This window comes from Spinacia oleracea, chromosome 3, assembly GCF_020520425.1.
Source record: "Spinacia oleracea cultivar Varoflay chromosome 3, BTI_SOV_V1, whole genome shotgun sequence".
Lineage (NCBI taxonomy): Eukaryota > Viridiplantae > Streptophyta > Magnoliopsida > Caryophyllales > Amaranthaceae > Spinacia > Spinacia oleracea.
This window is the reverse complement of record NC_079489.1, coordinates 97333236-97405324: the sequence shown is the minus strand read 5'-3', so window position 1 is coordinate 97405324 and position 72089 is coordinate 97333236. Positions and strand designations below refer to the sequence as shown.

At 39.5% G+C, this 72089-nt stretch overlaps 1 long non-coding RNA gene across 3 annotated transcripts; it reads left to right on the top strand.

The window, feature by feature from the left end:
* Positions 1-39410: 39410 nt before the first annotated feature.
* Positions 39411-42731, top strand: LOC110795930 (uncharacterized). 3 transcript variants are annotated; one of them, XR_008929602.1, is made up of 5 exons: positions 39411-39567; positions 40233-40317; positions 40616-40786; positions 41134-41201; positions 42271-42731. It is a non-coding gene; the product is annotated as an uncharacterized lncRNA (long non-coding RNA). The 3 variants fall into 3 exon arrangements; XR_008929603.1 differs by having other exon boundaries at positions 40616-40706; positions 42271-42729; XR_002535477.2 differs by lacking the exon at positions 40616-40786 and having other exon boundaries at positions 42271-42723.
* Positions 42732-72089: the final 29358 nt, after the last annotated feature.

Genomic DNA, 72089 nt, shown 5'->3' with positions numbered 1-72089 from the left:
GTGCAAGTTATATGAGCGAATCGCATAAAAATTAAAAATTTATATTCAAAATTAATGACAAATTAATAAATAATATTAATTTCATAATTTTAGGGCGAAAAAATCGAAAATTTATTATTTAATTGATTTCCGATTAACATGGATTCAAGTCTAGGTCATAAAAATTTAAAATTTAACATAAATTTACAATTTTTATGGTGGTTTTTAATCATAGGTTTCTAATTAAATTATAACTAATTATGAAAATCAAATTAATTCTAAATTATTCCAATTTTCAACAAATTAATCATAATTACAAATTAGATTGCATAATTAACAAGGCTAGGCATTCAAACTTGTTAAACATATACAGTAGGTCAATCAAAAATTCAAGATTTATCAACAAGAATCGCAAATATTTAATTTAACATCTTAAATTTACGAAATTTTGCATTCGAAAAACTAAAACCTCCGAAAAGTCATAGTTAGGCTTCGAATTCTGGATTCGGCCGAAAAAGATTATTTTTGTCAAAATTTTAGAATGCCTTTTACATGCGGAATTGACACAAAAATCACTCGATTTGGATGAGTAACGAAGAAACTGCCGAAAAACTGCGTACGTATAATTAAATAAACGCAATTTGCAATTAATTAACAATTACGAAAATTAATCACCCCTTTTAATTCTTGCAAATTTGTAATATTTAACCATGTTCATGCAATTTAGATTATGAAAATAATAAGAGGCTCGTGATACCACTGTTAGGTTATGATACATATGACAATTCATAAATCATGCGGAAAAACCATAAAGCGAGGAAAGCATATTATTTTTACATAATCATTTAGCATAGAATAGATGCATACATGTTGTAGCGTGCCTTCCCTAGCTGCGCCCGAACCGAACAAGAACAAGTCTTTAGGACTCCAAATGTCGTCCCTCCGTAGATAGTCCACAGTACGTCCGGATCCGCCTCAAGTTAGACCAACTAGAATCGCCCTTAAGGTTACAAGGAATTTCGGCTATGTGTTTGCAAGTGTATGGCTGATTTTTCTTTCAAAAACTTACCCTTTGAATACTTCAATCGTACCCATAAATTATGACCCTAGGCACTTATTTATAGGAGTATGGAAAAGGAATTGTAATCCTACTAGGATGTGGATTTGTTAATTAGAACTTTATTAGGACTCTAAATAACAAAGCAAATCTAACAGGATTAGGATTTTAATCTTCGCACGAATCCTAATAGGATTAGGATTTCCCGCACACGCATCGTACAAGCCGTGCACCCGCGCAGGCCTTGCGGCCCACGACAAGCGCACAACCCATGTGCGGTGCTGCGCGCGCGCGCGCCCTTGGCTGGGCCTGGCCTTGCGCTGGGCCTGATCGAGGCGTGCGTTGCTGCGTGCGGCTCGCTGGGCGATGGCCTGGCTTCGTGCTAGGCCTTCGTCTAGCGGGCCTCGTCCGATGCTAATTCGTACGATACGCTTCCGATTAAATTCCCGATTCCGGAATTCATTTCCGATACGAACAACATTTAATATTTCCGATTCCGGAATTAATTTCCGTTTCGAACAAATATTTAATATTTCCGTTTCCGGAATTATTTTCCGATTCCGATAATATTTCCGATTCTGACAATATTTCCGTTTCCGGCAATATTTCCGATTCCGGCAATATTTCCATTTCCGATAATATTTTCCGATACGTACCATGTTTCCGTTTCCGGCAACATCTACGACTTGGGTAATATTTATATTTCCGATACGATCCATATTTCCGTTTCCGGCAATATCATCGTTTCCGGAGTATTCATTTCTTGCTTGTGACGATCTCAGCTCCCACTGAAACCAAGATCCGTCGATTCCGAATATCCATATATAGAGTATTTAATACCATTAAATACTTGATCCGTTTACGTACTATTTGTGTGACCCTACGGGTTCAGTCAAGAGTAAGTTGTGGATTAATATCATTAATTCCACTTGAAATGAAGCGGCCTCTAGCTAGGCATTCAGCTCACTTGATCTCACTGAATTTATTAACTTGTTAATTAATACTGAACCGCATTTATTAGACTTAACATAGAATGCATACTTGGACCAAGGGCATTATTTCCTTCAAAAGGTGCAATATTTAAAGGCATTATTGAAATTGCAATATTGAAGTGCGTAATCGAAAGATGCGATATTGAAATAGTACTATTGAATTTGAGATCCGAACGCCAAACGACTTCTCAAGAATAAGTGCGTCCGACACGGATTCAAATCTAAAAATATCAACTTTAGATCAAGTTGCTCAACTCAAAGTGTCTAAGATTTTGAACATAGAAATTGAATTTGAAATATTGTATTTTGAACATTGAACTTGTATATTGAAATAAGGAGTCTTGAATCTCAAAGATTAGATCTTTTAATGTTGAAAAGATATCATCTTTGATATGCTCCGTGTATTGAAATAATTCTAGTTTAAGGAAGTGATTACAAACAACCATAAACATCATTGAATCTTGAAATTTGGAAACTTGAACTTGTATATTGAAAAATGGAGTCTTGAATCTCAAAGATTAGACCTTTTAACATTGAAAAGGCCTCACCTTTGATTACTCCATGCTTTGAAAATGATTCTAGTTTAAGGAAGTGATTACAAACAACCTTAAACATCATTGAATCTTGAAACTTTGTATTTGTATCATAGAAAGTGTTGCTTTTGTAAGAGTATGTGATTGTTCTAAGTGACACATTTAAGAATAAAAGTGCCAACTTTACTAATCATTTTGAAATAGAAATTATAGAAACATTGTAGATTAGGATTGGGATTCGGAAATACCTAGTTAGGTTTAGGCTAGAATTCCTCTTGGAGCTCCCAATTGCTTAGAAATTTAAGATTTATATGAAGTTTTTGAAGAGTTTGTGTTTTGGATTTTGAGATGCAATTTTTGTATTACAACGTTCTGATTGTGTACTGCCTCCGCTAAAATGCTGAAAATTAGGGGTTTAAATAGGAAAATGAAGGGCTAAACGCCAGCTGACGCCAGCGTCCAGCTCAGCAGCTACGCCAGGCGCTGCTGACGTGGCACAGAAGTTGTCAAACAAGGACGAAGATGCCGTCCTTGTGTTTGGCTTGTAGTGGGCGTACCTTTGTACGTTGTTTGGCACGTAGTTTTGCTTGGGGATTAAGGAAGCTTCCGACTAAAAACTAGCCGTTCCGGTTTTTGAATTCGGTTTTACGGGACGAGGCCCGGCTTGCTCGGTTTTGTGGGTCGGCGCCCGAATTTGGATTGCTTAGTGTCATTTTTACTGGAAAAGGCCTTGTAAAACCAATGGAGTGGTCCATTGGGTGAGATTGTACTTGGATTTTGAAATTGGTTTTGGAAATTGAATCTTGTACCGAGTTCCGGAATAGGAACGACCTCGGGGTTTGGACTTTGGCTCTTGGATTTTGGAATATATTCTAGAAATTGGGACTTCCGCACGGAGTTGTTCCAACCACCTAGCAAGTATAATGGTATCTTCATCATCCCAATGGGGAGACACGATTTAGTTGTTTACAGAAGCCCCCACTTTGACTTAGCGTCCGGTGAGGAAAGAGCAAGTCAAAGTTTTCGACTCGGGACGGAGAACGATCAAGATGTTCTGCAATCAAGACCATTATTTATACGCCGGTACCTGCACAAAACAGGCGTTAAAAAAAAAAGGACAGAGTCTACCTCCGCGTGGGTGTGAGACTCTGGTTTGTACTTGTACTGCTCTTCCGCCTTTGGTTTAGGACGGAGCTTGACATCGAAAATTTTGAATCTCGAATTTTTGAATCTTGAATTTTGAATTTTGAATACCCGGAATTGATCCGCTAGGGATGTGCTTCGCTGGGGAGAAGAGATTTTTATTGGCTCTTGAAATTTGAAATTTTGGCTGACTTTCCTGGAGCTGGGTCCGTTTGGAGTCGAACGCCTGAATTTTTGTATTTTTTGGACTTTGTATTCTTGAGATATTTATCTGTTGGTGTTTGGAGAAACAGGTATATACCCGTAATTTCGGAGGGTAGCATGATTTGATGTTTGATGTCTGGTGCAGAAAATCGTAGCAGCAAAGAACGTGCAATTAGCACAGAGGACCGTGCGCTGAAGATTCTGCGCATGCGGCAGCTCGGCGCCCAGCACAGGGCTCGACGTTTGGCGCGGGGTTGGGCTATAAAAGCCCCCTTTGCCGTGCCATTTGAAGAGCAAATAATTCCCTTCTCTTGCTTTTTTCTCTCTCAAAGGTTAAATACCCCCCCTTGATCTTGTTGTTCTTGCCTTGTCCATGTAAGTATTTCATGTTTTGCTTATGAAATAATCTCTAGGATTGCACGTAGCTTTGATTTTTGTACTTTTGAAATGCTTGTTGATATGATGCTTGTATGATAGTAGGCTTCTTGAATCTCGTAGAAAATTGTTTTATAGCCACTTGAACTTGAACTGTTGGAACTTATAGAATTTGAATTTCTGTAGAATCTCGAATTTCGAAAAAAAAAGTTGGAACTTGTAGAATTTTGAAATTTTCCTTGAACTTTGTACTTGGTATTTGTAGATAGTGGTCTCACTGGTGACCTTGTTGGGTCTCGCGGTAGAGTAGGCTAGGATGCCTAGATGTTGGTGTAGAACTTGCATTCCTGCTTCGGCAAGGATAACTTAGGCGTTGGTGTAGAATTTGGATACCTACTTCGGCATGGATAGCCTAGACGTTGGTGTAGAATTTGTATGCCTGCTTCGGCATGAATAGTGATAGAGGTATTTTCCGTCGTTGAATGAATACACCTTTATCAAACAAAATTTTTAAACACCTAACTAACCGCCTATATTGACTATAGCGGCAAGCATAGGGATCGTCCCAAGGAAACGAAGTGAAGTGAGTTCGATTGTTAAGCTAGTTTAGGACGGAGTTTGAATTGAATTATCGACTACAATTCTAAGCTATCAAACAAGTTTTTGCAAATAAAGGAAAGTGTTAGGGAATTGGGGATAGACTAGGGTAATCGGGGAAGGACAAAGGCTAATCACACAATTACGATGCAGTGACTTGACATATTGGGGAAAAGCTACTATTGACGAGCTCGCCAACTCTCGGATAGAGCGCGCTAAATCATCTAATCTAAGAAAATCTCTCGCATGATTTTAGGACTAGACGACTTGCAATTAAGACCTACTTTTCACATGCATCACAGAGACTCACAATCTCTTGCCAAATAAAGATGACACACTCCAATCCATTCTAATTAAACAAGGATTTGCAACTACTAATTCATTAGTCATGGAAATCCTATCTGAAGGAAATAATTCCCTTGGTCCAAGTATGCATTTAATGCTAAGTCTAATAAATGCGGTTCGGTATTAATTATACATGTTAATAATTTAGTGAGATCAAGTGAACTGTATGCCTAGCTAGAGGCCGCTTCAGTTCAAGTGGCCCGAATTAATAATATTAATCCACAACTTACTCTTGACCGAACCTGAAGGGTCACACAAATAGTACGTGAACGGATCAAGTATTTAATGGAATTAAATACTCCATTTATGAATATTCAGAATAGACGGATCTCGGTTCCAGTGGGAGCTGAAATCGTCAAAGGAAAATTATGGATACTCCGGAAACGATGATATTGCCGGAAACGGAAATATGGATCGTAATCGGAAATATAAATATTATCCAAGTCGTAGATGTTGTCGGAAACGGAAACATGGTACGTATCGGAAAGTATTATCGGAAATGGAAATATTGCCGGAATCGGAAATATTTCCGGAAACGGAAATATTGTTAATATCGGAAATATTATCGTAATCGGAAAATAATTCCGGAATCGGAAATATTAAATATTTGTTCGGAACGGAAATTAATTCCGGAATCGGAAATTTTAAATATTGTTCGAATCGGAAATGAATTCCGGAATCGGAAAATTAATCGGAAGCGCGTCGTACGAATTAAAGCATCGGAGGAGCTTGCTAGACGAAGGCCCAGCACGACGCCAGGCCCACGCCTAGCAAGCCCAGCGCGCAACACAACAAGCCAAAGGCAAGCCAGGCCCAGCGAAAGGCCAGCCCCAGCGCGCCATGGCTTAGAGCAATGCGGGCTGCGATGGGCTTCTCGCGCGCGCGGGCATGGCCTGCTCGCTTGTGGGCCATGCTCGTGTGCGTGTTGGAGTTTGTGCATACATCGAATCCTTAAGCTATTAGGATTAGATTAAAGATTAAATTTCCTAAGTTACTAGTTTTAAGTAAACTCTAATTCTAATAGAGTTAGAATTCTTGAATCCTAGTAGACTTCCAATTCCATATTCCTACTCTACAAATATTATGGCATTCACAAATTTATACACACAACATAATTTCAATTATTCACCTAGTTTTAAGGATTAAAACTAAGTCTAATATTAGCCAAAACATTCGAACATATTCATAGAACCTTAGGTGCAATTCTAGTTAATTAAATCTAAGGCGGATCCGAACGTGCTGTGGACTATCTACGGAGGGACGACGTTTGGAGTCCTAGACTTGTTCTTGCTCGGTTCGGGCGCACCTAGGGAGGGCATGCTACAAAGTGTATGTGTCCTAAATTATGCTAATTGTTATGTGGCAATTAATTTGGATGCCTGGCTTTATGGTTTTTCTGAAGGAAATAATTCCCTTGGTCCAAGTATGCATTTAATGTTAAGTCTAATAAATGCGGTTCAGTGTTAATTATACAAGTTAATAATTCAGTGAGATCAAGTGAACTATATGCCTAGCTAGAGGCCGCTTCAGTTCAAGTGGAATTAATGATATTAATCCACAGCTTACTCTTGACTGAACCCGTAGGGTCACACAAATAGTACGTAAACGGATCAAGTATTTAATGGAATTAAATACTCCATCTATGGATATTCGGAATCGACGGATCTTGGTTCCAGTGGGTGCTGAGATCGTCAAAGGCAAATTATGAATACTCCGGAAACGATGATATTGCCGGAAACAGAAATATGGATCGTATCGGAAATATAAATATTACCCAAGTCGTAGATGTTGCTGGAAACGGAAACATGGTACGTATCGGAAAATATTATCGGAAATGGAAATATTGCCGGAATCGGAAATATTGCCGGAAACGGAAATATTGTCAGAATCGGAAATATTATCGGAAACGGAAAATAATTCCGGAAACGGAAATATTAAATATTTGTTTGAAACGGAAATTAATTCCGGAATCGGAAATGTTAAATATTGTTCGTATCGGAAATGAATTCCGGAATCGGAAAATCAATCGGAAGCACGTCGTACGAATAATCATCGGACGAGCATGCTAGACGAACGCCCAGCGCGAAGCCAGGCCCACGGCCAGCAAGCCCAGCGCGCGGCACAGCAGCCCAAGGAGACGCCAGGCCCAGCGCGCCAAGGCTGCGAGCACATGGCAGCAAGCTCGTATGGGCTGCAAGGCCTGCTGCGGGCTTTGCGTGCGCGCGGGCATGGCCTGTTCGCATGTGGGCCATGCTCGTGTGCGTGTTGGAGTTTGTGCATACTTCGAATCCTTAAGTGATTAGGATTAGATTAATTTTCTGATTTACTAGTTTTAATGGAACTCTAATTCTTAAAGAATTAGGATTCTTAAAGTCCTAGTAGAATTCCAATACCATATTCCTACCCTATAAATAGGTGATCATAGTTCACAATTTATAACGAGTAATTCAAGTATTCATTCAAGTTTTAGGCTTAAAACTCAGATTTTTATTTGTCATAAAATCCGAAAAATACATAGTACCTTAGTGCAATTCTAGTTAATTAAATCTAAGGCAGATCCGAGCGTGCTGTGGACTATCTACGGAGGGACGACATTTGTAGTCCTAGACTCGTTCTTGTTCGGTTCGGGCGCAGCTAGGGAGGGCACGCTACAAAGAGTATGCATCCTAAATTATGCTAATTGTTATGTGGCAATTAATTTGGAATCCTGGCTTTTATGGTTTTTCCGCATGATTTATATTCAGTTATATGTATCAGAACCTAACAGTGGTATCACGAGCCTCTAATGAATTCCATAATAATTAGTTAGCATGGTTAAATTTTATAAATTTTCAAGGAATTAAAAGGGGTGATTAATTTCGTAATTGTAATTAATTGCAAATTTGCGATTATTTAATTATATGTTCGTAGGTTTTTTGGCAGTTTCTTCGTTTCTTAACGAAATGGAGTGATTTTTGTGTCAATTCTGTATGTAAAAGGCATTCTAAAATTTTGACAAAACACTATTTTTTCGGCCGAAACCAGAATTCCCAAATTCGAAGCCTAACTATGACTTTTCGGAGGTTTTAGTTTTTTGAACGCAAAATTTGTAATTTTTAAGATGTTAAATTAAATATTTGCGCTTCTTGTTGTTAAATCTTGAATTTTTGATTGACCTACTGTATATGTTTAACAAATTTATATGCCTAAGCTTGTTAATTATACAACCTAATTTGTAATTGTAATTAATTTGTTGAAATTCGAATAACTTAGAATTTGATTTGATTTTCATAATTAATTGACAATTTAATTAGGTATCCATGATTAAAAACCACCATAAAAATTGTTAATTTTTGATAAATTTTAAATTTTTATGACCTAGATTTGAATCTATAATAATCGGAAATTAATTGATTGATAAATTTTCGTTTTTTCGCCCTAAATTTCTGAAATTAATATAATTTATTAATTTGTCAATAAATTTGAATTAAAAGTTTTATTTTTTTATATAATTCGCTCATGAATTTTGCACGCACAAAGCAATGGAAGCTACGTGTTACCCTTAAGGGGTGTTGTATAGTGCGGGCATGCGACGACGAGCAAGGGAGCTCGTCGCCCATGCGGTACGAATGCAGCGAGCAACGAGCGTGGAGCGCGCGCAAGGGAGTGATGCCCGGGCGTGTGTGCTGCGCGCATGAGCGATGGGGGCAAGGCACAAGCCGAGCTAGCAGACGCGTGTTTTCAGCGATGGATGCTGCGCCACAACGCGCGCTGCCTCGCCCAGCGAGCTGACCAGACGCGTCGAGTGAGGCAGGCTGCGCGCATGCGTGGCTGGGCTGGCTGCGTTGCGTGTGGCCTGCTCGTGCATTGCTGTGCGATCAGTCGTTGGGGCGATGCTGCCTCGTGACTCTATGGGGCTTGGGCGCAAGCCCAAGTGCCTCGTCTTGCTACGATTGATGCGTTTTGAATTTAATTTTAAATTTTCAGTTCGGAAACGATTTTAATTGACTTTAAAATTCGTAATTTAAATTGTTTTCTCGGAATTTAATTTTGAATAATCTAATTATTATAAATTCTAATTTATACTAATTATTTTACTAAAATTAAAACCATGAATAAATTTAAATTTATTTATTTAATTCAACTGAAAATAAATTAAAGGATTCAATTAATAATTTATATGAGCTTTAAATTTTAATTAAAATTGTATGTTTCCGGTTAGACTAGGAAATACAATTTTATGTTTAAAATTAGTAAAGCATGTAAATTTATTGGTTTAAGTGGGAGCGTTTTAGTCATAAACTCTTGATTAGGTCTACATTCCTTTAAGGTTAAAACAACTTGATTAGAATTAATAAGGATTGAATAATTGTTAGATTATTGGAACCCTTGATTAATTGCTGCAAATGTTTATGTGATGCATAATATGTTCTACTAACCAGCTATGTGGGCCATTCATGATAATGAATGGCTGAATGGTATATATTGTATATGTACTGTTTTGCAGGTTATTGAAAGTGACTAGTATGGCCCAGATAGGATAGAAAATATGGTTTGCGTACCATTAATTTGAATGTAAAATTGGTCTAATGCACCAAAGTTTTTAATTTATATATGGTATGCGTACCATCAAATAGTTGTAATTAACTTAAATTATAGCTGATCCTATTTAAAGAAAATGGCGCCTCCAATGGTGAAATTCAAGACGGAATTTTCGATCCATTTTCAAGACGGAGTTTGAAGTTGAAGCTTGAAGATGAAGTCGAGCCATACTAGATCACATTTATATCTTATGCATGCTTTAAGTTATTTATTGCTTTAAATATGTCTTAATTATGCATGAGATTGTGGTTTGATTATGTTGCATGATTAAGGATTTTAGTTCACTTAAAATCTAACCAACATAGTAAGAGCCTTAAGTTCCAAACTTTAAAAATTGAGTTAAAAATGTTGCGATTAAACCAAAATTAGAACAAACTTTTCTGATTCGATGAACTGAACGAAGAACACCTGTTGCGTCGTGGACACCCACTGTCCTAAAAGACGATTCCGCGCTACCTCCCGGTGCAGTAGAATAGAATGCGGTCGCCCTCCAGGATTAGCGCAACTCCGACGTTGTGTGCACTCACAAAGCCGGATGGAGTCAGAATGTATGCCGAAAACCGAGAGCAAGATTTTTGCGAGAGAAAGAATGTGTTTTCGACTTTCTGGGAGTAGTGTTTGAATGATATTTGTTTGTGTGTTTTTAGGAATCCGAAATTCTGATTTAAGTAATCAGAATCAAAGCAAGGCAACAGACAGAAACGACTGAAATCAATGAGGATTGCAACAGCAAAAAACGGTCAGAAATAATCAATGTTGTAACTGACGCAATTAATGGTAATTAATCCAACGGTTACGTAATCAATACAGATTCCCGTAACAATGACTTAACCAAAACGGTCCAGTTACCAAAAAGAATAGGGTTGACCCACAAAACCCACCCCACGCCCGCGAACCGCATTCCCAAGAGCCCAAGGCCCATGGCCCACGGCCCACGGCCCTTGGCGTGCGCGCGCGTTTTTGTGATGTGTCCACCTATACCACTCTCACACTTTCTTAAACAAGAGTTACACCCATTCCCCAACTAAATAAACAAGGAGAATATGAAGATTTTTTTCCATGTGGGACTCTTTTATTTTCACTCTCTTTTACCTTTGAGTTTCCCAATGAGAATTTCCAACAAACCCCTACAGGTTCGAATATGCGAAAAGAAAGGAAAAAGAGAAGGATATTGGTTTTGGGCAAAACAAAACAATTGAATAGGTGCCAATGTCTTTCGACTTGAATTAACATTTAGTGACATTTAAGCTATGATCTCTTTCCTACCAAGTGACTTTCGTATTGAACTTGATAGGGAGTTAGAAACCCGTCACTTAAAGCACGCAACTGAATATGTATGACATTCTGACTCCGCGAATAATGTGACGCCATATACTGGCCATACGTCCGACCTGGATATGCTCATAGGTGCTCTAGAGAATAGCCCACATCGCAATTCTCATAGGAAGCGGCCACACTTCCACACCTACGTAGGTGAATCCCATCAAGTGTGAGCTCCATTCACACCACCAAACATATGGTATGGGTTCATTAAGAGCCGTATGCTCAACCTCTTTCCGATTGTAGCAAGCACATTATAACATCTAGGGGATGGACAAAAAATAAAATTTTGTGCTTCCGAATTATAACATAATGTCGTCCTTTGAACTCTGTGAGTAGGAGTTCATTATTTTACAATTCATTCAATGGGCTTCAGGCCCATCCCTTCCGATGTTTCCAAAACTAGTTTTCTACACAGGCCTTTAGTTAACGGATCCGCAATGTTCATTTCAGACTTTACATAGTCTATTGATATCACCCCACTTGACAGCAATTCTTTGACGGCCTTGTGCCTCAAACGAATGTGCCTTTTCTTCCCATTGTAGGCATGGTTGTTTGCCACAGCAATAGCCGCTTGCGAATCACAATGAAGTGCAACTAAAGGAGCTGACTTCCGCCACAGCGGAATATCTGCAAGCACATTTCTCAACCATTCTGCCTCATGACCTGCCAATTCAAGAGCAATAAACTCAGATTCCATAGTAGACATAGCAGTACAAGATTGTTTACAAGATTTCCAAGACACGGCTCCACCCCCTAGGATGAAAACATAACCACTGGTAGAGTTAATTTCATCATTGCCAGAAACCCAGTTCGCATCACAATAGCCTTCCAAAACTCCTGGAAACTTGGAGTAGTGCAAACTCCAATCCATGGTACCCTTAAGGTACCTAAGAAATCTCTTCAAAGCATCCCAATGTTCATGACTTGGGTTATGAGTGTACCTGCTCAATCTACTCACAGAATAAGCAATGTCAGGTCTAGTGTAGTTCATTAGAAACATGACACTGCCAATAATATTAGCATATTCAGATTGACTAGTAGGATCACCATTATTTTTCTTTAAGTGGATGCTTGGATCATAGGGAGTCCTAACTGGATCGACGTTAAAAGAGTTAAAAATTTTAAGTAATTTTTCAACATAGTGAGCTTGGCTAAGACAAATGTCATTTGGAGTTCTCTTGATTTTCACTCCTAAAATCACATCTGCCTCACCCATATCTTTCATTTAAAATTTAGAACTTAGAAAACTTTTTGTCTCATTTACTCGACCCAAGTTAGTCCCAAAAATTAACATATCATCCACATAAAGACAAATAATCACACAACCATCAGAATCATTCTTAGAGTAAACACAAGAATCACCTTCATTTACATGGAACCCATTACCTGCCATAGTCTTGTCAAATTTGTCATGCCACTGCTTTGGAGCTTGCTTAAGCCCATACAACGACTTGACTAATTCACAAACCTTATTCTCTTGACCAGGAACAACAAACCCTTCTAGTTGAACCATGTAAATTTCCTAATCTAAATCACCATTTAAAAATGCAGTTTTAACATCCATTTGATGCACAACAAGATCATGAATACAAGCAAGAGCAATCAAAGTTCTAATAGTACCAATTTTAGTGACAGGAGAGTAAGTAACAAAATAATAAATACCATGCCTTTGAGTGAAACCCCTTACCACAATTCTAGCCTTATACTTGTCAATGGATCCAGTGGATTTCAATTTTTTCCTAAAGATCCATTTACAAGTAATGGGCTTGCAACCCCTAGGCAAATCAACCAACTCCCAAGTATTGTTACTTAGGATTGAATGAAGTTCACTATCTATTGCCTCTTTCCAAAACACTGCAACAACAGATTTCATAGCCTCTTCATAGGTCCTAGGATCATCTTCCAAAATAAAGACATAAACAAAGTCATCATCAATCAAGTAAGGTTCAGTAAAGAAAGCAGTAATGAAATCATCACCATAACTGGTTTCCTTTCTTGCCCTCTAGCTCCTCCTTGGCTCCAATTCAGAATTCACATTAGAGGTGGGAGGAGCAGCAACATGGATACTGGAAGAAGTGCTAGAAGAAGGCACATCATTGATACAAGATATTTTCAAAGGAAATACAGTTTCAAAAAACTCGGCATCTCTTGCCTCAATGATGTTACAATTGTTAGCACCCTTAACAAGAAAACGATATGCAGCACTTTGGTAAGCATAACCAATAAAAATAAAATCAACAGTTTTAGGACCAATCTTGTCCCTTTTGAAGCTGGGTATAGCCACCTTTGCTAGACACCTCTACACTTTCAAGTAACATAGGTTAGGTGCACGGCCCTTCCATATTTCATATGGAGTCTTGTCTAGCTTCTTGTGAGGTACCCTGTTAAAAACATGACAAGCAAATAATATAGCTTCCCCCCACATGTTATAAAAAAACCCAGAACTAATAAGCATAGAATTCATCATGTTCTTCAATGTTCTGTTCTTCCTTTCAGCAATCCCGTTCTGCTCGGGTGTGTAGGGAGCCGTTGTCTCATGAATCATCCCATTCTGCTCACAAAATGCCTTAAGAGTGTTAGGGTCATACTCACCACCCCTATCACTCCTAAGTATCTTGATCTTCCTATCAAGTTGGTTCTCTACTTCGGCCTTGTATTTGAGGAACATTTCCTCAGCCTCATCTTTTGATCTGAGAAGATAAACCATGGTAAATCTTGAGCAGTCATCAACAAAAGTAATATAATACCTTTTACCACCCCTGCTCTCATAATTTTTAAAATCCCCCAAGTCACTATGAACAAGCTCTAGTACTTCAGTTTGTCTATCTATTAATTTAAATGGCTTCTTTGCAAACTTGGCCTCAACACATACTTCACATTTTGCAAAATCAGTTTTAGAAAAACTGGGAATCAAGGTAAGTTGTTTAAGCTTTTTAATTGAAGTAATGTTGAGATGACCCAACCTTGCATGCTATAAATCAATAGACTCAGCAATATAGACAAAAGAAGTACTAGCATTCTTATTCATAATTTCAAGTTTGACATCTAGAGTAAATAATCCCCCATTACAGAAACCCTTTCCCACAAATTCCCCATTGTGAGTAATAAAAAGCCTATCAGAATCAAATGAAAGCTTCAATCCAGCCTTCATTAGCAAGCTACCAGAAATCAAGTTCCTGCGCATTTCTGGAACATGCAACACATTGGTAAGAGTAATAAGTTTTCCAGAGGTAAGAGTGAGAACGATCTTCCCTTTGCCTTGAACAATTACAGAAGCTAAATTACCCATGACGACATTTTCACCATCAACTTTTTCGTAGGTAGTGAACATGTCTTTGTTGGTGCAGATGTGTCTCGCTGCTCCAGTATCAACGATCCATTCAACAACATTACCTGTCAAGTCAGCTTCTGAAACAACAGCAACAAAATGGTTAGGATCAGAAACTTCATTAGCTTCAGCAAGGTTGGCTTGGTTCTGATCCGGCTTCTTCTTGGATCTGCAATCCACAGACTTGTGACCAGTTTTCCCACATTCAAAACATTTCCCCTTGAACTTATACTTCATTGGTTTCCCTTGAGGCTTGAAAGGACTGCCCTTTCCCTTAAACTTTTCAGAATATGCATTAGGCTTAGGTTCTAGAAGGTTAGCCTTAGCGGAACCGGAAAACACAGATTGACCCTTATCCTTAATACGATTTTCCTCCTCAATTTTCAGGTGACCTACAAGCTCCTCTAAGGTAAGGTCCTTTATCTTATGCATTAACTGATTACGAAAATTTTTCCAAGAGGGTGGGAGTTTCTCAATTAAAACTATAGCAAGAGTAATATCACAAATACCTAAACCCTCGACAGCCATAGCAATGCAAATATTCTCATAAGCATGAATCTGATCAATAATTGGTTTATCATCTTGAACTTGAAAACCTAACCACTTACTGACACAATAAGGCTTAGTACCAACATCGATCATCAGTTCCATACTTCTTTTCTAATGCATCCCAAATATCCCTAGCATGACCAAACCCCATACAGATATCAAGCAATGCATTAGACATATGATGCATCAACATGCCCTTACATATCCTATCATCTTTAGCAAATTTCAACTCAAAAGCATGCAATTCAGTTTCATCATCAGGTTCGACAACATCATCAAGCACATAAGCAATCTCAATTTTTTCTAAATAGAATCACATCCTAACAGCCCAACGTTTATAATTCTTTCCATCAAGAGGTTCTAACTTAGTCATATCAGGAATCATGAATTTCGAAGTCAATGCCATAATAATCGTCTTTTAGATTGTTGCGATTAAACCAAAATTAGAACAAATTACTTATCTGATTCGATGAACTGAACGAAAAACACTTGTTGCGTCGTGGACACCCACTGTCCTAAAAGACGATTCCGCGCTACCTCCCGGTGCAGTAGAATAGAATGCGGTCGCCCTCCAGGATTAGCGCAACTCCGACGTTGTGTGCACTCACAAAGCCGGATGGAGTCAGAATGTATGCCGAAAACCGAGAGCAAGATTTTTGTGAGAGAAAGAATGTGTTTTTGACTTTCTGGGAAGTGTTTGAATGATATTTGTTTGTGTGTTTTTAGGAATCCGAAATTCTGATTTAAGTAATCAGAATCAAAGCAAGGCAACATACAGAAATGGCTTAAATCAATGAGGATTACAGCAGCAAAAAACGGTCAGAAATAATCAATGTTGTAACTGACGCAATTAATGGTAATTAATCCAACATTTACGTAATCAATACAGAATCCCGTAACAATGACTTAACCAAAACGGTCCAGTTACCAAAAAGAATAGGGTTGACCCACAAAACCCACCCACGCCCGCGAACCGCATTCCCAAGAGCCCAAGGCCCACGGCCCACGGCCGACCCGGGGCGCGCACGCGTGTGTGTGATGTGTCCACCCATACCACTCTCACACTTTCTTAAACAAGAGTTACACCCATTCCCCAATTAATAAACAAGGAGAATATGATAAGTTTTTTCCATGTGGGACTCTTTTATTTTCACTCTCTTTTACCTTTGAGTTTCCCAATGAGAATTTCCAACAAAAAGGTGCCATGCCAAAATAACACTTACTTAGATAACCTTTACATCAATCTTAGTAATAGTTTTCCGCCATAGCGAGGTGTTACTTATTGATTCCAAAGCGGTAAGGTACACAAATAATTGTGAGTACATGTTAGTTTTGGTGAAACTCAACGATATAAGTAAGGAGTCCTTTTATGTTGTGGCAAACGGAATAGGTTTACCTAATAAGTTCTTAGACGTACCTATCAACCAAAAGTAGTTTCTAGACTATTAGCAAAGGCTTTTCTTACCTAAAATATTTTAGAATTGAGTCTAAATACATAATGTGCTTAATTCTTAAATGATTTAAGGATCTTGGAATCATTTTATTCACACCTGCCGGAACAATAAATTAGAATAAAATTCTAATTAATAACTTGTTTAAATTGCATGATTGCTTTAATTTTCAAGTTATTACTCATGATAAATGTTTAGACTTTGCATGCTTCAATGTATGTTTTAATTATTGTTTATAATTAAATATATTGCACTACAGTAAATCCTTTTAGAAAGGTAACAGTAAATTTCCTCGATTGGTAGTGAGTCCAAGAACGATTCACGGAACTGAGAGAAAATGAGCAATTTAAAATGTACGTTTCTTTTAGCGACTTTTAAAATGAGCAATTTAAAATGTACGTTTCGAGTATCAAAGTCGAATGGCAAACCGATTGGTGCTTGTGAATTCAAAATACAATGTAGTTTTGAGATGATAAAGCATTGAGTTTAAACAATCATCTTTACCAATGGTTAACAACCTAATATCTTTGTCCATTTAATTCTGTAATGAGTCTAGTCCCTAGACATTCGAATAGATCGATGCTTAGAGAACTTTAGAAGCTTCTGGTAAGATCATCTAGTTGAAACAGAATATTCAACATAAATAAATGGTAAGAACCTTGTTGGAGTAACATTAAACATGTCTAACAAAGTACAAAAGTCAACACTAAATCTTAAGACTATAAGAAAGGGTACAAGAAATAGGAAAACAAGAAACAAGTGAAAGGAACTTACAGTTCCGTTTCTACCGATAAGTTTATGTTTAAAGAAAAAGTAACCTAGCAATCAAACTTCCTTGGTATCATATACCGGTTGAGGTTCTTACTTCGGTAACACTAATGACCTACAAGTAGAAAATGAAGCATGGCAGTGCTACATTAGTTGTAGGGTCATCTAGTTTGTTTTAAGTCCTTTCAAGGCTGGAACTTAATGGCTATTTTTTTCCATAATCAGCATACGTAAATTTCTGTTTTCAAACACAGAAAGACTCACATTCAGAAGAACAAAAACAATGTTTGTTTGTTTATTTGAATGAAATGGTCATTTACGGGTTGAGTCAATATGCTTGATTAAAAACAAACAACTCTTTAACAATAATAACTTTACTAGGTTCAAATCAATCTCTTGATTTGAGTTCCACTAACCTTTAGCATTGTTGCTTAGACCATATCAACAAGGTAACATTCAAAAGATCTATTTTGATGGACTTTTGAAAGTTGATTGATTTCTAGATCATTCAAGACAAGCTAGTCTTACTTGTTGAAAGTAAAAAAAGATACGAAGTATTGTTAGAACACCTAGACAATAGAGTTCAAAGCTAAAGAAAGATTTTATGACTTTATTATTTCACCTAGATTTGAGTTAATATGGATTTATTTACTCAAAGTGATATAAATTTTAATATGTTTGGCTAGTTCAAAGATTCATACAAAAGTATAAAAACGTCTATTTGGTAAGAAATCATAAAGATCTAGGATAGATCATGTTAATGATTACTTGAGACAAAAAATGATCATCAATGATTGTGTGCAGTAATTTCACGATCTAGCTCCATATGATATGTCATATCTACGTTGGAACAATCGAAGTCAATTAGTACTTGATTTGATCAATGATGAATCATAAAAACTTTTCTTATAATTTCTAAAACAAAATGCTCAACTACCACCAAACTAAACCAAATTCGTCAAAGCTATTGAAAACTAATTTCAGAATATGTTTTCAATAATATATATCTAAAGAGTTATTAAACTCATTGGGAGCTTAGTGTTTGTTATTCAACAAACTAAGGCCCAAGTGTAGATATATGTTTCATTGTGATTTATTCAAATGAGACACAAGGGTATTGTTTCTACCACGAATATTTGAGAACATAATGTTTGTTTGCTCAAAATAATGTCCTTTTGGAGATTCGTTTCCAAAATGACAAGTGGGAGAAAATAGACCTCGAAAGCCTTTGAGGTGAACAAAAAACATAAACGGACATTCTGGATGCTTTTCGAAGTTCTTCAGAAAATTCGAACACTTATTCATGAAGGACTTTAGAAGTGGCTTTAAAGAGTAGACATCTCTTAGAAGACTTTACAAGTGCTTCAAGGAGAACAGAATATTCAAAGACTTTCAAGTGTCTGTTGATATTCTATTGTTTGATGTTCTATACCCAAGTAAGGCACTAAAACTATGAGATTCTTTTATTAGATAGTGAAGAAACAAGGAGTTCAGGTCACTGAAGCTATGAGATTCTTCTGTTAGATAATGAAGAAACCTACAACTTGCAGTCAAACTATTATCAAGATAATAATGAGTATGTGACTTGTAAGAAAGCTATGAAGAAATATAGATTCCCTAAACTGGTTAGAGGCCATATAGACTTAATGTTTAATTGGTTAAAGGCCATAAAAACATACTCAATGTTCTGATGACAAAATTGAAATTTTGTTGATTTGCAAGAATGATTTACATCTATTGGTTGCAAATTGGTTTTAAGGATAAAAACAATCAAACATGGAATTGTGTTCACACATAAAGCTAGATTAGTTGCTAAAGGTTACAAGCAAATTCACGGCGTAGATTGTGTTGAAACCTCATGCATAATCGTAATGCTCAAGTCTATAATTCAAGCAATGATTGCATATTGGTACATATGGCAATTGGATGACAAAACGTATTCCTCAATCAAATATTGGAAGAAACTATGTACATGGCATGTCATAGGATTTGTGGATCCAAATAATGCTTGAAAAGGAAAGCTAGCTTATGAAATCTAAGTACAGATTTAAGCAAGCAATTGGGAATTGAAATTGTATTTTAGTGAAGCTAATAAAGTATTTTAGTTTCATAAAACGTACATGATTCTTATAGATATATAAGAAGTTTAGTGGGAGTAAAACTCAATTGGTCCTATGTGTATCACACATATCTCTCTATTGTGAAATAACATTCAAATGCTAATGACTTAGATTTGAAATTATTTGATCAATGATGGACCAAGTCGAAACTTAGTACATACTGGGTATTAAGAAAGATCTTACAATATTGTTTTGGATTAAGTAATGGCATTTACTAAGTCAAACACGAAATACTCCATTGGAGATATTCGACCCATGTGAATAAATCTAAGTAATGAATGTTTGAACTATGTATAAGCATTTACTAAGTTAAACATCAAAGAACTTAATGAGATTCTTCACCTATATTATATGTCAAAGAATTTAGCTGGATTTAGTATCTACTGAAACTAGATGAGCTAAAGTTACATGAATAGAATTCAATTGGGAATTATTCTGCAAAAGAATTTATCATGTATGATATAATATGAGGATCGCCAAAATGTATCGTATGACTTTAGGCATGACGAACATATACCAATCTCTATTGATCTAAGTAAAGATCAACTAGATTGAGATCAAGAAAATCCTATGGTACTTGAAAAGGTACATAGGAATAGTTCTTGATTCAAGGAAATAAAGATATGCTCAATATTGATGCTACACGCATAAACACTGGCAAAGGATCAAGCAAGATCCATTTGGAGTTAACCATTGGCAAGGACGCGCTATAGAGCATCGTGTTTTGAAATGGCAACATGGATTGAAGACCATGCGTTGTTGCATGGGAAATTAAATATTAATTTCTATGTTCTAAGATTCAGCTGGGAAGTCTTCCACATATCTGGGAACTGCTTGGATAAGTAAATCCAGACAAAGCATCACTAGCAACCTACACAGTTGAAGTAAAAGTACTTATTGCCTAAGAAGCAATAAAACAGGGTTGTTTAAGTTAAGAGTTCTTCACTAAACTTGGGTAGATCACCTGTCTGTTGGCTTGATGGTTCTTCTTTGCAAAATGCGTAGAACCACTATTGTAGCAAGAAAGACTAGATAACAAAATAAACATACTCAAAAGATCTTATCATCATACCTCGAAGAATATTCGATGATAAGGATATTAAGATTGGCAAAGCATGATAACTAAACCTATGCAACAAGTGAGAAACAACACTGACATTCTGGCACTGGAAATCAAGCATAGTTTTGAATTCCACTAATTGTTTTAAAGATGGGTTCGAATCCCATGGTTGTAAAACATTGGGGTTGAACATTTATCATATATGAAATGTATTTTCATATTCCATTTAATCTTGGTTTAGTATTAAATGATGAGTCCCTTCAATTTGATGATATATTCAAGATAGACTGTCAGGACCAGTCATGTGACTAAGAAATGTCTATCAAGTGAACTTGAATGTCAAAAGTTGAAAATGGTCCCTGGTCGGAGTTTTGTATATAGATGGGCGCATAGAAAACGTTAGACGACTAGAATGCAAGATGACTAGTAGTTCTGTTTCTTGAACTATGTGGACATGGCAATGTCGTAATCACTCGCATAGATACTTACTTTGGGAGGACTAGTATCGTACAGACCTATGAAACTTTACTGTAAGAGATGAAAATCTTTCATAAGTAAATTTCATTAAAAGTATTAGACACTAATCTTCAATACCTGAGTGATTTGAGATTACTTAATTATTTGAGAACTGGTTACTTTGACATTGTCAACCGTCGCACCGTATAAGGAGGCTATAAAGGCAACGCTCGGGTAATCACCTATCAAACGAATTCTAATCTCAAGATCGCAAGATTGGGATTGTCCTCCCATAAATCGGGATGAGATGCTGAAAGTTGTACAAGGCCACTCGGAGAGCTAGAAACTGTAAAATGCATGGCCGTGCTCAGATGAATCATAAGCTATGATTATCTGTTTATTTGATCAGTTGAACTCTGAAAACGCGAAACACCTCTGGACATAATAAGGATGACAACTCTTACCTTATGTTCAAGAGCAAGCATCGAGTGACAAAGGAATTAGGGAATGCACAATTGTCCCTAAGGACAAGTGGGAGACTGAAGGATATAATGCCCTTGGTCCAAGTATGAATTTAATGTTAAGTCTAATAAATGCGGTTCAGTGTTAATTATACAAGTTAATAATTCAGTGAGATCAAGTGAACTGTATGCCTACCTAGAGGCCGCTTAAGTTCAAGTGGAATTAATGATATTAATCCACAGCTTACTCTTGACTGAACCCGTAGGGTCACACAAATAGTACGTAAACGGATCAAGTATTTAATGGTATTAAATACTCCATCTATGGGACGGATCTTGGTTCCAGTGGAAGCTGAGATCGTCAAAGGAAAATAATGAATACTCCGGAAACGATGATATCGCTGGAAACGGAAATATGCATCGTATCGGAAATATAAATATTATCCAAGTCGTTGATGTTACCGGAAACGGAAACATGGTACGTATCGGAAAATATTATCGGAAATGGAAATATTGCCGGGATCGGAAATATTGCCGGAAACAGAAATATTGTCTGAATCGGAAATATTATCGGAATCGGAAAATAATTCCGGAAACGGAAATATTAAATATTTGTTCGAAATGGAAATTAATTCTCAAATCGGAAAAGTTAAATATTGTTCGTATCGGAAATGAATTCCGGAATCGGAAAATTAATCGGAAGCACGTCGTACGAATAAGCATCGGACGAGCTTGCTAGACGAAGGCCCAGCGCGACGCCAGACCCACGTCCAGCAAGCCCAGCGCGCATCACAACAGCCCCAGGCAACGCCAGGCCCAGCGCGCCAAGGCTGCGAGCACATGGCAGCGAGCTCGTATGGGCTGCGAGGCCTGCTGCGGGCTTTGAGTGCGCGCGGGCATGGCCTGCTCGCATGTGGGCCATGCTCGTGTGCGTGTTGGAGTTTGTGCATCGAGTCCTTAAGTTATTAGGATTAGATTAATTTTCTGATTTACTTGTTTTAATGGAACTCTAATTCTAAAAGAATTAGGATTCTTAAAGTCCTAGTAGATGTCCAATACCATATTCCTACCCTATAAATAGGTGATCATAGTTCACAATTTATAACGAATAATTCAAGTATTCATTCAAGTTTTAGGCTCAAAACTCAGATTTTTATTTGTCATAAAATTCGAAAAATACATAGTACCTTAGTGCAATTCTAGTTAATTAAATCTATGGCGGATCCGAGCGTGCTGTGGACTATCTACGGAGGGACGATATTTGGAGTCCTAGTCTTGTTCTTGTTCGGTTCGGGCGCAGCTAGGGAGGCACGATACAAAGAGTATGCATCCTAAATTATGCTAATTGTTATGTAGCAATTAATTTGAAATCCTGGCTTTTATGGTTTTTCCGCATGTTTTATATTGAGTTATATGTATCATAACCAAACATTTTCCGCATGATTTATATTCAATTATATGTAGCATAACCTAATTAATTCCATAATAAGTAGTTAACATGGTTAAATTTTATAAATTTGCAATGAATTAAAGGGGTGATTAATTTCGAAATTTTTGATTTTTTGTAATTAATTGCTAATTCGTGCGATTATTTAATTATATGTTCGCAGAATTTTCGGCAGTATAGTCAATAATGGTCGGAATCGTATAATTTTATAGTGTATTTCGCATGTAAACGGCGTTTTTAAAATTTTAACTAGAATCAAAGATTTGATGCCGAATCCAGAATTCCCAAATTCGAACCCTAACTATGACTTTTCGGAGGTTTTAGTTTTTCGAACGCAAAATTTTTAATTTTTAAGATGTTAAATTAAATATTTGCGATTCTTGTTTGTAAATCTTGAACTTTTGATTGACCTACTGTATATGTTTCACAAATTTATATGCCTAAGCTTGTTAATTATACAACCTAATTTTTAATTGTAATTAATTTGGTTAAATTCAAATAATTTAGAACTTGATTTGATTTTCATAATTAATTGACAATTTAATTAGGTATCCATGATTAAAAACCACCAAAAAAATTGTTAATTTTTGATAAATTTTAAATTTTTATGACCTAGATTTGAATCCATGATAATCGGAAATAAATTGAATAATAAATTTTCGATTTTTCGCCCTAAATTTATGAAATTAATATGATTTATTAATTTGTCTATAAATTTGAATTAAAAAGTTTTAATTTTTATATAATTCGCTCATGAATTTTGCACGCACAAACCAATGGAAGCTACGTGTTACCCTTAAGGGGTGTTGTATAGTGCGGGCATGCGATGACGAGCAAGGGAGCTCGTCGCCCATGAGGTACAAATGCAGCGAGCAACGAGAGTGGCATGCGCGCAAGGCAAAGGCTGCCTGGGCGTGTGTGCTGCGAACCATGGGCGACAGGGCGATGAGGCAAGGCACAAGCGTGAGCAGGCAGGCGCGGGTGTGCAGCGAGGGATGCTGCACCACAGCGAGCGCTGCCTCGCCTAGCGCGCGATGGGTCGCTCACGGCGAACGATGCCTTGCCCAGCGGGCGCTGCTGCGCCATAGCGAGCGAGCTGCTGCTGCGCCTAGGCGTGGCTCGGCTTGCTGCGTCTAGGCGTGGCTGCTGCCCGTGCCTTGCTATGCGGTCAGTCGAGGGGCGCTGCTGCCTCGTGCACTCGACGGGCATGGGCACAAGCCCATGGCCTCGTCTTGATCCGATTGATGCGTTTTGAATTTAATTTTAAATTTTCAATTCGGAAACCGATTTTAATTAATTTTAAAATTCGTAATTTAATTTTTTCTTGGAATTTAATTTTTAATAATCTAATTATTATAAATTTTATTTATACTAATTATTTTACTAAAATTAAAACCTTGAATAAATTTAAATTTATTAACTTAATAAGCTGAAAATAAACTAAAGGATTCAAATATTAATTTATATGAGATTTAAATTTTAATTAAATTTGTATATTTCCGGTTAGACTACGAAATACAATTTTATGTTTAAAATTAGTAAAGCATGTAAATTTATTGGTTTAAGTGGGAGCCTTTTAGTCATACACTCTTGATTAGGTCTACATTCCTTTAAGGTTAAAACAACTTGATTAGAATTAATAAGGATTGAATAATTGGTAGATTATTGGAAGCCTTGATTAATTGCTGCAAATATTTATGTGATGCATAATATTTTCTACTAACAAGCTATGTGGGCCATTCATTGATAAATGAATGGGTGAATGATATATATATTGTATATGTACTGTTTTGCAGGTTATTGAAAGTGACTAGTATGGCCCAAATAGGATAGTAAATATGGTATGCGTACCATTAATTTGAATGTAAAATTGGTCTAATGCACCAAAGTTTTTAATTTAAATATGGTCTGCATAACGTCAAATAGTTCTAATTCGTTTAAATTATAGCTTATTGTAGACACCTACTTTTGTCCCCATTCCAGAAAGGGAAGGTTCGATGATGAAAACATAAATCTCCACTTGACAACGCATCTCCTATAAAATAACGAATCTCAATTTCCCTTTTCATTTCACCCGAAACCTGCTATTTATAGAAACCTGCTATTTATGGAAACCTGCTAAAAATAGTAACTGCCGTAATGGGTAGTTGTTAAAAGTGGCAAGTCATAAAAGATAGAAACCTGTCAGAATTAGGTGTTGCACTCCAACATAAATCCTAAATGAGATAGAAATTGCGAGAGAATCCTATTCCTAATATGATTCGAAAATAAGAGTTACGTATTAATTAAAATCCTAACGAGCCTAGAGTTCGTAACGGGCCCAGATGCATTCCATCATAAAATTAATACGCACTAAAAGACTTCATTAAGTCTCATACACTCCGGATTCTAAGAGTCCGAATCTGACAAGGAAACGGCCCAAACATCAATTTCAACGCCCAGCCCTGGGCGCTGAAATTGCCTGGATCCTATTTTCAACGCCTAGAGCTGGGCGCCGAAATCTTTGACGCCCAGCCTTGGGCGCTGAAAATACCTGGGACGTGTTCTTTCCTAATTCCTCGTGGATTAGAGTTCTACAATTCTATCTTTCCACGAACTCTTTTCTATAAATAGGGCCCTAAGTTCGACGTGAAAAGAACAACACACAATTATTATTCTGAGTATTGACTCCAAACCCCTAAGCATAAGCCTCACGCTGCAAAAACTGATCACGCGTTCTGTCGCAATCGATCCATAAATCGAACAGAACGTATCCTGTCCCATAACTTGAGATTCGCTAAATAAAAGGAGAAATAGCAAAGTCAAAGTGGTTAGTTTTCTGAGAACCGTGACGCACCTCTCAAGGGTGCGTCGTAATGTGTCCCTCTTATATGATTTGATTGCTTTCCTCGCCCTTTTTATGAACCGTTAAACTAACTAAATCTGATTGTTCTATCACGCCTAATAAATATGATATTTTTGGGAAATTGGATTATCATGCTAGGTCCCTTAATACAATCTAAATCCGATAATCGCGCTCGATCTAGTACTATATGTTGCATATTGTTAAAATCAACTCAGATTAGTTTAATAGTTGACGCATGTCCCTTCAATTATTTATGTTGAGCTAGTAAGGATATCCTGCCTCTGGAGTTATCGAAGAGCGAGTACTCCTCTCGGTAGTTACAGTCCCCCGAACCCTCAATCTCTACCTTGCGGGTGTATGTTGAGAGATCCCCACACCAGGGATCACAAGGGAACCTACGGCCGTCGTGGTCAAACATAATTGCACTCCCTTTATGTCACGATAACCGGGTTTTGTCAGTTTTTCTCATTGTCGTTAAAAACTGAATGGCGACTCCTATATTACTAGTCAATTGGGTGTAAACTCACAAGAAATCCAATTACACTTGATTTGACAAAAAGAAACGTCACACCGACGAGGGACAAGATCACGCATTAGCCTCGTGCTTTTTCGACCCCCCTCACAGTGGCGACTCCACCGGGGATAGTGAAGGAAATACTCGTGCTTGTAGGTAATCAAAATAGCCGAAGGGTGAAACGATCCTACCCCGCGTTTATTTCCCCATCAAGTTGGGACGACCTGAAAATCAGCATATTAATGTGAACGGACAAAACCGCATAACGAATCTTGGCTCCCTCAGGGAGTTAGGACTAAGGATACCCATCGCCAACCGGGGGGTGCATACGCTTCGAATGTTGTCCACTCGACACTTTCGCTAGTAGTACACCCGTCCCAAACCCAATCGCTCGCCCATTAGGTCCTTCTCATTGGTGCATGCCCCCTTGGCTTACATCGTGATTGGCCTCTTGGGCGAAATTGGTCTGTTGAAGGCACTACCTCGACCGGGGCATGTGTTGGATCTGCGATAGAAGCGGTACCAAGCCAGGCGCAAATACTACCCATAGAAGCCTATCATAAACTACATGACATATTATTATTGCCTCATGATGTAATGTTAGTTATGTGTAGCGAAATATGTGATTGTGTGTGACAAACAATGCTAGAAACCAACGACCTTAAAAATTGCCCAAACATTCATAAACCAATTGGCCAAAGAGTTTTACCAAAATACGTGTTCCACAAACCCGAACGATCGCCAAAAAAATAAGCGACGCTCGGGATGGCCTGTAACGAATCCGACAAACGCTGCACAACGCGTAAAGGACGTTATAAGGCAAGCACGCAAAATTTAAGTCGCATAAAAAAAAAGTATACGTAAACAGAAAACGAAAATCAGCCAGGGACGCATTTTCAACGCTCCTGGCTGGGCGCCATTATTTCTAACGCCCTTCGCTGGGCGCTGAAGTTGCTGCCTGGCCTTTTGGTCAGGCACAACAGCCTCGGTGCCCGCGCATAAAAAATACGTAGCAAAAAAAAAAAACTTTTAGTAAAAAATAATTGCTGCGAGGGCGTATGAAAAGGCACTCGATTCTAAAAGCGACTTGTAAAAAATAAAATAACTCTTTGTGTCGTTGTTAGGCCTCATATGACGACAATGTTCGGCTCCAAAACCGAGCACGCTAATTGAAATAACCTTGAATGCCACATGGGCAAAGTATTCAAAAAAAATAATGTTCAAATAGAGTCTTCAAGAAAAAAATAATGTTCGAATAAAAAATAAATCCGAGTCTAGACTAGGCCATGCCAAAGTACAATCTAAATCCTAAGTCTTAGTTGTCTTATCCATAGAATCGGTCCTAATGCTTGGTGTCGTTCTGCAAGTTAAAAGGTTAAACCATATTGAGTCTCCCTTCCTAACATTTAAATCAATGAGCACCCATATGTAATTGTCATCCCTTGCTAAGAATCCACGGCCTCAATACTCTCTCTCACCAATAAAAAGAATATATTATAGTATTTGCAAAATGGAAACAGTCACATTCTGAAAATCATTCCTCCATAGTCGCACAACCCCCAAAGTGAACCTAAGGTGTCAATACCATTGGCAAGAAAAAAAATTAATGGCCTCAAGGCTTATGATCACATTGGGTCACGACTATCGTAGTCCTCTCGAGTCACTCGCTCCTTGAAATACTACTAAGTACGGACTAAAAGATTTTCCATGAATGCAACATGACCAACCCTGAAAATACCCAAATCGGCATACCATAAGGCTACCATTGGGGTAAAGCAATACACACTAAGAGGGAAGCCACACTAATGATTCTAGTCTTGCAAAAATAAAAATTCGATCTCCCCAACTAACTACCTTGCCAACATTAAGCAAAATGGCGCGTGACAAATGAACACCCAAGGGTTAAAATCTAAAGTGTCAACCAACGAAAGTTATGGTCCAATTAGCCTAAGTCTGAGAGTTGCTTGGTCAAGTATTATAGGCTTACGCCACGTCATTATTTTGAGTCTAGGCCACCTCCTTATATTCATACACGGGTTATAATCAGAAAGATTAATGAAAGTTCAAGTCTAAATTACAATTTCCAATTAAATCCCGGAAACTGGAATCTGAAAAGAAGCAAAAAAGTTATTTTCGATGTAGTTCTTTCGTTAAATTTCAATAAGGTAAAAATAACATTTTGAATCTACGCTATTTGCACATTTTAAGAAACGACTAAATACGCTTGCAAAGTAAGACAATTTAAAGGTCCACCCTAGGCCTACTAAAGCTAAAGGTCCACCCTAGGCCCCTACTAAAATTAAAGGTCCACCCTAGGCCTACTAAAATTAAAGGTCCACTATAGGCCTACCAAACGAGGCTCATTCAGTCTCGCCTCGTGACTCAAAGACCACAACCATCTACCTTTTAGCCTAAATAAAAAAGGGGGGGAAATCCCGAGCGAAAAAGAAAAAAAGAGAAAAAGAAAAGGGAGAGCGAAAAGAGCGAGCCATGGAATACTTATCCCGTACCTCCCAAAGTGCAACATTTACCCAAGTAAACGAAGGAAAAGAATTGAGTCAACCAATCCAAATCATAAGATTCTACGATATCTACCCTTTCCAATCCTTATGTTCTTAGACGCCTTCGCTCTAGGGCCCCTGTTCAGCTCATTTAACCCATCCATGTTCTCATTTCCATAACCCAAGAAACCATTACCTCGACTCTTGTTCTTGAACTTGTTATCAACTGCAAACCACGCACGACCATTGACACGTGCGTCATACCCATTATCTCCAAAACCTGCTCTTACGCCACCATTAGCGTAATGACCATATAACTTGTTTGGATACATCCTGTTGATATACCCTTGAGCCGTCCCCATGCTACTCATTGGCCTTGGTTGATGTAAACTCATGACACTAGCACCAGGCTGCAAATCGTGAGTCCTAGCAGATGTAATCCTCATGCTTGACTAATACCTATACAAATTATCATATCTCATTCGACCCGTCTTTCAAGCCATCTTGAGTCACGAATATAAAAAAGAAGACAAATGAAAAGTACAAAAAATAATAAATAATAAAAAAGCAAACTTTGCAAAGCGCCTTTAAAAGTTCGTCTAAAAAGAAAAGAAGAATTTAGCGCACCAATCTTTAACGCCCCAGCCTAGGCGCCGAATCTCTCTGCTCGCAAAATTTTGTCCGGAAGTGCTCGTCGTTTTATCCGCACATGCACGGAAAAATAACGAACACTTGGAGGGGTACAACACGTATTCAGATATACGTACCACCAAAAAAAATATACATGTACTAAAACAAATTTTTGGCTTACAGCAAGGCAGCAGATTAAAATAATAATAAACTTCACTTATTCTACCGTTTCAAATAATATGTTTCCACCTCAGAACGTACTTGTTTAAAATCGGCATTCTAAGAAACCATTTTCTAGGCTAAGAACTACGCAAGACCTGATTCCAAATTAAATTTATTTAAGGTGGATACGTAGGCAATCCATGATTCGGTCCAACCAATTTGCAAAAATGTTAGAGCCAATAGAATAACAAGAATAAGAAATAGAGTCCCTTATTGAAATTTAATTACTTGCAATCCAAGTCGAAAGAAAAAGGCAAAGGAAGAATCCAAGTCATCAAATTGCCAAAATTAATGAGCACACATCGAAAAATAATAAGGGCACGTACCCTTGCCAGAAGGAGCACTCACACTCCTAGGCACTTAGCCAAGACTCAAAAGATCGCTTTGCCTCAATTGAATGGGGGCTAGCGCAAGCGTCCATGACCTCTAAAGTACTCGACTTGACCCTCCCTAAAGCGAACTAACTCACTTAAAGACCTTCTTTCACCATTAGACATAAGTCGTTCGCTTAAAGACCTTCTTTCACCACTAGACACAGTCATAATCGCCAACAAGTAGTAAAGGTAGTAAGCTTGCAATAAAGAGAATTGTTCTACGGCATTGCCCCATCGTTCCTTCGAACTCAGGGCACCCGTTCATGGTAATTCAAATGCTTGAGAATCCCCTTTGAAAAAAAACAGACATTGTCAATAGGACTTGGCACTTAACCAAGGCTCACCCTACTCAGACGTGTAGCACGGGCATCTAAAATCGAAATCTAAAAGCATCATTAATGGGAAACATAATAGCAACTGGGGGCTAAAAAATTGAAGTGAAAGAGCTAGGGAAAGAACTAAGTATACCTTGACCTTTTGTACGGACATACACCAAGTAAATCTAAGTCAATTTGAAAACGGTTTATTATTCCCGCAATTCTGGAAAAGATGGCCCTAAAAGCCTAAAGCATATGCAAAACAGGCACAAGTATGTCTTGACGCCTGCACCCTGGCTTCCAGCAAATCCTTAGACAGCATTCCAAAAATCGTAACAGTAGTTTGATTCACTCATATAATCATGTACGAACCCTTCTATAAGTCAACTTACTTAGGACACCTCGGATTGTACACAGTAGGACTCGGATCTCAAATAATTTTCAAAGACTTCTTCGAACATAATAAAGAGTCTTTGGTTTAATCTAAGTATGCGTTTATCTCGACGTTGCAAGTAAGTCAAAAAGATTTCTAAATATAATTAGGGGTAAAGAAAGGCACCTAGCTTTTGGTCAAGGCACACTTCAACATGTGACTACCTTGACCATGGCAATGTCGCACAATACGACATTTACAAGAGAAGTAGCAAATCACTACTCGAACATAACTCGCACTAAACGAGTCTGGTTTAAACTATTCATGATCCGTGTCACCATGAATGCATAAAAACGTATGCAAAGCATTATAGCACCAAGCCAATCCCGTAGCTACAATTGGGGGCTTGAGAAAAATACTCTAAAAATGCTCGAGATGATGATTTTATCGCAAATTCTCGACGCTAATGCTATACCCACGTCATAGGGGCACAATCCTAAGCTTTAATCGTGTAAAACGAACCTTAGAATGGCTACAACCCCTCCCAAATTCTAAAGCACTACTTAGAATATATAAAGTCACCCCACTAACAAAGGGTAACTGAAAATCGTGAGTCACCAAAACTCCGATCAAACTACTGCACATAACGTTCTCCCTACAAGCGCCCATTACACAGTCTACCTCGTTCCAAAGCAAAAGCGAACAAAAAAAAATCAAGGATAAGAACTGTCAAAATATACCCAGAAATCATTTTCAACGCCCAGAGCTGGGCTCCGATATCTTTAACGCCCCAGCCTGGGCGCTGAATCTTTCTGCTACCCAAGTTTTGCCCATATATAAAAATAAGAAAGAAACACCTATGAATCCTCGCATCGAACGAAGTAATAAGCCGCGCAAACCCACACAGAAGGTGCTACACTTGTTTGAGCACCTGAACGAGGCGTGATGAAGTACTCCAATGCAAAAAATAATAATAGTATCCCAACACCTGGAGAAATGTTCTAAGACACGCCGCTAGGCCACACAAGCCTACGTCGCACCATAAGTTCAACCATCCCACAGTACAAGTCCAAAAAAGAGTAAGGCATATTGCACTAATGTAGGCACGACCAAGAGCACGTGTAAAAGAGGCAAATACTACTTATCGCCCAAATTCAAAATGCAAGCCACACGACTTCTACATTAAGGATTAAAGGTAGCAAAATATTACCTACCACGAAAGGGATAGCTCGAACCTACACGAGCGGAACCCCAAGGCATATTTCTCGAAAGAACCTACAAAAATCGTACGCCAAAAGGAAGCATCCCAGCATGCATACTTGGGGGCTCCAAGCTACGAAACAACCATAACAAAATAAAAAATCTCGAAGCAAATGTTTGAACAATCGAAAGGGCACGATGTTTGAGCCCACTTCATGAATGGGCCTGAACCCTAGCAAGCTTCTAAGCAAACTATTCAAAATCAGTCATTGCACAAAAATCAAGCAAACTGATTAATGGACCGCACGCAACGGCCATTCTATGAACGCTCGTTCGCACATACATATCATCATTCTAAGTATCGAACATTCACGAACGCGTTCAAAAGGAAAAATATACAACAACAAGAGCGATCAAGGTCCTACGCCTCAAAGTATGTTCCTCAGGCCATATAGACTCGCCCAACTATTGCAATAACTGTAGGCCTTAAGAGCAACAGTTCCTTTAAATAATCGCCCCAAAGCGACAAACACCATAGTCCACCAATCGGCTACGGCTTCTCGAGAAAATCATCACATTCTAAAAATAAAAGAAAAACAAAAGAGAAGAAAATACGTAGAATTTCCAAGTGAAATAAACGAATGAACAAGAGGCCAACTATGTCATCAAAAGACCAGCCCAAACAACACTTTCAACGCCCCACCTGGGCGTCAACTATTTCAACGCCCAGGCCTGGGCGCCGAAAATGAACCCAGGCTCAAAAAAGGCCCTAACTTCTATTGGGCCCTGCCGCATCCATTCGACTCGAAAATTGCCGATTTCCTTACTGAAAGTCGTACTTCACGACTTTGTCAAGAGTAGCACACCACTACGAAGATCGCTCGCACTTACGAGCACGATCCCAAACACAATCAAGGACATTACAAAATGCGTATCCCCAAAGAACCTCTTTGACAAGAACTGACCGCCAAGCACGAGTGCTTGGTGGCTCGAAAGAAAAAAAAATATCTTAAAAGAAAGTATGCAAAGTTAAAAAAATATTATCAGACTACGCTGTACGAAGTCCCGTGTTTGGATAATCTCAAAAAAACCGGATTACGACCTCAAGACAAAGGTCGCCGTTGATACTTATACATAGTCCCCTAATCAAGGACCCAGGTAGTGGCAAAATTGGGCCGTAAAAACAAGCTCAAAACCATGAAAGATGATGACCACGAGACAATGGTCCGTCTAAACACGTTGTCAACCCACCTTCAGGTTGCAACTAAATCCGCGCATCCCTCGAAAGAATTCGCTCCTACAAGAATGAATAAAAAGAAATTCTCAAAAAAGAAGTCACGATGAAAAAATAGGAAACTTGCCCATCTCAGTTGGCAAGATCACGTCACGAACCACGCGAGTTCCAAAACGAAAAACGAATTCAGGGACGTCCACCCTCAGCGGGCGGGGTCTGCGTGACTAGCCGTGCAGATCCTCAGTTTTCGAAAAATAAAGTCTTCAAAAAAAAAAAAAAAAACAAACAAAATGAAACAGGTTCGCCATCTTCAGCCGGCGGGGTCTACGGCGCAAACCACGTAGGTCCTTATTTCCAAAAAATAAACACAAAACGAATTTCAAAATAGATTCGTCCACTTCTATCGGACGGGGTGTCCACCCTTAGCGGACAGGTTCGCCATCTTCAGCCGGCGGGGTCTACGTCACAAACCGCGTAGGTCCTTATATTCAAATTACAAAAACAGATTCGTCCACTTCTATCGGACGGGGTGTCCACCCTTAGCGGACAGGCTCGCCATCTTTAGCCGGCGGGGTCTGCGTCACTAACCGCGCAGGTCCTTAGTCGCTGCAGCGATAACTTTTTCTGGTTTTCCGTTTTTCCAAAAAAGAACGATGTGAGTAGCTTTCCCTTTTTCCAAAGATTGGTTTTCCGTTTTTCCAAAAAAAAAGAACGATGTGAGTAGCTTTCCCTTTTTCCAAAAATTGGTTTTCTGTTTTTTCCAAAAAAGAACGATGTGAGTAGCTTTCCCTTTTTCCAAAATTTAAAAGAATGGTTTTCCGTTTTTTCCAAAAAAGAACGATGTGCTGGAGTTTCCTTCGTTTCACGTCCCATAAAAACAAGGGGGTTTTCTCGTTTAGCTAACCCTGAAAATGAGAATCTTTAAAAACATTTTTACCTCGTGATTGGGCTTGGCCAGGCCCAATTACACTTTATAGCTTTGATTTCGAAAACATCTGTAGCTACTCCCAATGACAAAGTGAGGGGGTTTCTACGCACCTTTAGATCCTTCCAATGAAAAAGTGAGGAAGTTTCTATACTATCCGTTGACAAATCCCAATGACACGTGAGGGATATGTCGACACTTCAAGTGATGACCCTTAAGTCAAATGTTATCACTCGGGGGCTCGTGAGACCCTCGCAAAAGCAGGTCACCATGACTTGTGTGGCGCACTCCGTCTAATACTTTGACCATCGTCTTACTCCAAGACTCAGTCAAAGTGGGGGCTAACTGTAGACACCTACTTTTGTCCCCATTCCCGAAAGGGAAGGTTCGATGATGAAAACATAAATCTCCACTTGACAACGCATCTCCTATAAAATAACGAATCTCAATTCCCCTTTTCATTTCACCCGAAACCTGCTATTTATAGAAACCTACTATTTATAGAAACCTGCTATTTATGGAAACCTGCTAAAAATAGTAACTGCCATAATGGGTAGTTGTTAAAAGTGGCAAGTCATAAAAGATAGAAACCTGTCAGAATTAGGTGTTGCACTCCAACATAAATCCTAAATGAGATAGAAATTGCGAGAGAATCCTATTCCTAATATGATTCGAAAATAAGAGTTACGTATTAATTAAAATCCAAACGAGCCTAGAGTTCGTAACGGGCGCAGATGCATTCCATCATAAAATTAATACGCACTAAAAGACTCGATTAAGTCTCATACACTCCGGATTCTAAGAGTCCGAATCTGACAAGGAAACGGCCCAAACATCAATTTCAACGCCCAGCCCTGGGCGCTGAAATTGCCGGGATCCTATTTTCAACGCCCAGAGCTGGGCGCCGAAATCTTTGACGCCGAGCCTTGGGCGCTGAAAATACCTGGGACGTGTTCTTTTCTAATTCCTCGTGGATTAGAGTTCTACAATTCTATCTTTCCACGAACTCTTTTCTATAAATAGGGCCCTAAGTTCGACGTGAAAAGAACAACACACAATTATTATTCTGAGTATTGACTCCAAACCCCTAAGCCTAAGCCTCACGCTGCAAAAACTGATCACGCGTTCTGTCGCAATCGATCCATAAATCGAACAGAACGTATCCTGTCCCATAACTTGAGATTCGTTAAATAAAAGGAGAAATAGCAAAGTCAAAGTGGTTATTTTTCTGAGAACCATGACGCACCTCTCAAGGGTGCGTCGTAATGTGTCCCTCTTCTATGATTTAATTGCTTTCCTCGCCCTTTTTATGAACTGTTAAACTAACTAAATCTGATTGTTCTATCACGCCTAATAAATATGATATTTTTGGGAAATTGGATTATCATGCTAGGTCCCTTAATACAATCTAAATCAGATAATCGCGCTCGATCTAGTACTATATGTTGCATATTGTTAAAATCAACTCAGATTAGTTTAATAGTTAACGCATGTCCCTTCAATTATTTATGCTGAGCTAGTAAGGATATCCTGCCTCTGGAGTTATCGAAGAGCGAGTACTCCTCTCGGTAGTTACAGTCCCCCGAACCCTCAATCTCTACCTTGCGGGTGTATGTTCAGAGATCCCCACACCAGGGATCACAAGGGAACCTACGGCCGTCGTGGTCAAACATAATTGCACTCCCTTTATATCACGATACCCGGGTTTTGTCAGTTTTTCTCATTGTCGTTAAAAACTGAATGACGACTCCTATATTACTAGTCAATTGGGTGTAAACTCACAGGAAATCCAATTACACTTGATTTGACAAAAAGAAACGTCACACACACGAGGGACAAGGTCACGCATTAGCCTCGTGCTTTTTCGACCCCCCTCACACTCATCCTATTTGAAGAAAATGGCGTCTCCCATGGTGAAATTCAAGACGGAGTTTCCAATCCATTTTCAAGACGGACTTTGAAGTTGAAGCTTCAAGATGAAGTCGGGCCATACTAGATCACATTTATATCTTATGCATGCTTTAAGTTATTTATTGCTTTTAATATGTCTTAATTATGCATGAGATTGTGGCTTGATTATGTTGCATGATTAAGGATTTTAGTTCACTTAAAATCTAACCAACATAGTAAGAGCCTTAAGTTCCAAACTTTAAAAATTGAGTTAAAAGGTTCCATGCCAAAATAACACTTACTGAAGGAAATATGTCCTTCACCCAAGGTGCATTAAGTCTAATACCAAGGTTCAGATTAATTGCGAACAATTAATTCAGTTAAATCAAGTGATCGGAACAGCTAGCTGGAGCAATGCTTCCAATCAGTGAGTTTTAATGGATATTGAACTCACAACTTACTCTTGACTGAACCTACAAGGTCACACCAATGACACGTAACAGATCACCGGATTAAATGAATCGGAAATTCATTTAATAGCTTTTCGGGATTTAAGTTAGAAACGTATTATACGATACGACCTTGCATCGGAATCGTATATCGTATCGCGAATATTCGTAAGCTAGGCGAGACGAATAAATCATATCGTACGACGGTGATTCGTCGTATACGAAACGATAAATAAATATATCGGAAATATATTTAATCGCAAATACGAGGAGCGGCCCACGAGCCGAGTGCACGAAGCACTCGAGGCCCATGGGCGCGCGCATAGGCGAGCAAGCAAAGCGCGGCAGCAGCGAGGCCCAAGAGGCGAGGTTTGTGTGCGTGCGAGCGGGCCGAGACCACGACACAAGCAGCAGCGCGGCCCACGGCCCTTCGCTGTGCGTGTCCGTGTGACTTGGCATGCAAGCTTGCTAGCCGGCCTTGCCTCTTGGCTTGGTCGGTTAGTAAGGTTATGTAAATAACCTTACAACCTAATTTCCAACTTAGCACAATCACAATTCTAATTACACACAACCCTAGGAGAAAACAAAGAACCCTAATTCTCTCTGTGCCTCCACAGTGTGTTCATCCCAAAAGGCAAAGTATCTTGATCAATTGTCTAAGCTACGATAATCAAGGCGGATCTGAACGTGTCGGTGAACCAAGTAGAGGAACGACAAGTGGAGTTCTTTGTTCGTGTTCGTTGACATATTATTGTGGAAAACACGCTTCGAATGTAAGTTTGCTTAATCTGTGTTTTATACATGTTTCATGGCTTTGGGGATTGTTCCGCACATGTTATTATGTTTAACTGTATTCCCCAACTATGGTATCATGAGCCTTATGTATTCAAAGCATGAATTAGCATGATTATTATTGTTTTTGCATCTGTCGAAAAATTTGGATTTTTTGTTGATTTTTGGGAATTTTTACGAATTATTGGATGAATTGCGTAATAATCAGGTCCGATATCAAAAATGTTCGTTTTTCCGAGTTTTAAAACCCTAATCGGATGGAAAACGATTTTCTACGATCAACTCATGGGAATAGAATTGCGAAAACAGGCCTCGAAGTATCGTTTTTTGGGAGTTTTTGTTAATTTTTTATTAAAAATTAAAAGTGTCGGACAGTAATTCAATTAAAAGGTCGACCTAAACTACTCGTAATTGCTTGAAATTTTGACACAATGTTGCTGGGTACATTCTTGATCTATGGTAAATATTTCAGATTTTTCGATAAGTATAAACCCTAATTTTGCCTTTCCCCAATTTGTAAAATTTGAAACCCTAATTGAATTTTAATTAATTTTGGTTTAATAATTCGGTTAATTGGGAAAGGGGATATAATTTCATGGGTCAGTGGCTAATTTTAAAAATTATTGGATTAAAATTTTAGGTTTCGTTAATTTTAATCGCACTTAAACCAAATTATTAAAAATCTGAAATTTAATTGTTTATGAACTATTTAAAGCTTCGGATTTTATTAATTAAAAGTTCAAACTTTAAATGTTGATTCGTTCGTTCTTAAAAGTTTGAATACTGTTAGCCCTTGATTTAATAATTTTACGAAATTGGATTGTCGTTAAAGTTTATTGAATCGTTAAAAATCGTTGTTTTTCGAAAATAAAAATCGTAACTTTTTGAAAAATAGAATTAATGCAAGTTCGTGAAATTAAATTAAATTTTAATTAATTTGGTCCGTATCACGAACCAAAGGCACGAACACATGTGTGTGGTGGGCGTGTGGCTCGACGAGCAATGCGAGCTACCGTGCGCAATCGAGTCGCAGCGACGCGGGCAGCAGCATGCACGCTGCGTGCCGCGCGCGCTGCGCGAGTGTTGCGCGCATTGCAGGGCACAAGCCCTTGCGATGGTGCAGCGATGCGCTACGACGAGTCGAGCGAGGCACGTAGGGCAGCAGCGATGCTGCGGGTACGGGTGCACTGGCATGCGATGGGTGCGGGCTATGCTCGCATGCCTCGTAGGCCATGCGACGGCTGCGATGGATGCGGGCTATGCTCGTGTGCTTCGTAGGCCACACAATGCTAATGGGCTGGGCGCAAGCCTAGCCCAAGTAAGCACATGACAATTTTTTTTTTGTTGGGCTTGACTTATTTGCATTAATTTGGGCTAACGGGATATTTAATTTAATATTTATTTGCTTGGGCTGGGCCGCGAGTTTTAATTTAATATTTCATAATTAATTATCCGGAATAATTATTAGTTTGAGTGGGAGCCACTAAATAAAATTATAATGAAATAATTATTTTTAATTATTTTCGTAGGTCGCATTATTTTAATTAAAATCAATTTTAATTAGAATAATGTCTAAGGATTAATAATTTGGAAATTGATTAATCTTTTAGGACGCGTTTATGTGAACGTGAATTTTAATTAATTCACGTAAATACTTGCATATTAATATGGGCCATTCGTTTTAGCATACGAATGGGTGAATGCATAGAATATATATTTTATGTAATGCTGGTACTCCAAGTGACTAGCATGGCCAATTTAGGATAGTTAAATACGGTCTGCGTACTGTTCTATCTTTGAATGTAAAGTTTTAAATATGGTCTGCGTACCATGGAAATTTTGATGTAATTTATTATTTTCAAGTATTTCTAAGTTTAGAACTTTAAGTTAGAATTTGAACGAAGATTCAAGACGATGCCAAGCTAACAAGGAGGTGATGAAGATTGGATGCTTCAAGACACTACTACAAAAGTTAGAATAAGAAACACTGAATAGAGAACGGTTAAGTTTGCTAAGCGTTATCTAGAATTATAGAGTACGCATTTCTATTATAACAGTTGCGTGAAGAAAATAATAGAGTACGGTACCTTACCTAGCTGTCTTGTATTCTTTATCATAATAAAAAGAATTAATTAAATTAAAAATACTTAATAAAATATAAAGCAGTGTTTATGATAACCGTTGTGTATTTTGGCTTAAACATATTTTAATAAAAAAAAAGCCGTAATTACTTTCATTGTTAGCGGCATTATTACTTAAACCTAATAATGTAAAAAAAAAATAAAAAAAAAATTGAAACCTATGTCAAGTGACGATATATCCCCAAAAGCACAAAAAATTATATTAAATTAAAAAACTAAGAGCATGGTGGCTGGGTGGGTAACTGGAGATCGAGAACTCCGCAAAAGCAAAAAGCACTTCATTTCCACCGTCTTTCATCTGCCTCCTATATTTACCTTCGGCTTTAACGCGCCGCCTTTCCCACCGCCTCCCAACCTCCGATGAACGCCGATTGCTTCCATCATTTCCGAGGTATAATATTTTTGGGTTTTAGGTGCTGAATTTTGTCAAAAGTTATAATTTTATTTGAATTTTGGTTTTTGGCGATTGAATTTTTATGTGGGTTATAACATGATTTAAATATTTTTAACTGATTGAATTTGGATAATTAAAGTTAATTTCAAATTAATTAGCTCATGGTTTGATATTTTGTATGTGGTTGATTGAAATTTGAATTGGTAATTGTATAATTATAATCTTGATTGATGTAAACTTGATTTTGGCAAATTGTTCTAACCTACAAAAAATTGGGAACTAAGATTTCTTTTAGTTTGCTTGTGTTTCAAAATTTTCTGTATGAGTATTGACAACAAAGTTACTATATTTATATTCATGTTCAATGTGGAAAACCTAAATGGGAATTAGATTTAATAAGTGAAATTTAAATCTGGAAATCGGTCTGAATATGCCATTGAATCTAGCGATGATGAGGTTAATGTGGCAAACCTAATTGGGAATTGGATTTCGTAAGATATTTCTGTTGAGCATGTGATTGTGTTCTGTTTTTTGTTGTGCTAATTAAGCATATGGTGAGTATAGATTAATAGTGTTATTATGTTAAATGGTCTACATATAGTTTATGCATTGGTTTTTGTTGTATCAAATGAGAGGGAAATTGATTGTTTTCTGTATGATAGGAATTCCACCAGACTAACAGAGGCTGATCTTTGCTGGAAAGAAGTTTGAAGGTGATCACTCTTGCTGACAACACCATTCATAAGGGTTAGTTGAATCACTAATCTGTTGTTGTTTTACCCCTTTTTTTTTTACAGACACTAAACCACTACTTAGTAGCTTTGCTGGACACCATTATTCCTTGCCTGGATTGCAAGTTTATGGGCGTATAGAGTAGCTTGTCTACTAGTAAACTTAATTTTACAATAATTAAAATTACTATCTAGATTACAAATGTCGTCGATGATGTTTCTGAGGTCACTTGGCATTTCTTGATTTTCCCTAATGAAACCAATTTCATGGTTGTTTTGGTTAGATATTAAAATATTGCGTTGTTGGTTTGCAGTTAAGACCAAAGAAGAAGATTAAGTAGAGCAGTTGGTGTTCGGGCAACGGTTTCCATGAAATTGATGTTCTAAAGAAGTTGTTTTACTAAGGTATCTATTAGCCTTCTGATAGTGTGCATATGCTGTCAGGGGTCACCTGTATCTTCGAGCTTGTGAGCTCCAGAAAGAAGGTTTTGTACTCAATTCTCTTTTTTATTGAGACTTGAGATCCTACCTGAAGTATGATTCTTCTGTTGAGATTTTAGATCAGATTTATCATGGCATACATTTGATTCTGTCATATATATTTTATACTAACTATGAAGAAATATTCACAATCCATCTATTTTGGCTTGGGCGTAATCGCAATAGCGAGTTATGTGTTTCTCTTACAGTCTTACTACTTAATGGTACATGCAATTTGATTATTTACACATTCAGCTCTTAATTTCAGCATGTCAAAACAAAAGAGTATGATGTTGTGGAAGTGTATTGCTGTTTTCATATGACTGAAACTCACTATTCAACCCATGTCCAGATTGTGTGTGCAAAAGTTCGAGAAGGTGATCAATGCATTTGAATCGACAAATGTTCATTCCTGAAAAGGTATTGCTTTCTTCTGATGCATTGAAACTCATGCTTATTTTTTATTCTAGAATCTATTGCATCGAAACTCTCTTCCTATTTCTACTTCTAATATGCCCAAGGCATTCCTCAGAACACTTACATTAATTAGAGATTCTTATTCTGCTGTTGCCAACGGCTAGCGCCACCCACTACTGGTTGCTTTTACCTCCTTGTCTGTCTGTCTGCACCTCCCTGCTATAAACTGAAGTATTTATGGGGTCTTTGGACTGTTTGCTGGATTTTGTTTTATTCTGGAATAAAGCATTGTGTACATATTTGTTATTCTTGAACTTGGGCCGCAGGTTACTGTTGCTTGGTTGTGGACAATGTGCTTGGCTTTTAATGTGTGACCTCTTTTCTGAAATAACAAACTGATCTCCTGATAATATAGTAGGGGCCATTCTTTTCAGCTTATGTGAAATCAGTTCCAGTAAAATTAGTTTTGACAAGTAAAATTAGTTTTACTCAGTTGATCATGTGATAAATTAGCAATAGTCAATATTGATGTGTAATCTATAAAAACAAGTTTCATCAGTAAAACAATTCTCACTAATCAGCTTAGTTAAGTACAAAATATAGTGAAGTGATAAGCGCCTAACTGATTGCGGTGAAGCCTCATGGTGCACTTGCGTAGATTTTTCTATTCTGCTGGTAGAAAAGAGAAGTGGAAAATAAAGGTTAGGAGTGTTTGTGAAGGTCCTACTTTCTGTGTTAATGTTTCAAGATTTTTACATGTAGCTTAGCTAGTTGGCTCTTTATAAGTCTCATCTTGCTTTGGTGTAGGTCATTAATTCAAACAATTTGTTGTTGATATCAATTTATAACTCTGATTATATTTCATGACTACACTATGTAGCAGTCGATAGTCATGTTTCGAACTGGTGTTGGATAATATAGTTGCAATACACCACTCTAACTAATACTGCATTAGTGTTCTTCTACCCTACCATTTGAATTGTGGCTTGATATATATACTCATCACTTACTGGTTCTGTTGCTTGCTGCATGTTCTTTATTTCTTACTCGTACATTTTAACTTGTCTTGTAGTATTTTACCAAAACTCCCACGTATTCTCAAACTACGATTGACGAGCTAAGGGAGAGGTGAATCTCATACGTTATCGAATATCACCAACCAAATAACGATTAAGATGAAGATGATGATGACGATGATCTAGTGTGACTTAAGCTAGCTGAGATGGTTGTTGCAGAGTCTGTTCCTGCTGCAGACGTTGCTGTTGCTGCAGACGATGTTGTTCCTGCTGCAGACACTGCTGTTACGCTGTTGTTCCTGTTGCAGACTCTGATGTTCCTGCTGCAGACGTTGTTGTACCTGCTGCAGGCGCTGCTGTTGCTGGAGAATTTGTTCCTGCTGTTGAGTTTTTTATTTTTACAGTGATATTGGATTTTTATTTTTGCCGTACCTTGTGTAGATCATTTATTTTGTTATTGAATGAAAAATATTATTTTGTTATTGAATGAATAATATTATTTTGTTATTGAATGAGTTTTTTATTTTTACAGTGATATTGGATTTTTATTTTTGCCGTACTTTGTGTAGATCATTTATTTTGTTATTGAATGAAAAATATTATTTTGTTATTGAATGAATAATATTATTTTGTTATTGAATGAAAAGATTTTTGGAAAGATCGCGTCGATATCATTTATATTTTATCGTTTTAGATTTGGTTTACATACTAGAATCGTAATATTCTATTTTAAAATAATATTCAAAAAAATTTGCTCGTGTTGTTTTTAAATAATATTAAAAAAAAAGGTAGAATATAGTACGCTTATGTACGAAAGATGTTCTGTATCTCAATATTTAATAGGAAGAATAGATGACGGTTATGTACCGAAGGCGCGCTTTATTGTAGTGTATGGGAGACGGTTATGTACGTTAACCGTTCTATATTCCTTCTTCGTTTTCTGCTTTTAGGAAGGGAATAGAGGACGCTTATCTCTTATCACTGTACTTTATAACTAGGTATATAAAACGCTTTTTTTACCCGTTTTATAAACTTTATAGTGCGCTGAGTTGGAGAACGCCTCTAAGGCGTCCTATAAAGTGTATTTCAACAGTACTCTATACCCTTTTTTGTAGTAGTGAGACAAGATGTTTTGGGCCATACTAGATCACCATTTATTTATGCACTTCTATATATATATATATTATGCGTGAATGTATGAATGTATGTATGCTTTGCATGAACAGGTTGTTTCCTATGACTCGATTAGTTTTAAGTTCACTAAATAATCGAACCAACATAGAAACAACTAGGTCCAAGTAATATTGAGTTAATTGCCTTCCAAATCAACACTTACAAAAATCTAGGGATCTAAGATAGTAGGTTTACGCTAAAGCGAGGTGCTATTTTAGTTGACTTAGGTGGTAAGGCGTCCTAAAGGAGCACGTTGATTGTAGTTACAACTCAAACAACAACGGCATTAAGTTGTGGCAATGGGATAAGTTATGGTATTAATTTATTAACCAAGAGTAATTTGGAGATTACTAGCAATAGGTTTTGCTTACCTAAAATCTTAAACTACTTAAGACATGCTAAAGCTGCTTAAGGATTTAGGACTTTTGGGGTCTTGGAATCGTTTCATTCATTTTGGACCATGTTTTTGCTTTTTGCATGAATTAAATGTTTTAATAGCTTTAATGATTGCATGTTTTTGCTTTTATTTCAAAGTTATTGAATTGTATGAATGGTTATTTATTGTAAATTCTTTTTGATTGTAGTAATCAAAATGCTCGCAAGCATAACAACAATCATATCAGCTGAAATTCTGGATGTCGAGTTAGACTTGACTAATTTTCTTGAATGGAAAGAGAAACTTGTCGAAGTTTTGAAAGTTAATGGCATACACTATGTCATTGAACAACCTCTCCCTAGCTATGATGCGCGAGGCATGACTCCTGAAAGGTACAGAAGTTGGGCACTTCACAAGTACCTTGTCACGCAGTTCATCCTTAAGTCTATCCCTGAGAGTTGGAGAGGGAGGTTCTTTACTTTTGAACCTCAAGCTCTCCTAAGTAGCCTCGAGGATAAGTGTGCGAGTTTTCGACCCTTGTGCCAAACTGGTGGCAATGGGGTTGACGAATTGGCTAATTCGATGAGCGAGCTCAAGCTCATAACCCCATGCAAGTCGTGCCTATAAATCGAACTTCTGGAGGCACAAAGGCGCATCTACTCTGTCAAGATGGAAAAAAACACATCAATTCGGTCTCATGTGGATATGATGTCTGGATTATTTTTCACAATTGAGAGACTTGGTGGTTCCATCAAAGAGTCGGTAGCTATTGCACTAGTGCTGAATTCTCTTCATAAGGATTATGAGGGTTTTAAGATGCACTATCTCTTTCATCAGAAAGAGAGCACATTCTGTGAACTTGTGGAATTACTCATCACATGCGAGAAAATCCTTATGTTCAATCAAGGCCCTTTGAATGTGAGGTGCACTAAAATCAAGAAAGTAGGCAAGGGGAAGAAAAGCAAGGCTGCATCTTCGTCCACTCCCGGAAGGCATCTGACGCCTTCCAAGAGCAAGATGAAGAGGAATGCTTCTCCTTCTACATCGCAATGCTTCAATTGTAATGAAATTGGTCATTACAAGCGAGATTGCCCCAAACTAAAGGAAGAGAAGAAGGACGGAAACGTTGCTTCTCCTTCAGGTATGTATGTTATACATTGTAATCTTGCTAATTCTACTTCTTGGGTATTAGATACTGGTTGTGGCTCACACTTATGTTCCAATTCACAGGGACTAAGGATAAGTAGAAGGCTTGATAAAGGCGAGATGGATCTACGCGTGGGAAATGGAGCACGGATTGCTGCATTAGCTGTAGGATCTTATATTATTTCTTTGCATAGTGGGTTTGTTTTGGAACTAGAAAACTGTTTACGTTCCTAGTATCACCAGAAACATTATTTCCGTTTCAAGTTTGGATTCTAAAGGTTTTAGTTTTCAATTTAAAGACAATAGTTGTTCTTTTTCTTTGAATGGAATGTTTTATGGTTCATTTTAGACACCTACTTTTGTCCCCATTCCCGAAAGGGAAGGTTCGATGATGAAAGCATAAATCTCCACTTGACAACGCATCTCATATAAAATAAACGAATCTCAATTCCCCATTTCATTTCACCTGAAACCTGCTATTTATGGAAACCTGCTAAAAATAGTAACTGCCGTAAAGGGTAGCTTCTGAAAGTGGAAAGTCATAAAAGATAGAAACCTGTCAGAATTAGGTGTTGCACTCCAACATAAATCCTAAATGAGATAGAAAACTGCGAGAATCCTATTCCTAATATGATTCGGAAATAAGAGTTACGTATTAATTAAAATCCTAACGAGCCTAGAGTTCGTAACGGGCCCAGACGCATTCCGTCATAAAATTGATACGCGCTAAAAGACTCGGTTAAGTCTCAAACTCTACGGATTTCAAGAATCCGAATCTGACTAAAGAAAACAGCCCAGACCCTATTTTCAACGCCTGGCTCTGGCCGCCGAAATCTTCGGCACCCAGGCCTGGGCGCTGAAAATACCTGGGTACGTGTTTTTTCCTAATTCTTTGTGGATTAGAACTCTGCAATTCTATCTTTCCACGAACTCTTCCCTATAAATAGACCCCTAAATTCGACGTGAAAAATACACACAACAACACATAATTATATTCTGCGTATTGACTCCAACCCTTAGCCTAAGCCTCTCGCTGCGAAATTGTTCACGCGTTCTGTCGCAATCGATCCATAAATCGAACAGAACGTATCCTGTCCCATCATTTAGATTCGTTAAATAAAAAGGAGAAATAGCAAAGTCAAAGTGGTTAGTTTTCTGAGAACCGTGACGCACCTCTCAAGGGTGCGTCGTAATGTGTCCCTTTTCGATGATTTATTTGCTTTCCTCGCCCTTTTTATGAACTGTTAAACTAATTAAATCTGATTGTTCTACCACGCCTAACAAATATAATATCTTTGGGAAATTGGATTATCATGCTAGGTCCCTTAATGCTATTTAAATCAGATAATCGCGATCGATCTAGTATTATATGCTGCATATTGGTAAAATCAACTCAGATTAGTTTAATAGTTAACGCATGTCCCTTCAATTATTTATGCTGAGCTAGTAAGGATATGCTGCCTCTGGAGTTATCGACGAGCGAAGTACTCCTCTCGGTAGTTACAGTCCCCCGAACCCTCAATCTCTACCTTGCGGGTGTATGTTGAGAGATCCCCACACCAGGGATCACAAGGGAACCTACGGCCGTCGTGGTCAAACATAATCGCACTCCCTTTATGTCACGATAACCGGGTTTTGTCAGTTTTTCTCATTGTCGTTAAAAACTGAATGGCGACTCCTATATTACTAGTCAATTGGGTGTATACGCACAGGAAATCCAATTACACTTGATTGAATAAAAGAATCGTCACACCCACGAGGGACGAGGTCACGCATTAGCCTCGTGCTTTTTCGACCCCCTCACAGTGGCGACTCCATTGGGGATAGTGAAGGAAATACTCGTGCTTGTAGGTAATCAAAATAGCCGAAGGGTGAAACGATCCTACCCCGCGTTTATTTCCCCATCAAGTTGGGACGACCTGAAAATCAGCATATTAATGTGAACGGGCAGAACCGCATAACGAATCTCGGCTCCCTCGGGAGTTGGGACTAAGGATACCTTTTTTCGCCAATAGGGGGGTGCATACGCCGCGCATGTTGCCCACTCGGTACTTGTGCAGGTAGTACACCTACCCCGAACCCAATCGCTCGCTCATTAGGTCCCTCTCGCCTGCATGCCCCCTTGGCTTGCACTTGCGGGTTGGCCTCTTGAGCGAAATTCGTCTGTTGAAGACACTACCTCGACCGGGGCATGTGTTGGATCTACGATAGAAGCGGTACCAAGCCAGGCGCAAATACTACCCATAGAAGCCTATCATAAACTACGTGACATATTTAATTTTTAAATCCATGTTTGTAATATAGTTATGTGTAGCGAACTATGTGACTATGTTATGATTGTGCGTACGAATAATGCTAGACAAATAATGCTAGAAAACCAAAGACCTTGAAGATTGCCCAAACATTCATGAACTAATTGGCCAAAGAGTTATACCAAAATACGTGTTCCGCAAACCCGAACGATCGCCGCAAAAATAAGCGACGCTCGGGATGGCCTGTAACGAATCCCACGAACGCCGTACAACGCGTAAAGGACGTTATAAGGCAAGCACGCAAAACTAAAGTCACAAAAACAAAAGTATACGCAAACAGAAAACGAGAACCAGCCAGGGACGCATTTTCAACGCCCCTGGCTGGGCGCCGAAATTTCTCACGCCCACTGCTGGGCGCTGAAGTTGCTGCCTGACCTTTTGGTCAGGCACAGCAGCCCCGGTGCCCGCGCATGAAAAAATATACGTAGCAAAAAAAAAACTTTTCGTAAAAATTGCTGCAGGGGCGTATGAAAAGGCACTCGATTCTAAAAGCGACTAAAAAATAAAAATAAATAACTCTTTGTGTCGTTGTTAGGCCTCTTACGATGACAATGCTCGGCACCAAAACCGAGCACGCTAATTGAAATAAACTTGAATGTCACATGGGCAAAGTATTCAAAAAATAAATGTTCAAATAAAAAAGTAAGTAAAATCCGAGTCTCGACTAGGCTATGCCAAAGTACAATCTAAATCCTAAGTCTTAGTTGTCTTATCCATAGAATCGGTCCTAATGCTTGGTGTCGTTCTGCAAGTCAAAAGGTTAAACCATATTGAGTCTCCCTTCCTAACATTTAAATCAATAAGCACCCATATGTAATTGTTATCCCTTGTTAAGAGTCTACGGCCTCAATACTCTCTCTCACCCATAAAAAGAATATGTTATGTATTTGCAAAATGGAAACGGTCACATTCTGAAAATCATTCCCCCATAGTCGCACAACCCCCAAAGTGAACCTAAGGTGTCAATACCATTGGCAAAGAAAAAATTAATGGCCTCAAGGCTTATAATCACGTTGGGTCACGACTATCATAGTCTTCTCGAGTCACTCGCTCCTTGAAATACTACTAAGTACGGACTAAAAGATTTTCCATGAATGCAACATGACCAACCATGAAAATACCTAAATCGGCATACCATAAGCCTACCATTGGGGTAAAGCAATACACACTAAGAGAGAAGCCGCACTAATGATTCTAGTGTTGCAAAAATAAAAATTCGATCTCCCCAAACTAATTACCTCGCCAATATTAAGCAAATGGCGCATGACAAATGAACACCCAAATCTAAAGTGTCAACCAACGAAAGTTATGGTCCAATTAGCCTAAGTCTGAGAGTCGCTTGGTCAAGTATTATAGGCTTACGCCATGTCATTATTTTGAGTCTAGGCCACCTCCTTGTATTCATACACGGGTTATAATCAGAAAGATTAATGAAAGTTCGAGTCTAAATCACAACTTCTAATTAAATCCCAGAAACTGGAGTCTGAAAAGAAACAAAAAAATTATTTTCGATGTAATTCTTTCGTTAAATTTCCTTAAGGTAAAAAAAAAAAAAAAATCTTGAATCAACGCTATTTGCACATTTTAAGAAACGACTAAATACGCTTGCAAAGTAAGACAATTTAAAAGGTCCACCCTAGGCCCAGTAAAGCTAAAGGTCCACCCTAGGCCTACTAAAGTTAAAGGTCCACTATAGACCTACCAAACGAGGCTCACTCAGTTTTGCCTCGTGACTCAAAGACCACAACCATCTACCTTTTAGCCCAAACAAAAAAATTGATTGAAGGATTTACGTTGGGGAGAAATCCCATGCAAAAAGAAAAAATAGAAAGAGAAAAGGGAGAGCGAAAAGAGCGAGCCATGAAATACTTAGCCCGTACCTCCCAAAGTGCGAAATTTACTCAAGTAAACGAAGAAAAGAATTGAGTCAACCAATCCAAATCATAAAATTCTACGATGTCTACCCTTTCCAATCCTTATGCTCTTAGACGCCTTCGCTTTGGGGTCCCTGCTCAGCTCATTTAACCCATCCATGTTCTCATCGCCATAACCCAAGAAACCATTAACCCGACTCTTGTTCTTGAACTTGTTGTCAACTGCAAACCACGTACGGCCATTGACACGTGCGTCGTACCCATTATTTCCAAATCCCAAACCTTCTCTTGCACCACCATTAGCATAATGACCATATAAATTGTGTGGATACATCCTGTTGATATATATATACCCTTGAGCCGTCCCCATGCTACTCATTGGCCTTGATTGATGTAAACTCGTGACACTAGCTTGAGGCTACAAATTGTGAGTCCTAGCAGATATAATCCTCATGCTTGACCAATACCTATACAAATTATCCTATCTCATTCAACCTATCTTTCAAGCCGTCTTGAGTCACAAACACAAAAAAGGAAACAAATGAAAATTGCAAAAAATAATAAAATGTGAATAATAAAAAAGAAACTTTGCAAAAGCGCCTCTAAAAGTCTAGAAAGAAAAACGAAGCATTTAGCGCACCAAAAACGATCCGCCCAGAAAACATTTCCAGCGCCCACACCTGGGCGCCGAAAACTTTGACGCCCCAGCCTGGGCGTTGAATCTCTCAGCTTGCTAAAATTTTGTCCAGAAGTGCTCGTCATTTTATCCGCACATGCACGGAAAAATAACGAACACTTGGAGGGGTACAACACGTATTCAGATATACGTACCACCAAAAAATACATGTACTCAAAAAATATATAAAACAAGTTTTGGCTTATGGCAAGGCATCAGATTAAAATAATAATAAACTTCACTTATTATACCGTTTCAAAGAATATGTTTCCACCTCATGACGTACTTGTTTAAAATTGGCATTCTAAGAAACCATTTTCTAGGCTAAGAACTACGCAAGACCTGATTCCAAATTAAATCTATTTAACGCGGATACGTAGGCAATCCATGATTCGGTCAAACGAATTTGCAAAAATATTAAAGCCTATAGAAAAACAAGAATAAAAAATAGAAATTCCTTATTGAAATTTAATTACTTGCAACCCAAGTTGAAAGAAAAATTTAAGTCAAAGGAAGAATCCAAGCCATCAAGATGCCAAAATTAATGAGCACACATCGAAAAATAATAAGGGCACGTACCCTTGCCAGAAGGAGCACTTACACTCCTAGGCACTTAGCCAAGACTCAAAAAAAAATCGCTTTGCCTCAATTGAATGGGGGCTAGCGCAAGCATCCATGACCTCTAAAGTACTCGACTTGACCCTCCCTAAAGCGAACTAACTCACTTAAAGACTTTCTTTCACAACTAGACATAGTCGTTCGCTTAAAGACCTTCTTTCACCACTAGACACAGTCATAATCGCCAACAAGTAATAAAGGCAGTAAGCTTACAATAAAGAGGATTGTTCTACGGCGTCGCCCCATCGTTCCTTCGAACTCAGGGCACCCGTCCATGGTAATTCAAATGCTTGCGAATCCCCTTTGAAAAAAAACAGACATTGTCAATAGGATTTGGCACTTAACCAAGGCTCACCCTACTCAGATATATGACACGGGCATCTAAAATCGAAATCTGAAAGCATCATTAATGGGAAGACATAATAGCATCTGGGAGCTAAAAGTTGAAATGAAAAAAAAACTAGGGAAAGAACTAAGTATACCTTGACCTTTTGTACAGACATACACCAAGTAAATCTAAGTCAATTTGAAAACGGTTTATATTCTCGCAATTCTGGAAAAGATGGCCCTAAAAGCCTAAAGCATATGCCAAACGGGCACAAGTACATCTTGACAGCTGCACCCTGGCTTCCAACAAATCCTTAGACAGCATTCTAAAATCGTAACAGTATTTTGATTCACTCATGTAATCCTTTACGAACCCTTCTATAAGTCAACCTACTTAGGACACCTCGGATTGTACACAGTAGGACTCGGATTTTAAATAATTTTCAAATAAATTTTCAAAGACTTCTTCGAACATAATAAAGTGTCGTTGGTTTAAGCTAAGTATGCGTTTATCTCAATGTTGCAAGTGAGTCAAAAGATTTCCAACTATGATTATGGGTAAAGAAAGGCACCTAGCTTTTGGACAAGGCACACTTCAACATGTGACTACCTTGACCATGGCAATGTCGCACAATATGGCTGCGAGCAATGCGGGCTGCAAAGCAACGCATGGGCTGCAAGGCAGCGTATGGGCTGTACGCCTGCGATGGGCTTCTCGCGCGCGCGGGCATGGCCTGCTCGCTTGTGGTCGTGCTCGTGTGCGTGTTGGAGTTTATGCATACATCGAATCCTTAAGGGATTAGGATTAGATTAAAGATTAAATTTCCTAAGTTACTAGTTTTAAGTAAACTCTAATTCTAATAGAGTTAGAATTCTTGAATCCTAGTAGACTTCCAATTCCATATTCCTACTCTATAAATATGTGATGGCATTCACAAATTTATACACACAACGTAATTTCAATTATTCACCTAGTTTTAAAGGATTAAAACTATGTCTAATATTTGCCTAAATATTCGAACATATTCATAGAACCTTAGGTGCAATTCTAGTTAATTAAATCTAAGGCGGATTCGAACGTGCTGTGGACTATCTACGGAGGGACTACATTTGGAGTCCTAGACTTGTTCTTGTTCGGTTCGGGCGCAGCTAGGGAGGGCACGCTACAAAGTGTATGTGTCCTAAATTATGCTAATTGTTATGTGGGAATTAATTTGGATTCCTGGCTTTATGGTTTTTCCGCATGATTTATATTCAATTATATGTATCATAACCTAACATTATCATCAAATCAAATTTAATCACATCAACAATCAAAAATCATCCTTCAATTTCCCCCAATTTAGCCCTAGGGTCACCCCTATCCCTAACTAGAGACTACTCACTACTCATGATTTTAACTAAGGAAATCAAGGATGCAAAGCAAGTATACATTGAATTGAAATGTTGGATGCAAAGAATCAAGAAACTAAGAATTCCATTGAGAATCAATGGAAGATTAAAATCAAAAAAAAACTATCATCAAGTAATTGAACAATCAAGAAATTCAAGAAGAATAACAAAGCATAAAAGATTGAATTGAAATTGCAATAAGAATCAAAGAGTTGAAAGAGAATTACAAGTTGAAGCTTCCTCCAATGGTAGTTTCTCTCTCCTAATCAAAGCTTGAAAAACTAAGAATTCTCTCTCTAATATTCTGAAAACTAATTTGGAAACTCTAAAATAAATTGTTATTGAAAAATAATCGAAAAAGCTATTTATATGTTTCCCCAAATAGAAGCTCGAAATTCAAATTAAACCAGCCCGCGTCGACATTCGTTAGCACAGACCCTCTATGCAATCGAACGGGAAAAACTCAGGCAAACACACATAATTTTTGTGCGAGAAAACGGTGCGAAGACTGATTTCCTTCGTCATGTTCGACCGCACAAAATATCCGTGTCATCGAACAGACCTGACTTGGCCAAATTTCCAAAAATCTTCAGTGTGGTCGCACATCCATTTTGTGTGGGCGCACAAATCTTTTGTGCGGGCGAGTGAAATGCTGTGCGATCGAACACCAAAATTGGGGACATTCTGCTGAAGGAAATAATGCCCTTGGTCCAAGTATGCATTCAATGTTAAGTCTAATAAATGCGGTTCAGTATTAATTAACAAGTTAATAATTCAGTGAGATCAAGTGAGCTGAATGCCTAGCTAGAGGCCGCTTCAGTTCAAGTGGAATTAATGATATTAATCCACAGCTTACTCTTGACTGAACCCGTAGGGTCACACAAATAGTACGTAAACGGATCAAGTATTTAATGGCATTAAATACTCTATCTATGGATATTCGGAATCGATGGATCTTGGTTTCAGTGGGAGCTGAGATCGTCACAAGCAAGAAATGAATACTCCGGAAACAATGATATTGCCGGAAACGGAAATATGGATCGTATCGGAAATATAAATATTATCCAAGTCGTAGATGTTGCCGGAAACGGAAACATGGTACGTATCGGAAAATATTATCGGAAATGGAAATATTGCCGAAAACGGAAATATTGTCAGAATCGGAAATATTATCGGAATCGGAAAATAATTCCGGAAACGGAAATATTAAATATTTGTTCGAAACGGAAATTAATTCCGGAATCGGAAATATTAAATATTGTTCGTATCGGAAACGAATTCCGGAATCGGGAATTTAATCGGAAGCGTATCGTACGAATTAGCATCGGACGAGGCCCGCTAGACGAAGGCCCAGCACGAAGCCAGGCCATCGCCCAGCGAGCCGCACGCAGCAACGCATGCCTCGACCAGGCCAAGCGCAAGGCCAGGCCCAGCAAAGGGCGCGCGCGCGCGCAGCACAGCAACATGGGCTATGCGCCTGTCGTGGGCCGCAAGGCCTGCGCGGGTGCACGTCTTGTACGATGCGTGTGCGGGAAATCCTAATCCTATTAGGATTTGTGGAAAGATTAAAATCCTAATCCTACTAGATTTGCTCTGTTATTTAGAGTCCTAATAAAGTTCTAATTAGCAAATCCACATCCTAGTAGGATTACAATTCCTTTTCCATACTCATATAAATAAGTACCTAGGGTCACAATTTATGGGTACGATTGAAGTATTCAAAGGGTAAGTTTTTAAAATATAAATCAGCCATACACTTGCAATAAGAGCCGAAAATCCTAAGCACCTTAAGGGCGATTCTAGTTGGTCTAACTTGAGGCGGATCTTGGACGTACTGTGGACTATCTACGGAGAGACGACATTTGGAGTCCTAAAGACTTGTTCTTGTTCGGTTCGGGCGCAGCTAGGGAAGCCAAGCTACTACATGTATGCATCTATTCTATGCTAAATGATTATGTGTAAATAATATGCTTTCCTGGCTATATGGTTTTTCCGCATGATTTATAAATTGTCATATGTATCATAACCTAACATCTGCCTCTAAATTCCATTTTGTGCGATCGTGGTACAGAGCACGACCGTACAAGGGGTACTTGTGCGATCAAACACAAAGAGCCGTTATGTCGCACAAATCAGCATCTTCCTTGAGTCCACCTCTTCTTCACTGTTCGGGCCCACATGACTTATGTTCGGTCGCATAACTCTGTTTTTGCTCCAATCTACTTTGTTTTCCATCATTTTCCACAAGATTCACCTATAATGCACAAGATGGAAAGAAAACATAAAAATGCTATAAAAAAACTATAAAAACTACGAAAAATCATATTAAACTAACACGAAAACCTAAGCTAGGAGCGACATAAATGTCGCTCATCAGATAGCCTAGGCGTTGGTGTAGAATTTGAATGTTTAAGTAAAGGTCCCTGGCTGAATTTGCATTGCCACTGGGGATTTCTTAAACATCATTGAATCTTGAAACTTTGTATTTGTATCATAGAAAGTATTACTTTTGTAAGAGTATGTGATTGTTGTAAGTGACACATTTAAGAATAAAAGTGCCAACTTTACTAATCATTTTAAAATAGAAATTATAGAAACATTGTAGATTAGGATTGGGATTCGTAAATACCTAGTTAGATTTAGGCTAGAATTCCTCTTGGAGCTCCCAATTGCTTAGAAATTTGAGATTTGTATGAAGTTTTTGAAGAGTTTGTATTTTGGATTTTGAGAAGCAATTTTTGTATTAGGACGTTCTTATTGTGTACTTCCGCCCCTAAAATGCTGAAAATTAGGGGTTTAAATAGGAAAATTAAGGGCTAAACGCCAGCTGACTCCAGCGTCCAGCGCAGCAGCTGCGCCAGGCGCTGCTGATGTGACATAGAAGCTGCCAAACAAGGGCGAAGATGCCGTCCTTGTGTTTGGCTTGTAGTGGGCGTACCTTTGTACGAATTGTACGTTGTTTGGCACGTAGTTTTTCTTGGGGATTAAGGAAGCTTCCGACTAAAAACTAGCCGTTCCGGTTTTTGAATTCGATTTTACGGGACAAGGCCCGGCTTGCTCGGTTTTGTTGGTCGGCGCCCGAATTTAGATTGCTTAGTGTTATTTTGACTGGAAAAGGCCTTGTAAAACCAATGGAGTGGTCCATTGGGTGAGATTGTACTTGGATTTTGAAATTGGTTTTCGGAAATCGAATCTTGTACCGAGTTCCGGAATGGGAACGACTTTGGGGTTTCGACTTTGGCTCTTGGATTTTGGAATATATTCTAGCAATAAGGACTTCCGCACGGAGTTGTTCCAACCACCTAGCAAGGCTAATGGTATCGTCATCATCCCAATGGGGAGACACGATTTAGGTGTCTACAATGACAAACCGGATACCACCAACACTTTTCATATGGCATGGGGGGAGGTCACCATTACCCCCTTTGAATTTTCCATGATTATGGGTCTTCCTTTTTCTGAGAGGAATGTGACCTTTGATTTGGAGCTGACGTGGCGCTCGGCCGCTGCTAGGGAGTTGCTCGGCCCTGTCGTTGACTTGTCAAACGACGACACCCACACTTCTGTGACGGTGATTATGGATGCTATCCGTGGTGTGGGTGTGTCCGCAGAGTAGAGGGTTAGGCTATTCCTCTTAGCTTTGGTGAGTAGGGTGGTGGCCCCGAGCAGGAACAGTCGGGTGCACATTAGATTCTTGTCAGTTTTGAAGGACTTGAGAGTTTTTTCGAGCTACAACTGGGGTGGTTTGGCATATAGCAACCTCTTGTACGAGATGAAGTGGGCCTCCCGGACTGCGCCGGAGAGCGAGCCGAGCATGGCTCCTCTGTGGAGTGTGCTGGAGGTATTTAAGACTCCTTGTACTTTGTGCCTTGTATGTATGTTTGTATTTGAACTTGACTGATGTTTTGCTTGCTTTTTTGAAAGATTGGGATATACGAGCACTTTTCGACTTTGGCGCCGGATCGTACTGGAGATGCGGCTTACCCGTATGTTGCCTCTTGGATAGGAGCGGTGCGCTGGAGGGTGCCTCTGGCGGCCTCCCGCAGAGCTTGGAGAGTTCTACCTGCTGATGAAATAATATTTTTGTACTATTTTGCTCTTTTGTATTTGTATTTGTATAGTTGCCTGAGTTGTTTGCTTTGCAGGTGGTGTGGCGTCCTTTTGCTAACGCGCCTGTACCTGCCTCGGCTGCTCTTGCCCATTTCTTATCTGGACGGCGGGTTTTCCTCCCAGGGGTGTATCGCCACATGTGTTATCTGGGAGAGCGAGTGTTCCTGCAGCACAGTTCGGGGAATAGATTTGTCCCCAAGGACCCACCGGAGTCCATGCTGGCGTCGGATGAAGAGCTTGCCCGGCTTTATGTGAATGCTAGGGGCGATGCTGTTTGCCGCTCTTGGAGGGACTTTGTACAAAGGAAGGGTAGCTATGATGACTTCCTGAGGAGGCTGGCTCCACCAGTACGCTTCGTACTGCCGGTGAGCTTTTGAACTTGGTATCTTGTATTCTTGTATGTTGTATGTCGGTTTGATTGTATGATTGTATGTAGGAGGAGGAGGTTGATCCTAAGGACATCCCCTATGCTGATAGGGTCATCCTCTATGAGAACTCGAACGGGGAACAGGTGGAGGTGACCATCCCTGTAGCTTCTTCTCCGCACCGGAGATCGTATGATGATGTACCTGAGCATTATGCAGCTGTAAGTACTGTTGTATTTGCTTGAAACTTGATGATGACCTTGTATCTGGAACTTGATTTTGAATTTTGTATGCAGGCGCTTCGGGTGAGAGTGCGTCATTGGATGCTCTTCATTGATTCTTTGAAGAGGCATTGTGCCAAGCTGACCCAGAAGCTTTCTGGCCGGGACAGATAGGTACTTTACTTGATTTTGAAATTTGTTTCTGGAAACTCGAACCTGGATGTTGATTCTTGAAATTTGTATTTTGTATAGGAGTTCCATCGAGACCGTAGAGGTTCCGTCGATAGAAAGTCCCAGGTGGAGAATTCCTCGAGGCAGGAGGGACCAAGCTTGGACCTAGGACAGGGGTCCGGTGCTGGTTTTCATCAGAGGCATTCAGATGCTGATCGGGGAGCTGCCCCTTTTGTACATGTTGATCGCATTCGTTTGGAGGTGCAAGCAGTTCGAGGCCCTTTTTTTCTCCTCCCGGTTACTACTTCCGAGGAAGTGGTCCTCAGCCTTGGGGCGCGGATTCATGGGCTTTTTGGTCGGAGATGGAGAGGATGCGTCAGGCTCAGATGTTTGCGTCGTACCAGTTCATGGCGATGCCACCGCCTTATCAGTATCCTTCTCCTCAGCAGGGAGTTCATCCCTCTCCTTGCACTCTTCGTATCTCGGAGCAGAATCCTGGTACCCCTGGGACAGAGCTGGATCGGGATCTGGAGCGCCTTAGGAGGCGGAATAGGGACAAGGAGCCTGTGGTTGACATTACAGCTGATGATGACTCAGACTGACCCTGCATGGTAGCGAGTTCCAGCTTGCCTGGGTTGATTTTGTATAGGTTGGGTTGTATTTCTATGGATTTGTACGGTTTGGTTTTGAAATTGAATTGGTTTGGAAATTTTTGAAGATTGGCTTTTGTATGTTTGAATATTTGAACTTGTATGCGTTGTGTGTGCTTTGAAATTTGTAGCTATATGCATGCATGAAAAATTTGCAAAAAATTTGGAAAAAATTTGCCCATTTTTTCGGGTGTATATACCCACTATAACCCCCCACTTTGACTGAGGATTTTTGGTAAGGAAAAGCGCAAGTCAAAGTAAATTCAACTCTTGCTTATGCATATGCAGACTCGACTTACGACGCCGATCTAGGACTAGAATGCTTGAATTTTGAATAATTTGAACCGAAATCTGCCCGAAGCGTTTATCCAGACTGCTTGAAATTGTGCGGCTTGCGGCTTTGAAAGCGCAAGTCATTTACATGTGGCGGGGAGCTTATTATGCTAGAGCCATGCATGCCCAGTGTTGAAGAACACGTTTTCGTAGGTTTTGAAAGATATTTGGGCATGAAGCCCCCACTTTTGAGTGTTGTTGTATATGGCAGAGGGGTGGATTTGTCCTCCTTGTCACCTACTTTGCTGGGCTTGATGTTCCAAAAAGTTTTCCGCTTGAGGTCCTTGAGTTTTTGTATCTTTGCTCGCTTCCTCTTTTTGAAACAGGGGTTTGGCAATGGTGATGCCTCCCTAATAGAGATTGTAGACCAGTTTGCTAATGGTCGGGACCCTATGCCGCTCGTGATTGGCGAAACATTGATGGGCCTTGACATGCTGAAGTCGGATTCCTCTTCTTTGCCGTCGGGAAGTCCGGTATTACTCCAAGTAATGATCTGGAGTTTTCTTGCATGTTGAATTTGTACTTGTATTTGAATTTTGAATGTTGAATTTTGAAATGTATTTCTTGTATACTCCCCAAGGTTTGGCTTATGGAGAGACTCATCCTGGTGGCACCACCGGAGAACATGGAGAACTATAATAGAAGAGGGTTCACTGTGTGGCCCATGATGTATGGCCAGCTTTCATTGGACGAGTGGCGACGCGCATTCTCTGGGATTGAATCTTATTTAAGGTGGGTAGTTCCTTGGTGGGGAATTGCTGCTATGAGACATGCCCCTGGTTCTACTGCTTTGAGGGTGCCAAGCCTCACAATGCTGGTCTTCTACTCGCCTAATCGAGTGATGAGACAGTATGGCTTGAATCAGGAGATCCCGGATTGTACTGAAGAGAACCCGAAACCTGTTGCACTGAATGCCAATTGGCTTGAAGTTTGGAGGCGGTATTGGGTCGCCAAACCATTCTTGAGTATTCAGTTCCCACCTGAGTCAGTTACTCTGTCTGCGGGGTACATTGTATGGATGTGAGGCCTAAAGCAGAGGGACATTTCTCTTTCCGGACCAGCTAGAGTCCGAGGTTCTAGAGCTAGACGTCCTGCATCAACTGACTATGAGGAAGGTGACGGGAGTGTGGCCCATCCGGTGCTTGACCGTTCGGAGTCCAAAGGACGTTCGTCATCCTCCCGTCTTGGAAGGCTAGAAAGTTCCTTCTCCCGCCGCTTGGGCAAGGGGGAGATTGATGATTGATTGCGGGAGGAGCCAGGGGATAGTACATGCTTTGCTTTGAATTGGCACATTTGGAATAGCCAAGACTCGAGAGCATAGTCGCCCGACCCTAGATCTTTGTAGGCTAAATGTGCTTGAAATTGTATTGGAAGGAATTGTGTTTAGAATGTGTTTGGAAGATGTGTTTAGAAAATGTGTTTAGGAAGTGAAAAGGCTTTGAACTTTGCTTCACTTGATCCTGACCTTGTATTTAAATTAGCTTTGAAGGCCTTAGAGCCAAATAAAGAGTTATTTTGTTAAATTCCGCTTGAACATGCTTTGCTTTGAATTGGCACATTTGGAATAAAGACAACAACGATTGAATTTTGAAATTTGATTTGATTTTTAGGATGCCCTTAATTGAGGAAATTTTGAACTTTTTTGTATTAAAGTGGCCGAGCCTCGAAATGAGGTTGCCTACGTGTCCCGTTTAAGGAATCAGGTCAGACGTAGTTCCGACGACCTTACGTACAGGACTTTGAATTGGATTTTTGAATTTGAACATGGAACTTAGACATAGAACTTCTTGAGTTGATCGAGGTTTGTCAGAGATCTGAATTCTGTTCCATCGCCGTCTGTTAGTTTGTCTGCTCCCCAAGAGAGGATCTTTCTGACAATGTATGGGGCTGCCCAGTTGGGTTTGAATTTTCCCCTTGGGTCCATGGTGCTTTTGCGAAGGGCTTTCAGGACAAGCTCACCTTCCTTGATGTTTCGGGTTTTGACCCTTTTGTTGAAATGTCTGGCCACTCGGCGCTGATAGACTTGTACATGGTGAGCGGCTTGAAGCCGACGTTCATCGAGCATGATTAGCTCATCATACCTTGCTTGTACCCATGCAGCTTCTGGGATTTTGTTTTCGAGGACTATCCTTAGAGAAGGTATCTCCAGCTCGATAGGTTGTACTGCCTCCATCCCATAGACCAATGAGAACGGGGTTGCACCAGTTGAAGTGCGAAGTGAAGTTCGATACCCCCATAATGCGAAATGCAGCTTCTGGGGCCAGTCCTTCTAATTGGTAGTCATTTTCATGATGATGGTCTTGACATTCTTGTTGGCTGCTTCGACTGCCCCATTGGTTTGTGGGCGATAAGGCAAAGAGCGCTGATGTTGAATTTTGTATTCGGTGAATAGATCTTCACACTCTCCTTGAAAATGGGTTCCCTGGTCAGTGATGAACTCGTGAGGAATGCCGTATCTGCATATGATGTTTTCTTGTATGAACTGGGCCACTTGCTTGGAACCCAATACCTTGAAAGATCTGGACACTTGGAATCTTGAATAAACCCGGCCTCTAGCTGCTTAGAGACTTCTTCTTGAATTTTGAGGGAAACATCCGGTTTCATGCGACGGAGTTTTTGCTTGATGGCTTTTGAACTTGGGATGAGGGGAATTGTATGCTGACCGATGCTTGGATCAACCCCTGGCATATCATGATAGGACCATGCGAAGACGTCTATGTACTCTGAAAGTAGCTTGATAAGATCATCCCGCTCTGCTTGAGATAGAGTTAAGCCAATCTGAACTAGTTTTGAATCACTGTTGTTAGAAAGGTTAACTTTTTCTGTTTCCCCAATTATCGGCAACCTGTTTTCATGATTTACGATAGACATAATAACATGTGCGGAAACAATCCCCAAAGCCAGGAAACATGTATAAAGCACAGATTAAGCAAACTTACATTCGAAGCGTTTTTTCCACAATAATCTGTCAACGAACATGAACAAAGAACTCCACTTGTCGTTCCTCTACTTGGTTAACCGACACGTTCAGATCCGTCTTGATTATCGTAGCTTAGACAATCGATCCAGATACTTTGCTTTTGGGAAGAAATCACTTTGGAGGAACAGAGAGAATTAGGGTTCTCTGTGTCTATGGTTTGAGTACTATGAATTGTGTGTTGGAAAAATACAATTGACCTATTCTATTAATGATGTAACCGACCAAGACTAAAGAGCCTTGACCGGCCACATCACGCAAGCAAACAGACCACACAGCCCCGCCCAGCGACGCACACTGTAGGCCGAAGCCCACAGCGCGCGCGCACCGAGCAGCTGGGCCATGGGCCTGCTCGCTCATCGCTGCGTTGCTTGTTGTGCGTGCTGTTGCGTGCTCGCGCCCAATGGGCTGGCCTTGCTCGCCTTTGCTCGCGAGCTTGCTGGTTCGTTGGGCCTTGCACGCTTACGTGCTTGGCTCGACGGGCCGGCAACTCCCATGCCCTTCGTATTCGCGATTTAATATATTTCCGATATATTATTTATCGTTTCGTATACGACGAATCACCGTCGTACGATACGATTTATTCGTGTCGCCCAGCTTAAGAATATTCGCGATACGATATACGATTTCGATGCAAGGTCGTATCGTATAATACGTTTTCCAAGTAATTCCCGAAAAGCTATTAAATAAATTTCCGATTCATTTAATCCGTTGATCTTTTACGTGTCATTGGTGTGACCTTGTAGGTTCAGTCAAGAGTAAGCTGTGAGTTCAATATCCATTAGAACTCACTGATCGGAAGCATTTCTCCAGCTAGCTGTTCCGATCACTTGATCTCACTGAATTAATTGTTCGCAATTAATCTGAACCTTTGGTATTAGACTTAATGCACCTTGGGTGAAGGACATATTTCCTTCAATCTCCCACTTGTCATTCAGACAAGTGTGCATCCACATTCCTTTGTCACTTAGTGTTACTTACTGAACATAAGGTAAGATCCAAGCCATCCTTATTAGGTCTAGAAGTGTTTCTCGGATTACAGAGCTCAACTGTTAAACTTTTACAGAAGGTTAAGCCTTAACCATTCTGAGCACGGCCATGCATTTTACAGTATCTAACTCTCCGAGAGGCCTTGTTACACAACAACACCATATCCTATCAAAGATAGGAGGAAAATCCATTCTTGCAATCTATGAACACTCACTTTGAGTCATAGTACGCCCAATAACTGCTTTTATAGCCTCCTTTTACGGTGCGACGTTTAGCTAGTATCAAAGCGAACTAATTCTCAAACGAGCAGACATAATCGCTCATGTTCTGAGGAACGGCTTCTAATCACCATTAATGAGAACTACCTATGACATGACTTTAATCTTTTAAAGTGTTCTCATGGTCAATCTGATACAAGATCCAATAAGTATCTATGCAAAAGATTCTGGCTTCCAGTCACTCTAGTTCAAGAAACAGAACTAAGTAATCTACTTGCAATCTAATCTTCATTAGTCATTGGTCGTCCACCTTTCAATGACCTGGATTAGGGATCCTTTGTGACTTCAATATTCAAGTTCACTTATGGGTGTTTCTTTGTCAAAGAATCCATCTTGACATCCCATTTGAATGTTTTGAATCACATGGACTTATCATTTAATACTAAACCAAAATTAAATGAATATGAAATAATAAATTACATAAATATGAAATGGTTAAACCAATTGTTTTATACATAGATCTAACAGATGTTCTAAAACAATACTTAGAAAATCAAAGCCATTCTCCAACATGCTTGATTCCCATGGTTGCTACATGTGCGTTGTGTTTCACTTGTGGCAACGGTTTAGTCAATGGATCCGCGACGTTATCGTTAGTTCCAACCTTGCAAATCTCGATTTCCTTTCTTTCAACGATCTCTCGAAGTATATGAAATCACCGCAGTACGTGCTTGGACTTCTGGTGGCTCCTAGGCTCCTTTTCCTGGGCAATGGCTCCGCTATTATCACAATACAAAGCCACTGGTCCTTTAATGGAGGGGACAACACCAAGTTCTTCGATGAACTTTTGAATCCAAACAACTTCCTTTGTTGCTTCTGAGGCAGCAATGTACTCGGCTTCAGTTGTAGAATCCGCAATAGTGCTTTGCTTAGCACTTTTCCAACTTACTGCTCCGCCGTTGAGGCAGAACACAAACCCAGACTGTGATCTGAAATCATCTCTGTCGGTTTGAAAGCTTGCGTCCGTATAGCCCTTAACAATCAACTCATCTATACTACCATAAACTGATCCTTTGTCCTTTTCAGGTACTTTAGGATGTTCTTGGCAGCAGTCCAATGCGCTTCACCTGGTTCTGACCGGTACCTGCTCGTTGCACTGAGGGCGAACGAAACATCCGGCCTTGTATAAATCATAGCATACATGATGGATCCAATAGCCGAAGCGTATGGAATTCCACTCATCTTTCTACGCTCATCATATGTTTTGGGACACTGATTCTTGCTTAGATATGTGCCATGTGACATGGGTAGATGGCCTCTCTTGGCTTCCATCATATTGAACCTAGCTAGCACTTTGTCAATGTAAGTGCTTTGGCTTAGTCTAATCATCCTCTTAGATCTATCCCTATAGTTCTTGATGCCCAATATGTACTCTGCCTCTCCTAAGTCCTTCATTGAGAAACACTTTCCAAGCCAAGTCTTTACAGACTACAACATAGGAATGTCGTTTCCAATAAGTAGTATGTCATCAACATACAAGACCAGGAATGCAATTTTACTCCCACTGACCTTTTGTATACACAAGATTCGTCCTGATTCTTGATGAAGCCAAACTTATTGACTGGTTCATCAAATCGTTTATTCCAACTCCTTGATGTCTGCTTTAGTCCGTAGATGAACTTCTTAAGCTTGCATACCTTTCCTTGGTGCTTTTGATCGACAAAACCCTCCGGCTGTGTCATAAACACAGTCTCTTCAAGAACACCTTTCAAGAAGGAAGTTTTGACATCCATTTGCCATATTTCATAGTCATGAAACGCGGCAATCGCAAGGATTATCCGAATAGACTTAAGCATCGCGACTGGAGAAAAGGTTTCATCGTAGTCAACGCCGTGAACTTGCTGTAACCTTTTGCTACCAATCTAGCCTTGTATATGTATACAATTCCATCTTTGTCTTTCTTCAAATTGAAGACCCATTTGCATCCGATAGGTGTGAACCCATCCGGCAAATCAACCAAATCCCAGACTTGATTTTCAGACATGGAGTCTATTTTAGATTGCATGGCCTCTAACCATTTAGTGGAGCTTGGGCTCATCATATCTTGCTTGTAAGTCATAGGTTCATCACTAGCCAATATGAGAACATCTAAGTTTTCAGTCAAGAGGACGCCTGTCCATCTATCCGGCTGAAAAATAGTTCTATTTGACCTACGAGGGGAAACAACGTTTTGAGGAACTACTCCCACTGGCTCTTCTAAATAGTTCTGAGTTCGTTGTTCGTCTCGAATCTCTTCGAGGTCTATTATTCTCCCACTTGTCAATTTGGAAATATGATTTCTTTCCAAAAAGACAGCGTCACGAGCAACGAAAACCTTGTTGTCTGACTTGTTGTAGAAATAATACCCTATAGTTTCTTTTAGATACCCAACGAAGAAACATTTTTCCGATTTAGGTTGTAGCTTGTCCGAAATTAATCGCTTGACATATGCTTCGCAACCCCAAATCTTCAGAAAAGACAACTTTGGAAGTTTCCCAGTCCATAATTCGTATGGTGTCTTTTCAAAAGCTTTTGATGGAGCACGATTCAGTGTGAGTGCTGCAGTTTGCAACGCATGTCCTCAGAACTGTAAAGGAAGTTCGGCCTGACCCATCATTGACCTGACCATATCGAGTAAGGTCCTGTTTCTCCGTTCCGACACTCCATTCCATTGAGGTGTCCCCGGAGCAGTCAATTCAGAAAGAATACCGCATTCTTTTAGATGGTCATCAAACTCGTCGCTAAGATATTCACCTCCTCGATCCGATCTTAGAGCTTTGATTTTCTTGCCATGTTCATTCTCTACTTCATTTTGAAATTCTCTGAATTTCTCAAACGATTCAGACGTGTGCTTCATTAAGTAAATATAGCCATATCTACTGAAGTCGTCCGTAAACGTTATGAATAGCTGAACTCACCTCTAGCTTTCGTACTCATAGGCCCACATACGTCCGTATGTATTACCCCTAGTAGTTCGCTTACTTTTTCTCCCACCTTTGAGAAAGGTTGCTTTGTCATTTTGCCAAGTAAACAAGATTCGCATTGATCAATCTTCTCTAAGTCGAATGATTCTAGAATTCCTTTCCATGCGCTTTATGTTTATATGACCTAATCGACAATGCCACAGAAATGTGAGATCCGAATCACCAGTTTTAGCCTTTTTGGTATTTGTGAGGGGGAGAAAAAGCGCGAGGCTAATGCGTGACCTTGTCCCTCGTGGGTGTGACATTTCTTTTTTGTCAAATCAAGTGTAATTCGATTTCCTGTGAGTTTACACCCAATTTACTAGTAATATAGGAGTCGCCATTCGGTTTTTAACGACAATGAGAAAAACTGACAAAACCCGGTTATCGTGACATAAAGGGAGTGCAATTATGTTTGACCACGACGGCCGTAGGTTCCCTTGTGATCCCTGGTGTGGGGATCTCTCAACATACACCCGCAAGGTAGAGATTGAGGGTTCGGGGGACTGTAACTACCGAGAGGAGTACTCGCTCTTCGATAACTCCAGAGGCAGGATATCCTTACTAGCTCAGCATAAATAATTGAAGGGACATGCGTTAACTATTAAACTAATCTGAGTTGATTTTAACAATATGCAACATATAGTACTAGATCGAACGCGATTATCTGATTTAGATTGTTTTAAGGGACCTAGCATGATAATCCGATTTCCCAACATATTATCTTTATTAGGCGTGATAGAACTATCAGATTTAATTAGTTTAACAGTTCATAAAAGGGCGAGGAAAGCAATTAAATCATGGAAAAGGGACACATTACGACGCACCCTTGAGAGGCGCGTCACAGTTCTCAGAAAACTAACCACTTTGACTTTGCTATTTCTCCTTTTATTTAACGAATCTCAAGTTATGAGACAGGATACGTTCTGTTCGATTTATGGATCGATTGCGACAGAACGCGTGATCAGTTTTGCAGCGTGAGGCTTAGGCTTAGTGGTTTAGAGTCAATACTCAGAATAATAATTGTGTGTTGTTTTTTTTTCACGTCGAACTTAGGGCCCTATTTATACAAAAGAGTTCGTGGAAAGATAGAATTGTAGAACTCTAATCCACGAGGAATTAGGAAAGAACACGTCCCAGGTATTTTCAGCGCCCAGGGCTGGGCGCCGAAGATTTCGGCGCCCAGAGCCAGGCGTTGAAAATAGGATCTGGGCCTTTTCTTTGTCAGATTAGGATTCTTAGAATCCGGAGTGTATGAGACTTTAATCGAGTCTTTTAGTGCGTATTAATTTTATGATGGAATGCATTTGGGCCCGTTACGAACTCTAGGCTCGTTTGGATTTTAATTAATACGTAACTCTTATTTTCGAATCGTATTAGGAATAGGATTCTCTGGCAATTTCTATCTCATTTAGGATTTATGCTGGAGTGCAACACCTAATTCTGACAGGTTTCTATCTTTTATGACTTGCCACTTTTAACAACTACCCATTACGGCAGTTACTATTTTTAGCAGCTTTCCATAAATAGCAGGTTTCTATAAATAGTAGGTTTCGGGTGAATTGAAAATGGGAATTGAGATTCGTTATTTTATAGGAGATGCGTTGTCAAGTGGAGATTTATGTTCTCATCATCGAACCTTCCCTTTCGGGAATGGGGACAAAAGTAGGTGTCTACAGTTAGCCCCCACTTTGACTGAGTCTTGGAGTAAGACGATGATCAAAGTATTAGACGGAGTGCGCCACACAAGTCATGGTGACCTGCTTTTGCGAGGGTCTCACGAGCCCCTGAGTGATAACATTTTACTTAAGGGTCATCACTTGAAGTGTCGACATATCCCTCACGTGTCATTGGGATTTGTCAACAGATAGTATAGAAACTCCCTGACTTTGTCATTGGAAGTATCTAAAGAGACGTAGAAACTCCCTCACTTTGTCATTGGGAGTAGCTATAGATGTTTTCGAAATTAAAGCTATAAAGTGTAATTGGGCCTGGCCAAGCCCAACCACGAGGTAAAAAATGTTTTTAAAGATTCTCATTTTCAGGGCTAGCTAAACGAGAAAACCCCCTTGTTTTTATGGGACGTAAAACGAAGGAAAATCCAGCACATCGTTCTTTTTTGGAAAAACGGAAAACCAATCCTTTAATTTTTGGAAAAAGGGAAAACCGAAAAAAGTTATCGCTGCAGCGACTAAGGACCTGCGCGGTTAGTGACGCAGACCCCGCCAGCTGAAGATGGCGAGCCTGACCGCTGAGGGTGGACGCCTCGTCCGATAGAAGTGGACGAATCTGTTTTGATGTTTTGAAAATAAGGACCTACGCGGTTTGTGACGTAGACCCCGCCGGCTGAAGATGGCTAACCTGTCCGCTAAGGGTGGACACCCCGTCCAATAGAAGTGGACGAATCTATTTTGAAATTTGTTTGTGCTTTTTGAAAATAAGGACCTACGTGGTTTGTGACGTAGACCCCGCCGGCTGAAGATGGCGAGCCTATTTTAAATTTGAAGACTTTATTTTTCGAAAACTGAGGACCTGCGCGGCTAGTGACGCAGACCCCGCTCGTTGAAGGTGGGCGAGCCTATTTTGAATTTCTTACTTTCTTTTCATTTTGCCTATGTAGAAGGGCTTTTGTGATTACAACCTGTTGGTGGGTCGCAATATTTCCTGATTAGGTGTGTCCTATGAGTGGGCCCACACTGTGTATATTTTTGTTAACGATATTTTTTTTAAAATACCGTTTCTTTTTGAGATATCCAAACACGGGACTGTGTATAGCGTAGTCCGGGAACATGATTTTAACCTTGCACATTCTTCGTTGGAGTATATATTTTTTCGCGAGCCCCCAAGCAATTGGGCTCGTCAGTCATTTTTGCCAAGAGAGGTACGTAGCTTATACCGTCTTTTAATCATGTATGGGGTCATGCTCGTATGTGCGAGTGACCTTTATAGTGGCATGCTATTTTGACGAAGTCGTGGAGTGCGACCTCAGTTTTCGGGCGACAAAGTTTATTGTCCAATAATATTCGGTTTAGCTTGGCCCAGATTAATCTTTTGACAAACAAACATTTTTCATTTTTGAGAAACCAACGACTTAACAATATTTTTTTTTTTTGGTGTTTCGAAGAATGGCCTTGATATTTATTTTGCTCATATTTGTTTTGAAAAGTGTACACATATATTCCTTGAGACGAGTCTAAGTTTTGACCAAATTTTAACATTCATTTTTGATATTTGGGTGCTAAAGGTGCTTTTGGGCTTGATCTTAATTGCAATAGGGCCTCGTGCCTAGCGACACGGTTTTACGTCCTTTCCTGTTCCGCGTTTTGGGAAATCTGGGCCTTGGGCTGCATAATCGGCGCCCAAGGGAGGGCGTTGATTATTTCGGCGCCCAGCCGTGGGCGCTGAAAGTCCTTTCCTGGCGAATTTTGATTTTCGGATTTCTTAACGCGTTTCCGAATGGGATCAGGATATCACTTGATGTGTTCAGCTATATATAGGGTCTAGATACGTCCCTATTTTCCATCACTCTCAATTTCCTTCTCTTTTGTAATTGCTGCATTTTTAATTACTCCTTGCTTTCGTTATGTCGATTCCTCCTTTCTCACTCCAACGGGCTGTTAGGCGTTGGCTACGAGCCCTTACTCCTACAGAAAAGGCTTTGTTGAAAGAATACCACTTAGAGGCACTTTTAGGCTTACAACAAATTAATATTGATTATGACTTCCTGCATGCATCCCTAAGCTTTTGGGATTCCGATCATCATGTTTTTGTCTTTCGGGGCAACGAAATATGTCCTTTGCCAGACGAATTTGCCGCGATCCTTGGTTATCCTACTAATGCTACTCCTGCCACTCCTGACACCATTGAAGAGGGTAAAACAACCATAGGGGATTTCCTAGGACTAGATGCTAACATGCTTGCTGAGATTGTTGTAGGTGATGAGGTTAATTTGGCAAAGCTTGTAAAACACCACTTTAGACCTAGTAAAAGTATGACCGAACAAAAATTGAACATTCGAGCCCTTGTATTTTGCTTGTTGAATCATTATTTGCTGTCGAATAACAATGGTGAGTTCGGTGACATAAGGTTGATCCCCTTGATTAGCCAGATGGAAGGCTGCTATTCTATCATACCATTGGTTGTTACCGATACTTTGCTGAGTGCGGATGAACTGAAGAAGGATACCAAATCTGAATATTTTAAGGGGAGCCCCCTATTGCTGCAGGTAATCGATCTTTTCCTTGCGCATGTTTTTTTTGTATTCTATTTTTTTACTCGTCCTGCCTGGAGCTGAGTTTCAGCGCCCAGGGCTAGGCGTTAGAATCATCGGCGCCTGTTCCTGGGCGTTGAAACTGCGCCGCAGGCTTCGTTTGTTTATTTATAATTTTTTAATCTGATCGTACCCGTTTTTTGCAGATTTGGCTCATGGAACGACTTAGGCTCTTAGAAATCCCTGCCAATCCTAAACACTATCGCCCTATAGCCTTGGGTAACCGGAAATGTTTGCACCGAGGCAAGGACGAGGCCGAGTGGACCTCCTTTTTAACTCATGGTATATGTTCTATTAAGTGGGTGGTACCGTGGTGGGGTTTGACTACTATGAAGGGGGGTTCTGATGTATCGGTTTATGTTTCTTTGTTGGGGCTATCCCGGCCTATTTATATCTTTCCTTACCGAGTCATGCGTCAATACGGCTTAAGGCAGACCATCCCCTTTTCTGATACGGTACCACCTAAAGTAGCGGCTTTTTCACAAGCACGGGTTCAAGCATGGGCTAAGTATTATGATGGTCTCCCGCGTTGGGCCGTAACTACAAATGGCTTTGTGGGTCTTTCTGAAAACTATAAGTTGTGGATGAGCTCCGATGATAAAGCTGTGAGGACCGAGGCTCGAAATGGGGAGCCGGCTGAGATTTTGATACCTCGTATTCGGGTTAGATATGAGGGCCGTGATTCTTCCAATCCTCGCACCCATGGTATTAAGACTGTGAAAGCTCGTCCTGATCGAAAGCGAAAGGAAATTCCTTCCCGTTCCAGTTCTAGGCCTAAAAAGATGCCTAACATGAAGGGGTCTGCCATTGCTAAAAGGAATGCAAGCTCTCGCGGAGATCGTCGCCGGAACAATGTATGGGTTAGGAAGGCTCAGCCGCCTGTAGAAAAAGTGACTAATCTAGTTGATGTTGATAATCCTTCTCCCACCATTGTATGTGCCCTTGAGGCTGAGCAGGTTGTAACTGTTCAAACTGGGAATGTTTCTGAAGCCTCGGCATCTTTGGAAGTTAGTATCCAGGAGCCGGTTCTTATGGAGATTGATATAGGGGCAGTGCAGAGACCTGCGGGGGTGGACCATGCGAACATTGCCCTCTACAAGACTTTATTTGATGATCCGGAAGAACTAGAATAGTGTAGTTCTTGCTAGGGTGTAGGTGCCCTTTATTTATTTCAGTTGTGTTTGTTTTTCATTCCTAGCACTTTTGTTTTCCTTCTTACTATTTTTTTAATAAAGGCGTATTTTATTATTATATTTTTTTTTACTTTCGTTTTTGCTCCCCCCCCCTTTTTTTTTATATTTTATATATGTCTAACACTTTTGCACAATGTATATATGTTTTTTTTTTATTGGACCGAATCCTTGGTAAGGATTGCCTACGTATCTTGTCAGAATCAGGTCGCGCGTAGTTCTAGCTAGAATAAATTCTAGGATGCCGGATTTCAATAGGTATGCCCTGAGGTGGAAACATATTATTTAATCGGTCAAATGAGTGAAGTATCATTATTTTCGTCTGCAGTTTTTTTTTTTTTTTTTTTTGCCGTAAGCCGTGTATAAAAATGAAATTGTTTTTTGTACGACTATTTTTTTGGTACGCATATCTAGATACGTGTTGTACCCCCCCAAGTGTTCGTTATTTTTCCGTTATGTGCGGATAAAATGACGAGCACTTTCTGGCAAAAACGTTAGACAGGCAGAGAGTTTCAACGCCCAGGCTGGGGCGTCAAAGATTTCGGCGCCCAGCCCTGGGCGCTGATATAGAGTTATGGGCGGTCGTTTTTCGACGCTTTGCTTCACATGTTCTTGCACTTATTTCTTTTCTCTTTATTTTATGCTTTTGCCTTTTCACTCGTATTAAAATCAATTTTGAGGCTATTTCGAAGGCTTTTTTGACTGTTAGCGTGAGACGCATTTTTGTCCGGATTAATTTTTTCTATTCGTGACTCGAAACAGTTTTGAGAATGGGGTTAGTGTGTGGAAGATATGAAGATTTTTGTATAGGCTTTTGAGTGGGCTGAGGTGCGTGTTGATGCCGGGGGCGGCGTTTATTTTTGTGAGTTTTTTTTTTGAGCAACATTTGTATTGTTTGAATTTTGACTTTCTTTTGATTTCTTTGGGTTGCATGGGTTAGACCCTCATGTTGTGGCAATATGATAATGTGGTTCTTTTGGGGTTTGATGAATTTCGATGTCACGATTCAAGACCGAGTGGGCTTTGTTTATTAGGCCTAGAGTGGGCCGCCTCTTTGCAAGTACGTTTGGTGCTTTTTTTTTTAGTGTTAGAAATAAAGTTTTTAGGAGGAATATTACGCCTTTATTAATTCGGAAAGTAAGGAAAACACACTGAAATAAAATTAACCTGTATTCTAAGGGGTCTTAGGACCGTCTAAAGCCTTTATTTTTTTCTACCAATCTAAAGAACTACTAGGCGCTTTTACCATGGTGCTCTATATGGCTCAAGCCTTGGGTTTAGTCTCGTAAAACTTTGGTCCTTCACCGGTACTCATCTTGAATTCTATTCCTTTTGCGTTGACCCACTGATATGTCTTCACCCATCCGTTCTCGATCTCTTCTAGTGTTGATGCAGGAGAGATTAACCGGGTTGGATCGAAACCTTCATCTTGTAAAGCTAGGGTAGTCATCACAGTCTCGTCCTCCATAGGCCTCGATTCGTTA